This window comes from Varroa jacobsoni, unplaced genomic scaffold (assembly GCF_002532875.2).
Source record: "Varroa jacobsoni isolate VJ856 unplaced genomic scaffold, vjacob_1.0 contig01309, whole genome shotgun sequence".
Lineage (NCBI taxonomy): Eukaryota > Metazoa > Arthropoda > Arachnida > Mesostigmata > Varroidae > Varroa > Varroa jacobsoni.
Window position 1 is genome coordinate 446 of NW_019214617.1, and position 72,089 is coordinate 72,534.

The 72,089-nt window shown below is 42.9% G+C and overlaps 1 protein-coding gene across 11 annotated transcripts; it reads left to right on the forward strand.

The window, feature by feature from the left end:
- The first annotated feature begins 1,103 nt into the window (after window positions 1–1,103).
- On the forward strand, window positions 1,104–44,074 carry LOC111271952 (uncharacterized). Of its 11 annotated transcripts, none has more exons than XR_015315545.1 (5): window positions 1,104–1,383; window positions 12,833–12,973; window positions 19,128–19,195; window positions 19,718–19,783; window positions 43,273–43,512. XR_015315545.1 is itself a non-coding variant. In XM_022853023.2 (3 exons), exons 1-3 carry the CDS (start codon window positions 1,309–1,311, stop codon window positions 43,378–43,380), a joined length of 324 nt encoding a protein of 107 aa, XP_022708758.1. In that variant the 5' UTR covers window positions 1,104–1,308; the 3' UTR covers window positions 43,381–43,512. The 11 variants fall into 11 exon arrangements, 1 of the variants encoding a protein (XP_022708758.1); XR_015315546.1 differs by having other exon boundaries at window positions 19,736–19,783; XR_015315548.1 differs by lacking the exon at window positions 1,104–1,383 and adding an exon at window positions 9,860–10,442.
- The last annotated feature ends 28,015 nt before the right edge of the window (window positions 44,075–72,089 follow it).

Consider the following 72,089-nt stretch of genomic DNA (forward strand, 5'->3'; position numbering starts at 1 on the left):
AGTTAAGACTTCAGCTAGTGTTGCGAGAGCGTCCAGCCGGACTAATCATAGTTTGACACGCTATCGCATATAACAGCAGTAGCTCCCAGCTTTCTAAAACTTCACGGACAATCCTTTTTTTTGGCTTTAGATCACCGTACACAAATAAATGTTTCAAGTTTTGAGGGTTGCTCTACCGTCAGTGTTCACCATTGCTTCATTGGCCAAGCACCTCTTTCAAACAAACTGTCTACGTAGTGAAAATAGAACGTGAACATAACCCAGTTTTTTTTTCTCTATCATTTGACTGCCTGATTATGAGGCGAGTATGCATACCCTATTTCATCTGTTCTCTTCTTTTCCACCTTTAAAAAAGTCGATTTCTACGTAACCATTGTCTTGTTTCAGTCCCGTTTCTGTTGGCGTGGACAGCGTTGGCCGGTCAATAACTGTAACATATTATCCTTTTTAGAGCCTATCAGTCCATCTTTTAGGTGGGCGCAAAACAGCTTGGATCGCGTGGTGCTTGTTGTCCAAAAGCCATTGGCCCTTGTGGACAGATGTTGCTTGAAATACGTTGGTATGACTGCTAGAGCCAGCACATGGTAAACTGTTTTCTTTCTCCACGTACCATAACGCCATATCACCAATCGAATAACTACAGTGCCAGAATGAGCTTTAAAAGTGGATTAATTGATCTCGATTAAAACGCGCCTGATTTTCTTTTACTCTACCCGTATTTCTTCGCTTCGAAATGAGCGTTTCACTTTGATTATTGGCGGTAGTCACCAGCCGCCCCGGCTGCGCACTACCAGAAAACAAATGAAGCAATTTTAAAAATTTTGGCTTATCTGTCCATGTATATATACATATATGTGTGTGTGTGTGTGTGTGTACGTGTGTTTGTGTTTGCACGGATATCTCTCGCTAATGGCTCACTCCCGATTTCTCCTGTTGTTTTACATGGAGACATGGACCTTTCTCGGTTCTTAAACTTCGATCTACTGTCATTTTTCTCTATTTAATCTTTTTTTTTTAAATTTTTTTTTATTCATCGTCCCCGCTTTTCATTCGCAACAACGCAATGTTCGCCAATCGCTGAGGCTCTTGCCACCCCCCATCCCCCGTCGTCCAGTACCCTCATGCGGTATCTCTATATCTATTTCTCTGATACCACTCAAATATCCAATAGTATGACCGCAAATCGAATAGAAGTCAAAAGAAGCTCGTGTCTGAGTCAGTCAGTGAACACGCCTCATTGGCTTACTGGCTAGCGGTTCATCGACGTGACCAGCTGCGGCGTATTCCCACCGCCGTAACCATGTAAAAATGTCCACCGTCTCTGTTATTCTTTGCCTTTCATGCGTGCTCTGCTCTAAACGAGACTCCGTTCAAGCGATGCAGGTAAGGCAACGATGAAACTTTGGTGAAGAACTTAATCGATGAAAAAAAGCAGCGAAAACGATCCTTCGAACACCCATTTTGCGTTAGGTGGCTTTTGCTTGAAAAGAGCGAAGCGCAAATTATCTCAACGGTGAAATTTTGTACTCTCGTCCTTGCAGTCCGTCACCCTCTATGTTTGATCTGTTGTTAGATGTACGGCAAGACAGAGAGAGAGAGAGAGAGAGAGAGACGCAAAGCGAAGAGGAAGAGAGCGGAAAAAAATTACCGACAAATTGGTGTCGACGACGGCGCTGTTCACTCGTTAATTTTCGCCTGCTGCCATCGCTCCTCAAAGAAGAATCGTTTTTTATTAGAGACGCTAGCTCTGCTGTTTCTGATTGTTGTTGCCGCTGTTATTGCCGTTACTATTGTTGTTGTTTTTGATAGTGTTTCGTAGGCTAGCGACGTCGACATCGTTTTAATGTTGCTTTGATAGCAATAGCGTTATGATCAATAAATCGAAGTATCGTCCGTGGAGGTGCCGTAAGTACTTCTATACGCGTTATTTGGACAATCGTAACCTAAACTTGCGTCCAAATGCGTCTGCTTGTGTCTGTGTTTATAATCAACGTGTCTGTCACCGAGGTACGGCAGCCGTCTGTGATCTCTGCCGTTCGACAGGGGCCAACGACTACAATCAGACCAGCAGTGGACAGATATGGCGCGGCGGTCAGGAAATATGAACATATATTTAAATGAATATTAAGGAGAGTTCCCAATACATTTTTCAAGTTTTACGTCCACCATTGCATTAGCTAAGGATGAAGTCGAATGTGGCGGCTACTGCCTAGCCTTCTATCCGCCGGTCTTGCTTGTACATAACATATTGTTTCTGTATAGCGATACACACTCGCTTGATTACTGATCGTGTTTTCTAACGCTCTACAATTTGTGTAAGGTTTTAATATATAGTAATTAGTGCTTTAACAATGGTTGTTGCTTTTTTTTTTCTTTTTAAATGACTATTAGGAAGCTAATCATATACAGCTGATAACGGTATGATGGTAGTAATAATGATTTTACCAAATTTAATCTAACAGAACCATGAAAATATCTGACCAAATTTGAGAGGAGTAGCCACCAACAAAGGTGCAAACATTTCAAATAACTTCTTTTTTGCTGCTTAACTGATTCAGGTAAGTTGTTGCTACTTGTAGCTTTTATAACGGTTGTTGCAGACTTTATTTTTGCTATTGCACCCACTATCATCGTAATGCTTTAATCAGTGTCGCCGTTTTTTACGGACGATTAAAACGAAGCAACGAGTTTAACGGAAACGACAACAATAACCCACGCCGTCGGTCACTCCCCCGTAGAATCGCTCACTGCTATGAGCCGCCGGTGGAACAAAAACATGAGTTTTCTCCGTCGAAGCGCTCGAAGAAGACACGAAGCGATCGACCCTCGATTCTCGAAGAGAACGTCCGTAGCGAGATGTCTATCCATGCAGCTCTTGCCCCATCTTCTTGTATATTTATTCCGTTGTAGCCTCTTTACTAGTCCTGATTGCCGTCGTACGTTTTTAGTGGACGGGCGCGCGGTACGGAGGTACCACCAGAGCCGCGAACACAACCGCTTGATCGCACTCTTTACTACGCTGTTGTCTTCTTACTCTGTGTGTCGGAGCTTTTTGCTTTGCAAGCAGAACTTCTTGTTGTTCACGAGCAGGCAACCTGCGCTTTGCCCGAGGCTACTTCGGTCGCTCTCGGTTCTGCTCGTCAACAATTTTGCGGTCAGTTTTTAAACGTCCGCTGCCGTCAAAACATAACAATAAAATCAGATAAGGCACCGTCTCAGTCCTAGGACGATACAGCTACCATACATCAGAACGCGAGCGATCTCACCTCTACATCAACGCCAGTAGCAGCAGCAGCAGCAGCCGCACCCGTTAGGAACCATGTGTGGGGGCATTTTCTAACATACTTCTATGGGAGAAATATTTTGGTAGAAATTACACTGAAATGTCATTTCCCGCCACCGCCGGCGGCGCTGCTGCTGTTGTTAATCACTAGGTATAGGGTAATTCAACGGCCTTACGGCCGCTTCATGCGAAACCAGAACCTTTACGTAGGCAGGCGCTCGCAGCCTGCGTAGTAATCGAATGAACCGAAATGAAAGAGTAGTTTGAAAAATGCACCCAGCTGTCTGCGGCCATGGCAAATTGGCACTGGCAATTGTAGCGGTAGCTTTGTCTGAGCTGTTCAACTCTGAAACAATAAAAAAAAAAAAAGGAGATAGAGAAGCGCGGAGTGTGATCAATGGTAGCGCAGGCCTGACGTGGACTCGTAGAAGATCGCAATTGCTTTGTGGAATTAGATCCTGCATGCATGGTTATGATACATTGGCTTTTATTGGTTTCCGTACACATCGGCCGTCAGGAAGATGGCGCCCGTTGTTTGGTCGGCGGTGAAGAAGCTCTACGGAAGATTGATTACTGCCTGACAGAAGCATGCGTTGTAGTAAGACGGTAAAAAACGGCAGTAATTTTTCATCATCCGTTCGGGTGTCACCTATACACTTATACGTATCCATTTATATGAATATACATGTATCCAGTTATTTTCATTATGTGGAATACGTGATTCGCGATGTTAGCATGAGAGGCGCACTAGGGTAACTCTAGGCAACAATCAACGTGTAGCTAAGAAGGGATTGACTGATGAACTAGACAGGTGGAAATGTTGCTAAAAAGAGACGAATTACTTATTTAGCCTAATAATGAATGTTGTTGGAGATTGTCAAGTCTTCACAACAGATTTCACGATAAGCCCCAGCACCTCGGTTCGACTGTAATTTCCACCCTTACTACTCCGGGAAACTCACGGTTTGAGAGCATATCTCGATATTTATTTATTTGCTGTTTGTAAATGCGCTCAGCATATTTGCAGTACTTTCCATTGACACATTCAATACTGAGCTAGTTTTTTATTACTTTTGTCGAGCTACTAAAGTCCCGATCGTGCCCTAATTCTCCTATACATAGTGTTTCGGTGGACTCAAATGAGATTCAGTCAGCCCCAAAACGCATTAGGTGAAATGACTTCAACATACGATCACTTTGAGCCGGTTTAAGGGCGACAGTTCGTAATGCAAACAGTTTCTTAACCTAATTTTTGCCAAAGCAACGTAAATATGCAGATCCACGTATTTTTCCCCTCGACAAAACACGTCTTTAAACAGTCTATTAATATCGGATTGTGTCTTCAATGTAAAGCTGAATTGTATGTCTATTATAGTTTCTCTGATTTTAGCAAATGCTACATATCGAATTAGATGTTATACAAGTAACCAATAGCAACTTACATACACTCAGCTATTGATGGCAGAAACATATGTTACGCTTAAAATATGTTTCTGCCGCGAAAGTGAGCACTGTAACCTGTATCTACCTGGAGCAAAATGGAGCTTTGAAGAGGGACTCACAAGCTGAGAACGGCGTTAGCCTCGACTAAATGCGGTGTCTACTCGTTATTTCGTTCAGTGACCACCCGGCAGCAATACAAAAACACGAATCCTTAGAAGTACATAACTAGACCGATGGCAACATAAATGAAGTCACATATCTCGACAAGCACCTTCCGTCCAACTCCAATATCATCTATGTAGAGGATAAAGCGGTGAGCTTTGACCCGCCAGAACTGTGAGCTGTCCACTGTGGACACGATGAAATGACAAACAACTTAAAATTCCCGCGAAGCATAGCAAGCCCTCAAGGGCCAGCGAACGGTGCTGGCGGTCGTTGGCCACCATCTCGCCAATCGATCCATCGCTTTAAGGCCCGAATCGCCTACGCACGCTGTTTTTGGCGCGCTCTACACGAGCTAAATATATCGTAATGGCTTTTCGAAGCACGGGGCGTCTCCCGGCTCAAGAAACGTTGTGGATCGTTCGTTTCGGTTGTTGATTGAACTTGACTTGTAACCTTCTCGATACGCAGAGCTTATCGCCTCCTTACGCCTATAGCCTTTATATTATAGTCGTATATCGGGCAAATTACATAGGCCTTTCGAACGCGAAACAACGTAGCTGGTATATGTATGTGCGTGTCTCTGATCGGCAATGGATAAATATGCTACCAAACTCATAGCCGTAATGGTGTTATCGGTGGATTTTATTAAGACATGCAGAGATGTATGCGTATGTCGTGCATAAAAAGCTTTTCCGAACGGCCGCTTATGAATAGGGGCACGTGACAGTTAGAACTGCAAAAGTTATGGTTACGAAACGTTTATTTGTAATTTTATAATCTACGTTTTATATAAAATGGTAACGTTTTGCTTTAAGTTCAATTATTAATACTTACGATATTAACAGTTGGGTATATTTTGATTTGAAGCAATCCTTTGTGGCGAAGCAACCCTCCTCAACTGAGCTCTCCTCTTCCCCTCTTAAATTCGGTATAATACAATAAATGAATAGTACTTCTATATAATATGTATATGGGAAGATGGAACAGAGACAAATCGAATTGAGCGAGCAAAAAAATGAAAAAGGAAAACCCTTTTTCTCTTTTCAACAAAACTTGGCTGAATTTTAACTGTGTTCGACTGTGCACGCACAAAATGCCTATCCAGTGAGCTTACGACCCGTGGTACGTGATAATAACGACTACTCACGTGTTGCGTCTATTTTATCCTACGTGCGTTATTAAATAGTGCATACATACGTGTATGTATAAAGTATCTGTATAAATTACAATTGTATCTGAAAAACAGTGTATCCTTTTCATAATCAATGGAGCACGAACAGGCTCAGCGACACACAAACAATTCGGTCCCTTGCATGTCCTATACTTTTCTTACATATACTTACACCTAGCTAACTTAGAGTCGACGCAGAGCGTCTCTCCCTGTATCAAATCGCTAAGTTTTAACTACTCGGCTTGACAGTGGTAACAATTAGGATTCATTATCGATTTACAATATTAAATTAGGCCTTAGCCTCTATTTACTTTCTTTCGTTGCCCCTGAAGCAATTGACAGCACCCGCAGGTTTAGTTTGCCATCTTGATGATCGTAACGTAAGGCATATTGTGCAAATTATATATTGCCTCAGGGTGGTAAACGGTACTCGATGGGATAAAGGTAGCCCGTCCACGCACTTGAGTTAGCTATTAAGATTGCTTCTCGTTAGCGGTTAGGAGTCTAGGGACCGATGCGTCCAAATTTTAATCCCTGGAAGCAGCATGAGTTCCTATCGGCTGTGCACGTTGTGTATCGAGAGTTAAGTTAGTATCTTTATAATTAAATTGTTTATTATTTTCATTCCGTAAAGCGCCAACATTGATTAAGATCTTCTATAGATCTTCCCGAGTCCGCTTCATCTCAACCATGCGGTCCAGCAAGCGGCCTTGAAATTGAGCATATCATTGAATATTCGCAGTTAAAATCACCTTAGGTAGTACCATAGAATTCATTCTACGCCTGATCACTGCGATCATATCCGAGGGTACCACGTGTGGCCAACTCCTGAGAGCCTGTATAAGCTGAATAATTTAATAACTGTAAATTTTCGTCATATGAAAATCATATCCGTAGGAGCTGGTGGTTTTTTGTCCTGAGAATCCGGTAGTAACGATTTTCAACTGGGTTTAATCTTCACGGTTGGTCGGCTGAACATGCTGAAAAGTTTACTACGTTGTATCGGCTCATCCTTAGTATATGGTACAAGGTCAAAAGCCTTAGTGGCATATACCACTATACGGTCTAATATATATGGCACTAACTATAATATCATGCCTTCGTGATGAGTTTTTGGGGTACAACACAAACATCAAATACCTATATTTCACATAATTAATAAATTATAATGCAATACACAATTCTTGGGTAAAATTATATCAATGGACGCAAGCATCAATGCTCTTTATTGACTCGATATAAACTACTGAACGTTCGGTTTATATACAATCCGCTAATTAATCAAAATGCATTGAAAGTCATAGCTAATCGAGAGAAACATCGTAATCCTCCCTCAGCCGTTTGAATATAGCATGTAAAGGAGACTTATTTCTTACACGAAAAAAAAAAAACGGAAAAATAAATTGGCCTCGATCCGCTCGGGCCTAAAAGTCATAGTAGACTTCGATGTGGAAATCTTGAAATCACAATGAAAGGCCAAACATTAACAACGTAAATATTCGCGTTAAAAGCGTAAATAATAGCTCAAAGCTAAGCCAACAAGCTACTACGCGAAGAAGGCTTGGGTGCGACCAGCAACCGGATCACAATGGCGCTTTGGATTGCAAAACAGCTGACAAGTACGCACGAATGACATTTTCTAGTTGTTCTATCAAACCTAGCGGTAGGCCATGCTGCGTTGTGTCCTGTAGAAGGTAGCCACTGAAAGCCGCCGTCTGTACTGGCCTACAAAAAGGAGTTCTGTGCGACAAAATAAAACTTTTCTTCTCGTTTCGTGCACATGCATGGCCTGCCAGCGAAAAATTTCTATGACAGCAACAGCAGACAGCCTCATTAAATAGGAACAAAAATAAAAACATCACAGTGCCATAGAACACTACAGCGAACTATGCTTTTCCGCTTATACTTGGATGTTCCGGTGTTCTAAAGCATCATGTCTGTATGGCTGAGGCAGGGACCCCGATTATATCGTCTGCTATCGCACGATAAACTTCAAGCCTGAAATATCATCCCATACTTTTATCTTTTCTATTGGGATAACAATAATTATAATAATGTCTATAATGATTACAATTACCATCGATAACAGTAGGAGTAACAATAATAGGACGATGATAAAAGGCAGATATGGCCACGCCGTACGCTTTTCGATGCTAACAGGAAGCAATTGGGATAGTAACGCGTTGATAGTTCAAAAACTTACGCGTCGTTTGCACAGATAAACAGAAACTTTGTTGATTGAGCAGACGGACATGAGCCGAGGGGCAGGAGACGAGACGTTTATCAAATTTTTCCATGTTTATTTGTGATGTTTCGAGTAGTGATAATAATGTCAAGTCATTACCATTACGGTTATTACATTTTACTATACACGGCCGTTGGGCCATGTATAATGGAACACGGACCATGATGACAACGAATTATAGACGATGATTCAAAATCACTGATCGCTATTATCGAGCGCGAGTATATAGAATAGATGCTTCGAGTTTTACATCCAGGACCGCTGTTAGGCACTACGTTAAACAGCTGACTGCTAGCACCTAGCGAGGTGTGCCTACCGCGGATTCGAAAACCTAAACCTCAGTATGTCTCTGAGTGTAGCAGGCGAACACGTCACAGGCTACCACGAAAACGAGAATAATTTGGGAAAAAAATTAACTCGTAGTCGACGGCGTGAATTTGTTTTTTTATAGGTACCTCTGCGTGTCTAGTGAAGCCTCTTTGAAGTATTGTTAAAGACGCAGAGGCCAATGGTTTTCGTTTTTCTTGAGCGTCTTCAACACGTTTTTGAATTTTTCTAAATATAATTTTTGTTCCATTCTAACTCCCCGCTTGAAAATCTAGATGAGATGGATTTTGCCAAACTTATCGGGGGGTATGAAATGGCATAGTGACCATGACGTTTTAGCCGGCAAGAACCGCATGCTCATTGTTATTGTGGCAGCGCGCTTAAAGAAACGCATTACAGAGAATCGCCGACTGGAAACGGATGAATGAGGTTCAGGTTTCGAACTGTTGATCTTATATAACAATCGGATTGTTTTAAGTTAAAAAAAAAACCCAAAAAAAAAAAGAATCAAATTTGATTGAATGACCACTACGACGAACTGTTTCTTTGGAGCCCTGTCTATTGCACGGTATAAAAAACAAGGTCAAATAAAATCTGGTTTTATTCAGGTTCATTAACAGATTAACATTATTCCTCTATTTCATTACTTCTGCGATAAAAAACAAATTGTCAATAGAAGTACGTTCTAATTTTTTTTTCCCGGAAACTAATTGCTTACTTATTGAATGCAAACGATTTATTGACTGCATCACCCGCACTCGTTTCAACATAGGAGATGGGCTTGCGTAGCAAAGTGCCCATCATATTTCATTATAATACGGATGCAAGCTCGTCACAATCTGAAAGAACTAATTCCTAACGTTCGCTTGGTTGATCTACACCATGAGAGTGTATTTTAGCAACAATCCGTGCTTGTTTTTGTTCGATATATGTCCGTGTACCTTCGTGCTCTAGTTCATAGCAATTTCAGTGATTCTTTGTATTGTACTCAGGCAGGCTGTTCTATTGGGGTGGCTTCTGGAGAGATATCAATATTTCCGTGGTATTCATTCACGTAATGTATACTTTTCAACATCTTGTTCTTATGCCATACGTTTGTCGTCCTGCATATAATTAATGCCGCCACTGCATCGCAACAAGGTGCACTACGATATGTCAACAACGAAGACCAATCAGACATTTATTATAAGCGCAGACTTATCGCACGGGATCCATTTTTGGGGGGGGGGGGGGACTAACATTTGGCGGTTATTATCGATTCTGCTTCAGCAAGCAAGATACTTGGAATAGGTAGAAAAACATGAGAGTATATATATTATATTCAATCGCATAAACGTTTCGATACGTACAAATATGTAGATTAAATAAAGCCTTGTCGGCAACTAGAAACGTATGAGTACTATGAAAATCGGTATATTGTGAAGCTAATCGATCGGCACGGAACCGTTTGTTATTCCTTAACCCTTTATGTGCTACGTTACAAACAAATATACGCATACTTCATCTATCGGAAATCAGACGCTGCAGTATCGAAAAAAAAAGTTGACAATTTAAGATTCATTATAATAATCAGTTGGGTGAGCGGTTCAGATGACTTCTTCATCGGCACTTACAGCCCAATAAATATCCTGCATCTATAAGGAGTCACTACGCATTTGTCACGGTCGCCCTGCCGACTCCATCGTTAATCGCTGTAATGATGAGCAATAATAACAACAAAGCAATAGACTGCTGGTCCAGGAGCACGAATCTGTAGTAACGGACGAACTACGACGCCACAAACGGATCTCAATGATCTTGTTCAAATTGTAAGTACTTAAGCCTGCTGGATGTGAAGAATGACAAGACGCATAGTGACTTCGTTGGTAAACTTCACTACAATACGTTCGACCTTCATTCGTCCAGATGTCATCGAATACGCTCGTAGGTTAAGGCGGCCGTTAGCAAAAAATAACGACCTGTGGTTTGAGCTACACTGGTAATGTCATTATATGATTTCAACAGGTACGAGTTTCATTGTTTGATTTCAAAATGTTTTGAGAGTCAATGCAATAACAAAAGTATACAATCTTCACAGCTTAAAATGAGCGATTTTCCGCGGGAGGTGGAGGGGGAGGGGGTGCTGTTACTTGAAAGTACTTTTTTTTTCTACGATAAAAAAGAATCGATAAGAAAACACAAGATTGTTTATCACGGAATCGGTGAAACAGGCTGTGTAAGTGAACTGCATCGTCAAGCGAGCTGCGATCTTTTCGAAATTATTCCCGTGTTCAATATCGAAAGCGTATCTGGAGCTACTAATCCATTCAAAAAATGCGGGTCGGCGGACTTGAACTAACGATTCCTCTATTTAGTGCTTGAATTCCGCCGATTTTTTAGCCATTGCGGTACAAATGTTACGACTCTTCTAAGTACGAGATAAATTCCATATTATTATTAAGTATTACTAAGCTAACATAGTCACCTAGAGGGATCGCCTACTTAGATGATAATGTAAAATTATATATATATATATATATAATTGTGTGCGGTAGTCGGACAGATCTCGAAAGCAAATGAATATCCGATATCTGTAAGAATTGCTTTCGGATATCATTAAGGGAACGACTGCTTCGTTTCTTACGACTGAAGTCGTCTATGAGTTTCCACGAATAGAGGCTGAGACCTGAGGGAACGTGATTCTCCCGGGAGCCGAATTCATTAAAAACCTCAATTAATGACGAACGCTTCAACATAATACTGTGTTACTTGAAATATCGCAATAATGCTATTGCAGTACTTAACATTTGCGCGCACATATCGTCGTTCCCTTAAATTTTACGTACTTTCGCGTTTTCTAGCAGTGAATAGCAGCGAATGGCTTCGTTCGTAGCCTCTGTTAGAAGGCACCGAAAAGTCGATCCTTCCACCTAGCTCAGAGTGCCTATTGTACATGGTCAACCTCTTTGTTTAGGCTAAATATGCTAGGTAAGTCATCATAAAACGACTATATAGTACACAAAAGAAATAGAAGGACAAAGAGGTCCTAGATGTTGATTAATTATATGCGCTTTATTTGAAACAGACTACATCTTGCCGCAAGCCACGTCAGCAAGAAGCAACAAAGGCTCACGCACACAATATACTAAAATGAAAATGAAGGGTACAGCGAACAAATGCTAACGCGATTCCCTGCACGATTTGTTCTCAATCGTGAATCTCATAGGCTATCTAGCACATATATATTCATAACACGGTTCAATGAATAAACGATCTTCACAGGTCTTAGATCTGAGTCGATTTTGGACCCTCTTCAAGCAGACAAAGCTTTACAAGCCCCGAACTATTTGTGCTCGACTATCGAACGCTCAGACTGGTCTAATTTGTAGAACGTTGTTTACGACCGACGGCGTAGACTGGCATTTTCGACGTTCGCTAGCTACACTCAAAAAACATTACGAAGCTACGACGAAACGAGACTACGCAACGGAAACGTTCGCCTTTCCATCCTATACGAGAATGCGTTCTATTGGCTTAGCTCTCGAACGTGCACTTGGTCTCAGTGATAAGGCAAATTGACTAAGCGGAGCTGTTTTACTAGTACAAGTCGCCATATAGTTATCGCTATCCACAATAGAAAATAGAGGATATCTAATTGTTTTTATAGTCGATTTGTATACTGTGCCAGCCTCTACTGCAAGCAAACGTCCGCTTTTATAATTTGACCTAAAAACAAGTTAACATAGCATTTGCTATTATTTATAGCTCGGACAAATCCGAACCTCTATTACAGTTGGTCGGCACGATGATATTACGGACGGTATTTTCTAGAGATAGAAAGTGTAAAGAACATACTGGCCGCATGATATCATGCCTATAGTAACTGGCTATGAATGATTACCGTACGTGCGAACGAGCGAAAAAGTCACGTACGGATCAGATTTTGGTCTGAATTTCTCCTTGGAGAAGAGCGAACTCAAATGGTTTATTTAGGCGCCGTCTGCGATGATATTTCTCTGAAAGCATGCCTCCAAATCTTGTTGTGTAAATTTCTTCAGTATCCAATCATATGCTACCGTTTTGTATCTCACCGCGGTAGCCGCCTGCGAAGTGGTCCCTTTGACGAAACCATTCCAAAAGAGACCGACGGACCCCGCTCCGAAGCACTGAGCAACTGTCATAGTTTCTCATATCTTACAAATCGAAAACCCTTTTGCAGGCGCTACCCGAAGGGCCCGTCAGAAGCTTCCGGCCGGAACATGAGCGGCAACCGCAGGTCGCGTCTCATCGAAAGACCTTTCTTCGGGACCGCTATTCGTCTCCGAAACCGTACGCTCACAGCATAAGAACTGCACGGACAGTATGTAGTAGGTTCGCGGTCGTTTGAATAGATCTCGTTGATCGTTAACAGGCACCGTTTAAGCTGTCGTGCCGCTTCGGATAAACCAGTAGTCGTGGCCTCGGTGTTTCGAAAGGGGGGAACACCAACGGGGACGGTCGATCAGAATAGGCTGTTAGGAATAAAGGAGAAATGATGGCAAACTACACAATCTAAGTAGACACAGGCCTACTTAGTTTACTTTCCAATCTCTAGCCAGCTCCGTAAACAGAACAATAGACATAGAATTTAGTAGTCGAGGGGTTTGATGGGTGCGAGGGCAGCAAAGCTAAAGGCTAAACGCTACTTGCGTCGCCTGATTAGCATTAGCTTCCGGTGAAATTGGTACGAACGCTAAAAATTCGATCGGTGCACTTTTTCTTATTCTATTCTATCAATCAAATTAGTAGCAAACCTTGCAGATGGAACTGAAAGCTAACCCCCAAAGCAGCATCGTCAACTCTGTGATAATCGTACTCTGTGAGCCAGTACCTCGTCGTGGTTCTATTGAAAACCGGTTAGAAACATGTTACAAAGTTGCGACTATGTCGTGCCATGCAATGAACGAAGGCCGGACTCGATAAAATATCACAGGACACAATGCTCGCTGCCACTCTACCACCACCACCTTTTTCCATTCAGTCGTCTGTAATATTTGCTTTTATCATAACAACATTAACAACGTCGGCAACCCAGGATAAACAGCGTACCCAAAGTCATTAACCCGAACTGTAACTTGTTCGCCGTCTTCGTAGTCCATGCATTGCAATTGTATGAACCTGTATGAGTCTGTCTTCCAGCGTTCGTGTCTGTGTGCATCGGAGAGTTACAGAACGACGGCGTAATAGACGATCTAGCATAGAGAGGGTCACGCACAAACAATCAATTTGTCATAGCAACAGCAGTAACAGTGGCTGCGTTAGTACTGAGGGTAAAACGGTTCGAGGATGGCACTTTCTAGCAATTGGCTGACTGCTTGATATCCGTATACGTACATAGCGATATGCACGCACATACAGACCCGAACACATGGGTCCTTCGAGGTCCGCACTTTCGACTGTTCTCCATTTCGATGTTTGACCCCCATCACCTTGTTATTGCATACGTAGCGTGATTAAGCGGGCAACCTTGTGGAGTAGTCAGACGACAACGCGACATGCCATTGGAGAGATATTGTTGTGTCAGTTAGTGTGCGATGTAGCTAAACGTCGAAAAATATGTTCCTGTCAGATGCATATATACAGTACTTACGTATAGGGATCGTTTACGCACTCGGAAATACCCAGTTAGGTGAATTGTGTGCGCGACATATGCGAAGCTTTAGGTAATAGATTTTCGGTTGTTTTACAACTTCTGCCCAACGATTAAAGTTCTATATTAATTAATAGTATAATACAAGTTAGATTTTTTCATGGCGGAATCATTTTGGGTAGAAAGGTCCAGGCACCGCATAATGGCATCATACGATTCGTAGGGGACAGTGGTGTGTGTCCTAGTTCCATTAAGGACGATGCGCATGTACATGCCAGAATAAATGCAACTGAAGAATGTTGCCGTGATTTACGTATGCAATATACGCCGATTATGTCCAATATGGTCGCTAAACATCACCCATGTCTATACGTTTGCTATAGTAAAAGATAGAAAAGTTCAGTGAACTGCGTGGGAGGGGCTGTATACGGGCAGTTGGGTCTGACTAGACAACAATAATATTTGCCTCATGTTCACATGCGGCCTGAAGGAAGGAATAACTGTATTCGATTGAATATTAGAGCCAAGAAGACAGGTTATAAGGAAGCTCTGTTGTGAATTAATCGTGTAACATATAGACGTTCTGGTTTTCGTTCGTATTTTTTTGTTATGGCCCTTTTTTGTGATGCAGTGAAGATTTTCCGTTGAACGTTAGTGTAATTTCTAAGGGCGTTATGGAGATCGTGTTGTGCGATCTTAATTCTATACCGATTATTATATAATATATTTCATAAGATTACTTTTGATGTCTAGAGTCACTTAGATTCGAGATTACATACATACCGATTCTACTAAGTGCTATGGCGTTTAAATTGTTTTTTTTTTTTTTAAATTTCGTTGAAATTGTGAAAACTTCACAATTTAAACCAAAATGGGTTAATGACCCTGTTTGAGCGGGTCTTCCCTTTCTTGACTCGGCTTTTTCCCTGACCGCTGTTCCTGGCGTCGTAATGTGTCCTACGATTCTCTGACCTATAATTTTTTTTAAGGTACAGAAAATTGTTGGAAATTAGGCGAAGCTTTTGTCTGCTACGGACATTTTTGCAATACAGTTTGCCATTTCATTAGGCTCGTGCGGCAACTATACGTTGCAACAAAAAGTTAAAGCGGTCAAAATTAAAAAAAAAAAACAAATAACAAAAATAATAACCGAGATTGCTGGGTATGCTAATGTTACTTTTGCGAACGGATCTGTCCATCCAAATACGAAGTAGAAATTATCGTATAACCTTCAATACAACGAGCTAATGGGGCAGAAAGGCGTTACCTGGCGTGTGTTATCGATGAACAGTAAAAAATCTGCGTTGATACCGTTGACGATATGACGATATGGTTCACACCCATATATATATATATATATATATATATATGGGTGTGAGTCCTGTGTACTTCTGCGTTATGAATATGGCTAATAATAGTCTGTTTTTACTGCAAGCTGTAGTACACGGGTAAACGAGAATGCAAAACACATAATTTTTTAGTTGGTTCATTGCGACTTTTGTGTTGGTCGCGTCATTTTTAATAATTTGCCATTTAGAAAAAAAAGGAAGAAACAGGGCGCCGAAATGCTTTACTAAAATAGGTTCGAACATACTGAAAAATTGTAAGACAAATTTGCTACGCTTTAATAGCTGTCCGTATTGAGAGCAATCATAGTAGAACTATGTTATATTACAAACTCGTGTTAAGGCAATTTTCAAAAATGCCTATATTTATTAAGAGGATCCTTAATCTTGTATGAAAATTTTCTATTTTACTTAGTTAAAAATTTTCGGGTATTCACACTAGTAACCTTAGGTCTTTGCTGTGAATGGTCCCGTACTTTATGTATTGAGCCTGACGCGCGTGAGACGTCTAACGAGAATTTTACATGAAGAATACTCACTTTTGGCTCGCGCATGTGGATCGTCGATAGCCGACGATCGTTACAGACTTTCCGCATACTTACGCGTCGTTCACCACGGGGTTTTCATTGTTATTTTTTTCACGTAAGCAAGAAAAGCCTGTGCTTCGTTAAACTTAAAGGCCTTCCGTGGCCTCCCTACTCCTGTTGCACACGCAGCCAGCCATTGCTACCTTTCCAAGCTTCCCTTACAAGCAGCTCGCTCGTCGTAAAGTGTTCGCTACTTATGGTCGTCGAGGCAATGGCACCAACGAATCGCTGGCGCTGTTACTTTTCTGCCGTCTCTACTGTGTGGCATTTCTCGTAGGGACGTTAAGATTGCCTTCTTATGAAGACTCCATTCCGTTTAAGTATGGCGGTGACCCAGCACTCATGACGATGTACGTCGTCATCTAGCGCCGAACTTTAACAAGATGAATCTGCTGTCACCAGCGGATTTTTTTGACGTCGTAATATATCTGACCTCAGAAAAAACTAACGCTTGTTTATCACCGAATACCGAACGCATGCGGAAGCTTGCCTTTGCTTTGAATCACTTTCGTAAGTAAATTAAGCTCACGCCCGTCGGCCTAGTAGGCCAGTAAAACGCTGTGTCGAAAAAACTACTTCTATAAACACGACATTAAAGAAATCACACATCGCTTGCATGACGGGAGGAAGCTCAAATCTCTACGAGCGATTCCGCAATGGTTGAGAACCACCAAACTTGTTATAGTTCAACATTAAGTTATTACATAGTTGTAGCTCTGCCAGTTGATATCCGCTTTTGAGCGTGTTAATTTAATCATCAATTTACTTGCTTATAGCAGGCTCATGTTTACCTCATTTATCTTGTTGAAGATCTACTTTGACGTTTTACTACTATGTAGAGACATTGTTTGAAGGTCGCTTGTCGATTCTACTGGTCCACCGGTTGCACTGACTGCCCTTCTTTGTATACGTTATATTCTCTATTCTGTGAAATTTAGCCGATTTGTCGCCCCCTGCCTTTTGTCCACGTTCTTCTATTGTCCGGTTCTCCGCTTGGTTGTTTATTATGTTTTGTATGTATTCGAGCGTATAGGTACTGATCAATCGTTAACGGTCAACACGTACGTGGACTAAACTATATGATTAGCAATTTCAATGAGTGTTAGCATTTTCAAGCTGAACGAAAAAACCTTACAGCCACGCTTAAAACATATCGCGCTATATATATATATATATATAGGGTGATATATATATATGTGTGTTATGCGTATTCCATTGCGGCAGACGAACGTACCTTGCACCACATGGGCTTGGCAACAGGGAAGTACCCTTGGTCTCGAGTTCGACCGCCTGCTTCAGCTCGATGTCGAGTTCCGTTTAAAAAACGTGAATATGTTTATACCGTGTTTTTTTTTCAAGTCAATGACACATGCTTGTTAGAGCATTTTTTACTGGACATCACATTGTTGCGATTCGTTAATCTTAAGCTCATAACTTTAAAGTTTCTCATAGTGTCGCACAGTCTTTAACCTTCCCCCTTCACCCGCTGTGGTGCACAGTTAATTAAATATAGATATTTAATCAACTGTGGACCACGATCCTTGCGATAAGCGTTCCGATTACATAGCAGCCTTTGAGCTTTCTGTTGAAACGGGAAGTATATACAAACGAAGAAAGTCGATTTCTAATCTTTTTTTAGTATCTAAATGAACCGAAAGGAGTTTTCATATTGTCTGCGGAAGTGACTGAATCTACTCAAAAAATACAGAAGTGCACTCCTTGGTGCGTCTCTACCCTGTCCCGTCAATTAAATATAATTATTAATTTCTATTATATCATCATTATCTTATTATCATTATTCCAGTGGAATATTCTTTACCGTTCATATATATGTATCTGGTCATACATAAAGCCATAATAGCTTACGCTTTACCGACTGGAGCAAATTTAAGCTGAATAAAAATTGTAGAAGAAAAATTCGAAGAGTTAGCGCTAAAAGTAGATCGCAACTCTTGAACCCAGCCAGCAAGAAGGTCGACTTAATTATCTAACGTAACCTGCCCATCAGCCGAGCCCATCTTAACTCGGCATCCCTGTTAACGAGCCTCAAACGTGTCCAGCGAAATCTAAATGAGCTCGGCCAAATAAAAGTCCCAATGGCCTTTATACCCAAGCCGTAGGGAACCGGATCGACCCCCGGACTTAGTGTATTACTCCGTTGGTAATTTCACCGATGTCGATTTAGAATGTTCCCGCGTAACTTTATGCAAAAGTCATTTAGAAATGTCGCATACGGTAATATGATGATGCGATAATCGTAACGTTGAGTGGTAACTACTGATAATGTGACTGCGCTTAACTGTCATGACACGGGCCGAAGATTCGCAGGCATATTTAGACGATACAAACATCAGAAACGGTCGTTTGTCTTGTTAATAATGATAAAGTACGAGAGGTCTCGTGTGTTGATTAGCAGGCGAATTTCCTCATCGGTAGCGCTTTTCATTAAGCAAAAATAATGCATCAATACCATCAAAAATATGATCAGATCAGATCAGTTAAATGTCTCAACGATAGACGTTTTAATTGGAGTTGATGTTGGCCATCAACCCGATGGTCGATTAGTGAACAGAGCCAAATGGGAGATCAAACTGTTCAATGTGTTTTTTCTATCCTGAACGTTCACTATGATCGAGGCACATGGTCCAGCGAAGCCTTTTGTGTTAACCGTTTGCATGTAATCACTGTTTACAAGTTCCCTATGAAAAGCATCCCGTTTCAGCTTATCGGCAATCATTCTTCGATATTAAGCATTTGCTATAAAATCACAAGCAGCTTCTTTACAGACAAGGATTTCCGTAGCCGGAAAGAAATGCTGGCTGTAGGTAGATGAGATTGGTGCGCGTGAGGCTGAAGTGTTCATAGTCATGGAGGTACTCGAACGGCCTTACAACTTGCGGTCCACTCATTCTATTGCTTTTTTTTTTCTTGTTTGTTCCTATTGTTAACCAGAGCTCGTCAGTGAAGTTCTAGCAGACGAACGCTGTATCTCTCTCTATCCTTTCTTTGATATTGTCAAGGTAATGTACTTACAGTCAACACGATAATCGTTAATTGTATAGCTTTTATGCGCATTGTAAAGCTGATATCGTCTTCTATGTGGCTCTCTGCGTCGAAATTTCGTCGTAAGCCTGTTTCCATACAATTTCAAATGTAACATAGCTCAATAGCCTGCCCTTTACTCTCATTGAACATGTTGCAACATGACGTAATGAATAATGTAATTACGTCATAATTACGTAAATATGTAACGTCCGTAGTTTCAGCTAATAATGCAGCCCTTCTATGGCACAGCTCGTTTTGGCAAAGGGAGAATTTCCAAACTGAATTCATTGTAAAGTAACGTCCATTGAATGATGTCCTATACGATTCCACTGAAAGAACAAAATCTCATCTCGAATTTTCTATAATTAAGTCAAATAACATCTAAATTGAATAGAAGCCGTTATGTCATTTATGCTGCTATATTTGCCTAATGAAGACTGATACGAATCTCAGCATTTAGTTCTTCCGATCCTGATATCTGTTTTGTTGTTCATTAGCTTCCTTTGTTCCTTCAGAATCTTCCGCCATGATCCGCGTTCATCAATATATTCTCCATTAGATGGGTAAGTTTACATAATTTTTCTCTCGTATCGCCTTCCCCTATCCGTCTCATGCCACACAAATGTATTGCGTATAAGTAAACAGATTCGCATGGGTAGGCAAACGACGTGTAATGGCGCCTGTCAAAATTGGGGGCACATGCGCTCGGAACTTCTCGGTATTTCCGTCGTCTGCAACGGAGCGACTGTTTGATGTCGAGCAATACGCCACGGACTGTACGCCTAGCTGGACGCTACCGCTTCCACCGTCTATTTTTTCAAGGCGTCATCATCATCATCGTCATCACGGTCGACCTATTTGCTCCATTTTCGCCCGAGATGTGTCGCTGCCGGCTGATTGTCGGGTCTCTTGACAATTGCAAGAACAAGCAAGGAAAGGAAAACATTGAAACTTTAAGCCGAGTTGCGGAAACGAACGTTTTGCTTGCCCCGGATGATTACTATCATAAGGAACAGTAAACGCTACGAACTCCGTGCCGCTCTGGCGCTACCGACATCAAATATTGTGGGTTCGTTTGGTTGTACTATGGGTTTGGGACCTTTTTCCAGGCAAGACTCGCAGACAGCTAAAGGCATGTAATGACGAGTGAAACAGGGTGAACGAAGGCTTTTTGACGATTGCATCTTATGTGTCTGTATAGAAAATGCCTCAGCCTGTAGACGGGGTGATGATCTATTAATAATCGGGTGAATTTTGAAGGAAATAAAATTATTCTGGATAGTTCAACTCAGATACCGAGGCGTAGCCTACGTCTGCGTCTAGTTACTTCTGACTATTGGAACAAATTCTGTACAGCGCTGTATGTACATAATTTTTCTATAATAGAACTTTATGTTTAGCATATTTTGCAGATATAAAAATATCAGCAAGACAAATGAGCGGCTTTACGTGACGGGACGTACACCCCATCAATGTTAAAACGACGCAGTTTCATGACGTAAATAAATGGCATCCCTAAAACTTTCGAGACCAAAAAAATGATAGTACAATTAACAACCAGTACATAACAGATAGCACATTAGCAATATATATATATATATATATATATTCATTCATATTTGCCGCTAAGAGAACACGTAATGAAAAATCGTCTCTATTTCACAGCTATCTATTTCATGAAATTGATTTCTATCCGACTGAGCTCAATGCGAATTTTTATCCAGTTTAGCTTATTTTTTTGTCGAAGTGCCAAAATGCCGATTTCTGACACACAAATAACCTCTGCCACAGATTAAGCTAGCCACACAGGCTATCGAGAAAACTCACGCACATTTCCCTACTTACGGGCATGAGGTGTTGAAACTACCGCCGAAATCACTGAAGAAGTGTCACCCCGTGACAAGAGTACGGCTACGCAGTAAACTAACTACATGCAGGAACAATAATAAATTTTCGCTGCTTTAGCTGAGGCTCATCTGTTGTTGCTTAGGCTACTGAACAAATGTGCGACGGAAAGCTATGACGGACGCCTTTTGTTCGCTCGATAGACAGCCGAACAGACAAAAGCTCAATTATCTTTTCAACGACTAAATCACTTCATCAGAAATTCGGAGGAAGCGGTGACGGACACGACAGTGACGACTGCTTCGTCATTGCTGACTTTGGACTTACTGAGTTCGACCCAAGAGGCTCGACCAAGGAACTCCGTTCCCTGGCTATGTTTGTGTCCTCATGTGTTCGTTACCTCAAATATGAAGGCGACTAAGCATTGTCAATAAACAAAAAAAAAAAAAAAAAAAAAAAAAGGGAATATCTGCGGCTAGCTGTAACAACATTCGACGCGATGTCTGAAGAACTGAAACGATGAGTCCCTGGGAAACAAGCTTGGCAGATTGAAGTCATTCGCACAAGGCCCGCGTGACGTTCAGTAGCCGATGAAAGGTTCGCTCAGGTCAATGTTGCTCTGGAGCGCTAAACGGGTGCAGGTATTCGATAGTGGGTCGCTATCACGTAGTGTCCTACCCGGAGGATATCTAGTAATATTACAGTGCTAACTCTACTCAGCGATTTAGCCAAAGCTTCTTGTCATCAGACGAGATGGCTGTCGGACATCTTTACATTTCGCAAATGCCATCCAAAGACACCGTTTGTGCTTGTTCACATTGCGTTCGCTGCTACCCACATTCAGACAGAAGAAAACTAAGTCGAAGATACATATGCCCGCATACTGGAACTAATCCTATGTATATAAACAACCACGTTTGTTGCGAGTCGGCACTGCAAAACCAACTCAGGACGTGTCTCCCTACAATGTCGAGACTCTATACAGGTCGACGAATCTCTTCACCCAGTGGCAGGTAGGCGGCTTCAGCAACCGCTAGTGTTGACCACTACGATTTTCGACGGCTACGAAACCTGTAATTCTGTCATCAACACATGGGTGATATTTTATTATTCTGTTTATTGGAGCATCTGCCGCACACGACAGGGTCACTTTTCAACATATCATTCCGCCTCAACGTCTGTTCTACGCATGATATTACTAGCTCAGAGAGTCGAGCTCTTCCAATGCTCCCGAGACGATTCAGGTATCAACAAATACAGACACACACACACACACACATATATATACACAGGGCATTTATCGTCGACGGCGGTAACTTCGTCTGTTTTGCGCAGACCACTGATAAGAACAACCTTATGCCTCCGCTCAAATTTTTGACATCCTAACAACACGTTAGCACGGAGCCGAGGTAGATGGACATCGCATATCGGCCGTCGAACATTTAAAAGATGGTTATATTCTATTCGAAAGACTTCGTTTGGTTGGACAACGCACCGTTGTAGGTAAACGCTAGGCCTAACCGCACTGGTATTGGCAGCTCATGATGGGCTGACGACAAGCGACTATTGAAGCTGGTTTGCCCATTGTGCCGGCGAGCCCTTATTAACTACTTGTAGGAAAAAAGATCTGCGATCTGACGTGATGGGGACAGGGATACGTTAGTTGAATCGAATGTTGAGCCGGTAATTTAGCCAATTATGAAGAAAGCATCACTTAGTTATAAATCAGCTGGAGTGCAAGCAGAGAGTCAAATTGTTTTATAGCTATATATTACCAGATATGTATAAGACTGATAAACGCATTAAATTGCTTGAAGTTAATTTAGTACGTCCTGTTATGTCAACGTACGTGGTGGAATACTTTTAGTTGTTGATTTTTAATTAAAACAGGAACTTCAGATACGTGTTAACGCAAATATTTCGTTGAAATTTTCAATAAAACGTGGTAGTTAATAACATAGGTAAAGATGAACGCGGGTGTATACGACACGCCCTTTGTATTTTGAAACATTTTATTAAAGTTAAAAAAACACAACTGTGTGTGCATAACAGTTACTGAGGATCGTTATGACCATTGATTGCGATTTTTCTTTCGGAATTGTCGTAAGTGAAATAACGGTCAGCTTGTGCTTAGCTAAATTTTAGCTCACCCATTACCACATCTTTAGCTCACACATTAGCTGTACATCCTAAATATATTTTTATTTATGCAATTTATTTACCTCTAGCCCATACCTACTATAAAACATATTTTTTTCGCTTTTGAGAACCTATACAGTACATATTATATATATATATATATATATACATTCGTGCGTATAGCGTTTTAAGAAATAGCTTTTTTTAGGTAAAGGTTATACCTCGTATTACCGTCAAACCTGCAAGGTGCCATGGTGTTAGTATTAAGGTGACAACCTTATAGTTTTAGCTTCCCAAAGCAACTGCTAAACGTTAAATCTGCAACCATGAGTGACTGTTTCAACTTGAGTCAGAAGGCCTCTCTAGCTATCAAGATTACTCGGTCAATGTAACATCTGCACCTATAACCAGCAAACAAAATACTTTCAACTTGGGCACGCAATCTACTTAAGCTCAAGTATGATGCCCGGTCGGTTACGTCAGACTGAGAGCGGATCACTGCCTCATCCTGCATCGTTCCTTCCTGTCGTAAGACCCCCATCACGACGCGACAAAAAACGTTTGACGCGGTCGCCCTTGGCCGGATCAGTCGGCGAGCATCGTTGCTAGACAGTGGCCTGACCCATGTTTCGTGCACAGATAGAACACAAACATTAGGGGATGTGCACTGTTTCTATGATTCCCACTGCCTGCAATGCAGATCGCTCCCTGTCGCTCCAACCGTTTGCCCACATCTTCATACGTAGGTGACCGTGATGTTTGGTCATAAAGCCATTATTGTTGTTATGGCTGGAGGAGAAAACGCGAGCAGTAGATAGACGAGAATGAAAGGCTTCGAGGCCTGAGAAAGGCCAGGGAACCCGCCTGAGAGCGAGATCAACCTCAGCAAGATCCTTCTCTATCGCTCTAGGCTTATTCAGTTATTCGACTTTTTCTAGACTTTCCTCTCGTTCTCCAGCAATCACTCTGGGTTTTCATTTTACATGGGGATTGTCGCAGTCGCGTGCCATCATCCGCAGCGAGTGAGTTTAGCGAAAGAGCGGAAAAGTTTGAAAATAGTCGTTGGCTGTATTACCTGCCAGATTTCATGCGATAACTAATGAGCACACGGGTCGCATAAAACGCCAGTTGTGGTTGATGCCCGTTAATGATTTCATTGTACTATTTGGAGTTTGAGTGGTAGCTTAGCTGGTAATCGTTTACTGCTACGATAGCATTGGCTGTAAGAAAAGTTGAGGTAGTTGGATGCAACAGCATATGTTAAGCAGCACGCGAAGCTGCGGGTGAAGACATCCATTAAGACAACTAAGAGGGCATAAAACGCTATGCATCTACTAACTATCTTCACCTATCCAGCCATGTATATGAACATAAAAAAGTAAAAATCCCATGCAAAATAAACGTTATGTGTTTCGCTTGTCTGATTTAGTCGTCCACTACTATACGCGCTTATACCAATTTTTTTATAGCTTATCGTCCAAGAAAATAAGTGCGCTAATTTTAATATTGGTATCCGATTTAAACGCGGTACTCTCAGGACCGCAATAGTTTCACTCTATATACCTTACTGTACCCGAAATAAGCAGTCGCCAGTGGCTAGACTGGCAGCATGAATCAGCCGACGCCAGCTGACAATGAGGGACATTGTAGATTTTCGGCTTTGGAAAGATCACCCGGGCGTCCTTTTGCCGCGACGCTTATGAACGGCGCTATTCATTATTAGAACGAATAGGAGCTTTTCGGTGATTGGGTAATGATTCTCTGAAGTCACATAGAGAACCAGTGGAACCGGAGGCGTGGTTCACTTATGAACACGAACAAGGTCTCTTTGACCGTTCCGTCGTCGTTGACGGGACACGGTATAATGTTTGTTTGGGATATCTGCTTTTGTCTCTGGTGTTGGAACTGCAACTCAGACCACTATACGCATTTATTGCTCATTGGCACTACTACCATTTAAAATATTATACCTTGACATTTTGTCTAAGGGTTCTGATTTAAGATAAATTTTATCATCTAGGATTACGTCAACTGTTTTTGACGCGCCTTTGAAGATATTTTCACTAACGTAAATGAGTCACTCTGTTATCTACCGCATTTATGGTTACCTTTGTTATTCCTGTTATAAATGCCATATGAAGGAAAAGAGATTTGCTGTCCAAGATGGCGCTGGTAACCACGACAATTTGGCGTTGATTTTTGATTCATTGTATATACCTGGGTAGCTTTTTTATCACATTTGACCGCTTAAGTCGAGTAAATAATTTCTTAAGGTTTGCATAGAACTCTTAATGTTTTCGAATGATACTAGGCTTAATTAAGGCTGAGCGGCTTCGCGTGTCTGATCTTAATCTAAACTTGGGTTAGGTTACGCTACATGTGTTAAATAATGTTTTCATTTCTACGGACGGTACTTTTTAAGCATTGCTTTGAACAGTTAGCTTCTAGCACAAAACAAAATATGCCTACGCCCGAATTTGAATCCAGGCGATCACGTACCGCTGAACTACATATATATTACTGTATTACTAACAGGCAAACAAATGGATTATAGTTGCAGTAAGCTGCATAGGAACTTCGCCCAGGATAGATGCTAAAATTACACACCGTACAAGAAAATCGCGTTACCAATAGTTATTACAACCATTTATCTTATAGTTTACAGACCTCAACTTATCATGTACTTCTAGTGTAGTTACGCAACGCTCCAATAGGTACGGCGATCGCTTTGCCCAGATCTTCCAGGCTGGCGGCTTATTGCAGGATCTCAGAGGTATAGAGAGCTCTCTGTTGCAGTGACCTTGGGCTACAAACAGTTCTCCTCTACCCCCTGTTTCTCCTTGTCTCTCTGTAGTTTAGATAACGTATGCCCTTTCTAGCTGTCCTTTAGTGCTGATCATGGCGCTGCTCTAGTGCCTGACTCTTTGTCTGGGCACCGTTTCCTCTTAAAGATGGCAATAGTACCAGTAGCTCAAGCGGGAGCAACAGCTGTGGTAGCAGCTATGAGCAGATGTACCTGTGCATTATTTACGTTTGCCGTCTTTGCCTCTTTCTTGCCATGCCTTTGAGTGGGTTGGTCGTTTGCCTTTTTTTGTCTTTTGACAAACAGAATAGATTTAGTTAGGCGAACTGGAACAGAGTCCGAGACGGTAAAAAGTAAGTTTTACAACGGGTACACAGGCACACGCAGTCGTAAAAATGGATACAGAAACAGCCGATGATTGGATACGCGCATTGACGTATAGAGATGTGTTGTGAGGTCCTGATATGCGAGGCTTCTAAAGTGTTCCTCTGGAGACTTCTTACCAAGGGCCTCCGAAGTCCTCAAACGAAGCACCTAAATTAGGCTTTGCTTTTATAAAAAGAAAACATCGAAAGATAGCACCTGTGTTAGGGAACGGCGATGCCAAAGCGATAATGAGGAACCGGGAACCGATCGTATTCTAGAGCTCAGCTCCGGAGCTACCTTGTTGTAAGGTTCTCCTAGCATAGTAACCGAGGTGTCAAGGTCTAGCGGTGTTAGACGCCGTTAACTTAGCTGGACACGAGAGCACTTACTGGCATGCGCTTTGCAACCATATCTGCTATCTTCTAGACACTTCATTAGTATACTGCATCAGTCGTACAGGATCTTTCCGGGCTATGCGATTAGGACGTAGTGCAAGCATACGAGCTTGTGCTCGGCGATGAATATTCGTTGCAGTTCTTTAGCTTTTGCAGTTGATTATCGTGAGGGAAGCCCTGAAGAAATGGGATCTTCGTATGGCTGACTTTATTGGGATGTTCATGATAGGCAATTACGGATGTTTCGGTGGCCGCTCTTAGAATTCCTCTTCTTAAAACCAACTCGCAAACACTTATGGACTAAGTTAATGAGCATACGTTCTTGGATGCCGTACGTGCTGTGGTTTTCATAGCGGAATCGGGCCAATGTGTGCTACCAGACTTTCGTAGTGGTAGGTAGGACAGCTTGATGGATATGCGTGCTTGCCATGAGTCCTCAGCTGCTATTCGATGAATACGTGTATCGTCTTGGCCAGCAATAGCAAAGACATCATTGCTGTTAAGGATAATAAAAATTTAATAAAGCAAAACTGTGTGAGAACAATCGAATTTCGACGACCGAAAAAAAATAGTCCTGGACTGTCCGGTGGGTGCGGCCTGAATTTCGCACGAAAGAAGATCGAGAATCACATAGAATCCCTTTTCAACTGGCTGATTTTTTATGCCTATTGAGTTAGTAGAGCGGATAGTCAGATCTTTGTGCTTTAGCCAGAGAAAGGGCGTTCATTGTTATCCATAATACACAGGTGGAGTTTGCTTGTCGAGTAGTTTTAGGGAATTCTGAGAAGCTGATTTGAGCTATGAGCGAGCTGCTATGCTTGATTTGAATTGTTCCCAATAAGATCGATAGGCGAGTTAGATACATAATAGATGCAGAATTATAGAGTTGAGTGAGTACTGGCGGTCTTTATTTTTTACCCAAAAAAAGAAAAAAACATAAAAAAAAAAGGAAACTTCTTATGAAAATAGCCATCTAAAGAACTATAACATTGTATTATTTATAAATATACAAATGATATTATAAAAACGCTGTATGATTAAATCTGCTAGAGATTTGCGATGTAAAATCTACTAGTAACGATACGAATTTTCCGGCGTTCCAGCACACATATATCTTAGTTAACAATGTTATCACATGCTGCATATCATCAATTCCTCAAGGGGCAGTACTAAACAAGATCGGTATGTATTTGCTCTTTTGAGACTTTTCTTAACGCATATTTCATCGTTGGCCAACTTGTTCGTAAGTGCTTAACGTCAATCTATCTTTGCCTAACGTCACGCCCGCCGATGCTCCGATTAAGCAGGAATCACAGCTGTAGCAGGAGCAGAGAGTTCTCTCGCTTTTTCCTTTTCGTTTTTCTGTCCTTAAAAGCCTAACACCGGATCGCTAGTTGGATCTTGGTCCACTCGGACCCTTTGGACGATCTGGACGGGCGCGCGATCTTGAATAAGACGATTCGAGTGAATTTAGACGTCAACCTGATCGGACGAACGGAAGACGTCGTGAACGGTGCACCCATGCAAACTATCCTTTTATATACGTATATAGTATAGTCAATCGCTTCCCATGGGAAGAAACTTAAGGCAAGCACGACAGTAGCCTGATAGGCCGAAGCTCCGTTCAGCCACTCGGTATCGTACTATCATCGGTGCCGATGCTTGAACAGCGTTTCTGCCGAAGGTGGAGTTGAAGGGAGATCTAGGAAAGCACCCAGACCTCCCTCCCCGGGCCTCGATGTCTCATGCGTTAAACTACAGGGGCGAAACGAGACGGAAAAAGCGAGAAAGAAAAATAACAGAAAGGCGATAGAAAACTCTACGTAAAATGCTGTTGGTAGTCTTTTTGCTGCAGTCGCAGGCCAAGGGAAAATTGAGACCGGGAAATGCAGAGCGACCTTTAGGTGTCTATTCTTAAAAAGGGGCAGCAAAAGGGAGTTTCGACCGCTGCCTTGTAGCAGAAAAAAAAACCGGGAGACGAACTATACCCAGTTTATGGGTATAGTTGCTGGGCAGAGTAGTAACGAAGATGGACGAGATGAATAGAAAATGCGAAAAGGGCAAAGAGAGAAAGGACGCAAACGCGTGAATGCATAGGAGAGCAGAATATAGCATGGTAGGAAATAGCAGGCGATCGACAGCGCGTATGGGTACAAAGCGGACGCCGCAGACACATAATACTATCTACGTGTACATATGTACGTGTGTGTATTCGAGAAGTTCGATGGGAAATAGACACTTGGCTAGTAGACGCTTCGATGCACAACAAAGAGTAAAAGGAGCGGAAGGCGGAGATGGTAGTAAGGGGCATGTCTAAAATAGGGACGAAAAGGGCACGCGAATGGATATTTCCCGACCGTTTGGCTGCGAACCGCAGGCAGACGCCCGCATCTGCTTCTGGGGGACGCAGCGTTTTAACGCTTGTAATGTGCGGGTTTAGGCATTTGCAAGCTTCGACTCTGGGCCGAGGCTGTCGAAAGAACGAGCCGAAAAAATCGAACGAACGAATCGATCGTTGCCTTGTTCGACCGTCAGCGCGTGAAACTCGTGGTTGGGGCCCAAATGGACCATTACCTCTAAGCCAAGCACATGCAATGTGCAGTATGCGGCGTGCACGTACAGTCTAGTACAAGCTATACGAGAGGCGTCCACAACGAGGCCGCCGCAGCCACCTTCTGCGATCCGCAGTGGCCAAAGACACAAAATACATGGACGTGTATGAAATGCGCATGAAGGTCCACGTTTCGTTTTCGTCCTTGACGTGGGCTTAATAATGCTAAATAGGAAAAATTAGAAAGAATTATAAACAATTATTTAAAAAATGATGCGTATCCGCTCGCGTTAGGCAAGAACGATTTATGTGGAAATTACGTGATACAGGGTTAGATATTGTCGACACTATCTATTATTCGATCGGTTTCGAGTAGCCATCAGAACTATATATCTTGCTGAACATAGTGGTAAACAAACAGTCAGCGCGTGACCGCGACTTTAGGGCCTTGATGTGCAATGATGAAGTGCAACATAGAGAATGAGTATTGGTGTCCTATGCAGCGAAAAAAGGTAACATCAGATTCTCGATTGCTCGAGTATAACCATTCGATTATACTAGAGAAAATATATCTACTACTCTACCCGAAGTGATAGCAGCATCCAAAGACAAAACACGTACGCGCTGTTTTTAAAGTTCAAGAAATCTACTTAACATTAAAGGATATGTCTGCCCGAAGGCGTAGGCAGGTCTGTTTACCATTCTATTATACAGCAAGAGCTTCCAGTGTTATAGGAGCTGCTCACCTCGTTTTTATGTTGTTCTTCAATCAGCTAGGGGTGAATGTCCTGTCCTCAAAAACTATTTTTTATACATGTTTAAGCTAGAGATTGTTTGCGGCCTGTTTTTTTTATATTTTCTTAAAGAATCCCTTGTAAATGCTCGAACAACTAAATATGTATTGGCTTTGACTGGTCAACAACTGATTTAATGTATTTAACATACAACGATTCAAGCATACATCCTACAGACTTTTCTGCAACGTTTTCATAACACATTTCACTCTGTCTTTCTGTTCGTCTCTTTTTTATAGTACACTTGCGCAAGGACCCTTGATGTACCTCTTCAGTAAAACCCGTTCAAGAATCAGGCCTCAATACCATTTCCAAAAACACTAATTGTAATCCCCATGGATATACGTCACTACGCTTCATCCTTTTCAATCTGTTTTGTCTTGGCGTCGCTTTCCTTTGGTTCGGCAGCGCCCATCCTCACTGCCCCAATCAAGCAATCATTTCTTTGAAGACGCGCGCCAAGGAACTTCAGCGAGCTAGCTTTATTCCTGCGGGAAAGCCAACTCTGTCATTCATCATAATAGTGGGGGAACGACCGTCCATCTGTTTGGTTTCTCCTCCGCTGCAGTCCATAGCAATAGCCGTACTGTTAGTTATGGCGAAGGTAGTCTCAGCAATGGGGCGACTCGCAAGGGCTTGCCAGGCGCTCTTCTGTCCCTGGCCCTGTTGGACCTCTTAGAACTAGTCCGACAGACCATTCACTGCTCATCTACCAACCAGCGAGTTCTGAGCCGCTCACAATGATGATAGGAACATTGAAGCCAAGACTGACAACCAGTTGGCTGCCCGTTGATGTTCATTTATTCGCCAGCGAATCCTTTATTACGCAATTCTCCTTGGTTTGATTTGAATTGCTTGGGGTCTTCGACCCCGATTTTTTCCTAGAAACGGAAATCGCGTTGCGTCATATATCCCTATCTTTTTGGTCTGGACCTCGGTAGTCCCGAGTCCGACGCAGCGTACACGTCTCCTATGGGGACGCCCAGGAAAGCCCTGCCGTCACTCCTTCCGGTCGGAACGTTTCATCTATGCGAGACCCTGTGGGTTTCAAGCTATCTTGTGTCATCCTTCCTTGGGTGGCAGGATGCCACAGTGAGTGGTGTGCGCTTTGAAGGGGTGAAAAGATCCTTTTCAGGAAGAGCCCCCAGTCATGCTGAGCTTATCCTCTTATATAATGTATCTCGTGGCAACTTTTAGTGCTGCATCGATAGCAGCCCTTGCACGAGAGCAAATACAGGCCGGCAGACCATACGCTTATAGGATTCGTTGCATCCAAGAAGATATGCGCACGTTATAAAATCTTAATTACAATTTACGGATTAGTGGAAAAAGAATGGCACTAGAATATTAAGCAAACATGAACCTTTATATTACAGAATATCTTTGTACTTTTTCCGTCAAATGGGTGGAATTTGAAGAGTCAAAGATTGCGTAAAGGATCATGCATCACACGTGAAATAATCTGCTCGTTACACCACGCGTCACTGCACTTCCGACCTTGACATATATATATGTACTCTTTGAACACTTATAATAAAGATCTGGTTTTTGCCTCTTTAGGTTTGTCTTTCAGATTTCGTCGATGTTTTTACAACTCGGAATGATAACGGCTATAGAAAGCTAAGCGATCAGAAGGACAGAAGAGAAATATCCATGCAGGGCATGGAAAAATAGTCAGGGTGTCGCATGGTAGGCACTGTTCATTTTCTCGTCAAAATCTCATTTACGATGATAATGTACCAGACAACGTATTTTCTAGCTAGTCGACAAGACAAACTTATGCTGTTATTGCTTGTCCTACCTCGAGACATAGGTCAAATAGGCCTTACTGCTTCCCGGCTTATGCCATTATAGAAAACGACGCTGGAAAAGCTTAGGCTCGTTACCTCGTTATACTCATTTCATGAGCTTGCCGTTACACCTTCAAGCTTTTGAAGGCCTACGTAGAAAAATGTGAGTTCAAACAGTTCTATTTGCCGTACGTATCGGTTTAACTATGCCAACGCGTAACACCGATACCGGCTAAAGACGGCCCAAGACGGCTTTGCTTCTGTTGTACTGTAGTGACTGAAGGGTTACCCCTTCGGGATTCCCGGTGTCGGCAGACTAAAATTTGAAGAACCATAAGGAAACGACAATAAGTACTCACAAGGAGCTCTGTCTGAAATGCAAGTCTTCTGTATGCCGTAGGCCAGTGCAATGACGTCAGCATTGCCTTTTGCTTTACGGTCTTCCCTGTTCCGTTACGTTCGCCCATGCAAATGCCCTTGCTGGCAATAAAAGCCAGCTGTCTCGATGCTACGCGCTGAGGCCAAGGTTACAGGAAGGCTAATATGGTTGCTATTGCAGATATGCATTGGAGGCATGCCACCTTGGCAAAACACAGCGAAGACCTGCACATTTCTTTGTACATTTGCCCATTGTGCGGAGCATCAGCAATGAAAGGGGAACTGTCACAGAGTTTATGGCCTGCCGCACAATTGAAGGCTTTGCTCACTGTACCTTTGGCCTATCGTTGTGGCGCGCTCACGTCGGCGAACTTGCCGGTGACTATGTATGCCCGTAAAATAATACACGCAAAAACGTTTTCGCGTGGGTATGGTCTTTGCACGCTTACTGCTGTCCACACTTAAAGGTAGACAATCAAGTGTCCGCATTTCCACGCTTCCACAAAGCATTAATAAACGCACGAAAATTAAATAAAGCACATAATACTCGACAGAAAGTATATATATATATATATATACTACTCCTGAGGTATTTTTCTTTCGTTACACAAATATTTCCCATACGAGTTGAACAGGAAGTCCTTTTAAGCTGATATAGATTTTTTGTTTTACTTCGTGGCTAATATGCTTAGAACGCTGCTTACATATTTCGGCTATCTCGAATAACACTCTGTTTTAAGTTAAAAAAGGTAACTAAAAGAGCGCGCAAATCTAAGCAAGATAAAAGTAAATAGCTTTTTTCATATTGTATGTCGAAGTGCATCGTTCATAAGGCCTTTAATAGATATATCTTAAATTTCGAAACTAGAAATATCTAGCTTTTTACAGGTTCTTTATACTGCCTGTTTTCTCAGTCGTGGTGGGCATGTTATGCTGCAAGCCTCTATTTTGAATCAATCTTGGAAAGTGTTCTTCATAACAATATCCAGAACTCTCCATCACTTCTGAGACATCCGCCTAGCGTTGTTTAGTACGTCCGTGTACAAATCCATCTGCTTTAAGCTGTTCTACACATTATTTCTCCTCGTAGCCGTTCAGTCAAAGGATGTCTCATACTCACCCGATGGTTCGAGACATACATGTCGGTTTCTGTGTCTGCATTCATTGAGTCCAAGCTCTGAGATACGTTTTTAGGTCTGCAGGCGTTCTGTCTGATACGTACCATCGCAACGATGACAAAGCAGGCTGCAGCTGCTTCTTAATATAAACACAGATTGAATGAGGTCGCGGTTACAATTCTTCACTTATTTCCGCCCTCATCTTGCCGTCGTAGTCCAGCAGGTCATAAGAACAAATGAAGAGCAGCGTGTCGCTTCGCGAACGATTTTCAGTACAGTGGATAGCAAGCCCCAAAGCGCAAGGGCTAGTTCCATAACGTTTCCTTTATAATCGTTGCCTACCATGTCTTCTTTTCAACTCTTGGTATCGCTTCGGCATAACGTCTTACCTATCGTGTACTATTACGAGCTTTTAAGCTCGAAGATCTGGGCTTCAGCTGACTAACTAAGATGCTAGATAACGCCGTGAATCAATGTAGCCTCAAAACGTAGCTCTCTGGAGCCCAATTTGCGTGTTGGACTAAACTTTTTCGACTTGTAGATAGCTGCCAAGGCGTCCCGGCCAAATCGTGCTTTAGTATAGCGTTTGTACGAAAGGCCTTTCTGACCACAAGGCCTGACTGTGCCACGAACAGCAGCAGGTTTGCGCATTATCTTTCAACATTTCTAGATACCACTACTGTTATGCATGGTTTCTACTCTGCATATAGGACAGGTAGACAAACACGTTACGCACGAAGTAAAAACCCGCTGACGTGGCGTTTTTATTGTGACTCTATTGCTTGGCGATTAACGGAATCCTTCGACAATATACAATAGTTTTTCCTTAAAATTTGTATCCATTTTTCTAAAGATCTTTGCTGGCCGACCAAATCAATGCCTGCCTCTCTGTTACACATTTGTATTACATAACATGTAAATTTTAGAATCCGAACATATTTATATAGTTCAATATTTAGTTAACTGTTAATAAAATAGACTATGTAGTCTGCACGATCATACGATCAGTTTGATGGGTTCGTTCATCTGTTTCTTTAGTTCGAGTTGTCGACAAGTGGTATTGAAACAAAAACGAGTATAAATATATGATCTAGATGGTGTTTAGTAAACGTATTTATAAACGATGTATACATTATGAGAAATTCGCAGATCGCGAACGAATACGATCGATACGAAGGACATACTTTATCTCCTAGCTTATAATATCTCCCCTAATAATTCAAACAGAATTGCGGAACTCTGTTCCACCTCTGAAGTTGAGGAGCTTCTCTGCAACACGGCGATTTTTTGAGTACTGCCGTTGGGGAACCTATCAGGTAACTTCACGATGAAGACATTCAACGAAATGAATCTACGTCCGGGTGTAAACCCGGACTAACCATGTATTTCTCAAGTTTAGCAAGGAAACATGTCACCCATCACGCCGTTACGCGAATAGTTTACCATCTGTTTGTCTATCGTCGAACTACTTCTCATGAATGATACATCAATTAGATATATTTACATGAAAGCACTTAAATTCAATATATTGCCTATAGACATAGAACACGAGCAAATTAAATCATTGAAATAGATATATAGCTTATCCTAAAGATGCTAACCTTTTTCTCAGTCTATTTGGATAAGGCTTGGGATGCGACTACGTACGTATGCCACTTACTGGTATAGGGGCAAGTGATTTAGTTGTTTTTTTCTCCATCTATTGCCTGGATTAGGTCTTGCGCACAGTCTCTGCTGCCACTGCTGTGGTATGAATCAAACGAGACATACCTCACTTTGGGCAAACTTCTATCTTTGTTGTTCGGTGACAACTCCGATGACTAAAACAGCAATTCCCTATAACCTTCCAAAAGTCCAGTTACTTCCAGGTGCAAAAGCAACGTAGCGGAGCATGTCAGAATGGGCTGGCCTTGTATTTTACGTCTTTGTTAGGCCTCTACTAAACACAAGGCGTGTTCCAAATTTATTATCGACTATTTGGTGCCTGAAGAAAAATCTTCGCTGTCACATGGCCGGCTGGCGTTCCCTTTTGCCAACTATTTTCGTCATCTGGGTACACGTACTCCACTTGCATCTTCACTCGTCAGATGTATCGACGTTGCTTGTATTCAGCCGCGTTGACCGCTCGGATCCGCTGCGTACACAAATGTTAACCTATGATTTCGTATCTATACGAGTTTAATAGGTCACGCAAGTCTGATAGAACTTTAGCAACAAAGGAGCGCAATGCGCATCATTAGAAAACGCATGCACACAAGCTCATTACCTCTAGATAAAGCAAACTAATAGCGAATAGTCGTTTCAAATCCTGTATTACTATTGAAATAAGAAAAGTGTTGATCCTGAAGGCTGCACTGATGGAATACCGATAAGAGATCTGACGTCAAAAGCTCGTAATATTATAGGACAACAAATAGCAACAATAGTTATATTGTTTAACTATCCGTCACGTGAGGCCGGAATGCGAGGCCTTTCGCTAAATACATACAGAACTGACCAACCAGCGAGTAAATCGTTTATGCTTTCGGTAGTCACAAAAATCATGTAACAAAACGTAAACGCAAGTAAAAACGTAAGTTTGAACAGAACGGTCAAGTCATCACACTTGTCAGGAAGTCGGTATCGTTTTGTCATCTGCGATTAATCGTGTGACATGATATTTTTACTAGGGGAAATTTTTTGTTCCAAAATCGATGAGATGACCGCTGTTCATCGCTAGCTTCAAGTTCGCAAGGATGTAGCTATCCTATAACCCGAACGTGCCGGCACGCGTATTTGATTTGTGTAGTACTCGCATCTTTATAATGCGACCAAGACGATTAACGATCTGGTAAGCTGTTGCTAGAAAATGTCTGATGCCTAATGATATCTACATCGTGTGTATGGTCGGCCCTTTCAACTATTTCATATTGCATTTGTTCCTCGAAGCCTCGATTGGCTCTTACGACTCACCCCACTGCCCGTTACGATTCAAGGTCAATCCGAGGACCCCAGTGACGCACCATATCGACGCTAGCGAAACAGTAAAGCACGATGAACCGAACGATTGGATCCAAGAATCCAACGTATCGCTTACGGCGAACAAATTGTGTGAACCTCGTTGTCGTCAATCCTGCTTAGTCAGCAAATGAATCAATTGATCATAACGCATGCTCAAACCTATCAAATCATAGGCCAATCAGGGACGGCATTATTCATCGTAGACGCGAAAACGTGTCTACGAAAACAAAGCGAAGGTTACAAAAAGACTCGACGTACACCCATTCATACAGCTAATCCATTATTTTCCCATTTATATTGTTTCTACCGATAGCTCCGCGCAGGTATCAATTTACCAACGGATCGCTAATAAGGCAATGGCGGGAAGGCGAAATCGCTTGTCTACCACCAACGACATATAAAAAAAAAAAAAAAAAAACAATAATAATCAAGCTATTTAGAACGATAGCTTCCAATTGGGGAACAATAGCTTCATTGGGCTTCCAATGAATATCTATAAATTTTACGATAAAGTCGAAGTCAGCTTGTTTGGTAGGTCTCATTTGATCTGATCACCTCTAACTGATCTCGCCATTGTTCGCGTTTGATGGAACGAAATTGTAGCTGCGCGCCCTCTATCGTCTATTCAGACAGACAGGAAGTAGTAGTTAATAATAACAAACTAATAAACTATCATTTCCAATGAACGCGAACTTTTTTGAAACACATTTTACGGAGATCGCTAGAACCGACACGCGCACACAGAGAATGTAATAGTTGACAAATCAATATTGGCAGGACACATACCCGCAGGTCCATAGGGAGAAAGTGTAGCGGTTGCTTTCGCAGACTCGATATTTAAAAATGGCTGTCGACGTCGTGTCCTAGAATGCATTCGAAAAAAAACTGTAAGACTCCTCTTAATCTATCTTTTTTTCAGTACTATGAGAGTCTATACCAGCCTAAAGAAACTGCCTACTTTGAAGGATTTCGGCTGTCTGAGACCCGGAAGGCAGTAGGCACTTCACAGCGAACTGCGACGTGGTGAAAGCACGGCTATAGAACTGGTCGGCACGAAGCGCTACATACCACTGGCGAGGATGAATGCCCCAAAGGAACGAAAGGGGCGGGATCCTACCTATTTCTTGGGCGGAGTAGTGCGAGTTCGAAGGAGAAGTGCGAGGAGAAACAGGCAGTGAGAATAGAGCACGCACTAGTGAAAACGGGGTAAGGCGATGAGACGAGCGGCCACGAGGAGCATTGCGTAGTTCGGGGCAAAGCAGATCTAGCGGTATAGCTCGTGACGGTAGTGGTGCCAGGAGAGAAACTTAATTAATTTTGAATTTTGGCGCGTGCCTGCCGTAGCCTGTGTTAGCGCCTTCATTGCAGCTTGCCCACAAGTACGACCGCTTCGCCACTTTAGAGTCGAGCGTCCGCCGTTCGGCCCACAGCGTGCGGAACAGTGGAAAAATGGACAGTGAAAAGAGTGGGCAGTAGCAGGCTGCATTTATAGAGCCCCCAAAGGCTCGTAGTAACCATAGTCAGGACGCCGCTGAATCTTCTAACCGACGAATATGGGGGCGAGGATTCGTTCGAAGAGACGGACCGACTAAGAAGATGAAAAAGAAGAAGCCGCGGCAGCAAAATCAGGGACAGCAGCCCCAAGGATAAAATAAGGATGAAGTGCACGAACAATGGTTTTTGCTTCTCGCTCGCCATTTAGTCGACGTAAGTGAAGGCTGGAGGATCGGACGGCTCTAAGGCGAACCAAGCAGGGCCTATCATGGACCATTTTCGTGGGAGTAAGCGAAGCCTGGGGTAGAGCAGGACGTTGCTGGACGACGACGACAACGACGACGAGGTCAATGTCAATAGGGGAAGGGTCGAAAGTGATGAAAAACTCTGTCGAGCAGAGAAAAACGAAAGGAAAAACGGGGAATGGTAGGGTATTCTGCAGATGAGCTTTTCTCTCTAGACACTAGCTAGATGACAGTAATGGTCGAATGGGTGAGCGTTTATCGCGAGCAACCTGGTTCTGGGTCATCGGCCTGGATGTGGACGTCGGCGATTCCGTTGCCGCGTCCAGCTGAGCAGCAGCGGCGTCACTATAATACCGAAAACAGCAAAAACCTGACGGATGAAGAGCTTCGGAGATTATCCTTATTCATTCCTTTGCTACCAATGGCACCTTTTACACCTGACTTGTCTAGCCAAGAGGTGTGTCCTTAGGCTGGCTAGTTCTAGCCACATCAATATAATGGGATTGCAGTCGTGTGAAAATCAGAGGCTGTGTGAACTACCAGATCTGAAGCAAGGTATATGTCCCTGTGTTGGAGTCTAAAGGGCATGGGGATCGACTATTGAGGTGGAGTACTTTTATCTCGACCAATGATAATATTGCTGATGCCTTTGCGGTCGCTACAGCCTTTACACGGTAGACTTTTCTAAGCCGAGATATGAGACAAGAGATAAAACCCGCTCATCGCTGGCTGACTGGACCCGCCGCTAGATTGAGCCCGTTGAGTTGACTGGATTCGCCAAACTCGGATCATAGCTACTACTCGCAGGCAGTGTTGGTGGTGATGGCGTTGTTTCGGAAGCAACCGCAGCAGCGCCGAGTGACACCTCCGTGGCTGAAGCCTACCACCTGCACAATGATCCACATCGGTCTGTATAGACGACGGGTCCGCGCACATAGAACAATGGATGAGGGTTCACGCCAGAGGAAAATGGGACAATATCCGTCGTTTCGGCAGTGATGGGATAGGCGTATTGGTAAGCAAGAGTGGAAGTAAAAAACACTTCTGTAAAAAAGGACCAGAAAATGGAGAAGGTGATTGCGGAAGTGAAGCGGGTGGTCCATTGGGAAAAAGAAGAGATGAGACTCGCTGGGCCAGCAGGTTCTTAGCTAGCCACAAACTGAATGGGGGGCAACCAGGATGCAGAGGTAAGCATTCAAGCAGCGACGAACGCTGTTTTTAAGGGCTAACCGTCGCTAGTGGCTAAACGAAAAAGGACTTTTGGCGGTAGCTCGAAGACGAAGTGAACAAGGAACGATTGTCGCGGCCCGACTACGGCACAAGGCCGAAGTGCGAAATTGGAGGTAGGCAGGTACCAAAGCTAGCGTTTGCAATAGACTCTATTTTTGGCTGTTGGTGGGGTTTGTGCTAGTTCCCTTAAGGAAGACGGCAGTTTGCTCGATCGCAACGATCGTTTAAGCGACTGTGGGCAACGGCTTTGGTTGCGACCCAGTCTTTCTGACAGAATGATGGTCCGCGTAAAGTGGGTTCCGTGAAATGCACTTGCTTTCTTTTCGGAAACGATGGCCTAGCCAGGATTTCCCCGTATTGACGTACGCGGCCTTTGCAATAATCAAAGTGTCAGCGACACTCGTCTTCGTTTTTCCAGCCTGGATTAGTTTTCTCCTCTACTTCTCGATTTCTTTAGACTTCTACCAACCTGAGAATGTTGGTCTATAGCCACCAATGAATAACGTAAAACGATCATATACTCTAGTGTATAATTTGTTGTCGATGAAATGACAAGGGTGAAATAGTAAAATTACTTTCGTTTTAAGCGGTTTTGCCTCTAAGAGAATCAATTACATTTGTTTGCTTAGATAAAATAAACATTATCAATAAATGTATCAAGTAAATTGTGATTCCGTAATTCAATTAAATTTTCATACAAATCAAAGAGGTGCTTCTGTCCTGTCGGTTGTCACGCTCTACATATAAAAAATTAATGTGTATTTTTTATTCTGCAACTATATAGATGCGAATTATTTTGACGAAAAGTTACGTAACGTTTCTCTGATATCAGCTGTCTTGCTTTTAGCGGCCAAGCTAGCTCATATCAGCCTACTCTGCGATGAAAAGTCACCAGAATGACATTGCAGTATATCGCCTTCTAGTGTTGTTCCTGGTATGGTGATCGCCTGAGAAATACTCTGAGATGCAAGGCTCAACCAAACACCTACGATACGTGAAATATACGTTCATTTTGCACTACAGACGACGAAAGAAACAGAAATTTCACAGACGTAAATATAGCCAAAAATAACATCAGATACAGGGAACTTTCGTCGCATAAACACCTCCTGTCCTACATGGCCCATCCAGCAATTACGTCCATCATGGAGAGGAAAGCAATTTTCAATAATCTACGCCTTTTTTCTCTAGAACACATTCACAGATATACAGTGAATGAACACATAGCTAACGATGCTACTGATAATCACTACATTAAGCCTTAGCGAAAGAAGGCGTATTGAATCTCTGGCTGACTACCAGAGGTTAGCTGGATTTTTCTGTGCGGGTCCACCGCACGGGCGGACCCCCAAAGCTAAAATCACACCAACTGATGAATACGAATCTGAGTCATCTTTAGTTTACACGAGACAATGGCGAATATCTAAAAACAAGCTGTAAGCAAATTTTATGATACTGTCTTTATCGCTACAACGAAACACACAATAGCAGGCCCACGCTTGCCATGAGCCTTTTAGCCCGACGGGACAGAGTCTCACTGTTATTATTGTTGCCCTTAATGTTCAACGTGACGAGGGCAACCGGAGGAAGGGTATTTCTTGTATTGCCCCTCGGATAACATATACTAGGCGGTAGCCAAATCGGTTGCTTGACGCGAAGCTCTTTCTGGCTCGAACGTTGGCTGCTATTGCTGCTCCTGTCTCGTCGTTGGTTGATAGCCAGAATGAGCTATTGCCTCAGTCAAAAACGTAGGCGTTCGACATCAGCTTTGCGGTTCGTACCGTTGAATCCTTCTTGGCTCAGAGTTTTCATTGAAAATGAGAGTTTGGTGGCTTGCTTGTGGTTATTGTCATTGTTGTTGTGCTAGAAAAGACTGTGAGATAGTGAAAATGCGTGAGCCAATGATATATAATAGCGGATGAAAATTGAAAAAGAAAGCATGCTTTGTCTGCGTATAAAGTTTTTTTTAGCAGTATATGGCATATGGCCCTTAATTCATCAATTTTTAGACTATCCAAATATGTTGTCACAGCTCTTGACCTTGCCCCTTGGTCTGTGTGTGCTGCTTTATGGAAAAAAAAAATCTGCAGCAACGCGTCCCTGCATTAGCAGTATTCTGTAGAGGCAATGTTTTGACCGGACGGGCTCCTAACAGTGTCACGACTGTGGGTAAAGCGTTGTCTGCGAATGTGACCAATCGTAAAGAACTCACCGCTTTGGAGCACAGATCTTGGGTAAAATTAACTTCTTTGTTATAACAGTCTTGCAAACTTCTACTTAAATTGTACATATATTACTTTAAACACACGTACACACAATAAGCGAATCTGTATATTCGATTTATTTTGTCTGTCGCATGTTGCATCGGCCACCACAGAGGGGCCATCGAAAACAGGGCAACGGTGGCTCAATGATAGTAATAATTAGTATTGCCTTCCCCTGCTCTTATTCTTATTATTACATCTAATAATATTTCCCATTAGTTTCGCTGATCTCATTTCACCGACTGAACCACACCCGGAGCAAGGGGAGCGTCCTCGCCGATAGCTGCTTGCAGATATAGCAACGTTGATTTGGTACAAAAAGAAGAAGTACAGGAGAAAAGCAAGGCAACGGTCTCACTCATTATCGGCAGTTACTATTTGAACAAGTTCTATTTTGTACACGCGGGTGTCTGGGATCGGCCTTCCCCTTACTTGATTTGGGTGGTCCCACGCCACGATTTTCGCGTCAACATGACGACAGCAGCAGGAGCGACGGCCGCAGCGACATATCGACAGATAGTCGACAAAAACGACGGTTGGTAGCAACAACTGACGAAAGTATAACGGACAAAGCGGACTAATGGGGTATTTACAGCTTATTGTGCAAAGTATGTTAGATACTTACATTAGTTACAGAAAAAGTGGCACCGAATCCGATAAGCAGCGTCATCTGCTAAACGCTTCGTGGTGAGGTGTGGGTATTATTTCAAGATTTAGACCCCGTTTAAAAGTATGCTGCAATTGAGATCGGTTGGGAAAGGATAAATGGGTCAATAACAGAAATAACGAATTACGTTACAAGCATTTCCTAAATATAATGCATTAGCTAATAAGGCTATCATCGAAAAAGACCTATAAAAGAAAGACCCTATGAAAAACCGACATTCCCGTGATTAGGCATAGATCAATGGATTGAGTTGGCATTTTTGGAACTTGCCTGTTTCGTCATTTGAGGCCACGGGCGAACCATTCTATTCATCTTTCGCCGGACCCTAGATTTAGGTAGTCTTATGACATAGACCGCTGAGCCTTTACAGCTGATGACCGGCATTGTTTCCTGATGCTACTGTTGTTGGCGAATTTCATCCATAGAAATTTTACGTATCATAGCAACTAATATAAAATAAAGTGGCACAGAAAGCCAACTGGGTTCAGCAATAAAAAAATCCAAGCGAACACCCGTATCCTCCAGCATGATACACGTGTAAATGGTACACGGCAGCGTTGGTACTGTACACGTTGATAGCGATTGCTTTGCCTGTTTCCAAGTTTGCTAATGATCGTCGATCTCCACGGTGTAATTTCAGCTCGGCGCAGTTCGACTATCATTGCCATACGCAATGAGCCTTTGCGATGGAACGTCGCTATACCGGTTCAGTAATTCTTCGCTTTAATTTAATCTTCTCCTGATCAATAAAGATTATTTCCTGTGATATTGGTACTCGGAACTAATGATACCACGAGACCTGTGTCACCCGGGCTTATTCCGCGCGTTCAAATGTCTTATACCCCCTTATAGCGCTGATGTTCCACGCAATATAGTACAACAGCGCCTCAAGAGACAAATGGCGATATCAAACGATAGCAACCTGTTGCGTCATTAGTCATCTTCTAAGTAGCCGTGTCCCTTTTGGTTCTAGATTGAAATTGCTGGCTTACCGATGAAGCAAAGACAACCGTGCTTCATAATGCCAACGACAGGAAACCGGCAATCAGGAACGACGAAGGCTTTCGAAGTGCTCTATTGATGGACGTCGAAGGAACTTAGAATGTGTACAAATAATACCGAAAGTCACAAAGTAAACGCATATGCTTTGAAACGTATCGAAATTGAAATATTCAAATAAAAATGCTATCTTGATCGCTATTAAATTTTCTTATATAGCTATATTTATTTAGCGCACAGAGCATACAACTAAATATATAACATTAACTGTCGTATAAGACAATAAACTTACTATTATACTTATATTATACTTGCAGACTCGCTATTACCGGCGGAAAAATAATTTCGCTAAACCAGTAAATAGGACAATTGGAACCCACAAGATCAGTAAGAATGTGGGCCAGAGACGCAGGCATCGAAAAGGGCCAAGCTGAGTATGAAATAAACTACGGTGAGGAACTTACGTAGAAAGAGAACATCCGGCATCGAAATCGAATCTATTAATGAAGTTCTCCAATGTTAATTTTTACGTTTCCGTAATTGTGTAACTCTAACGTAGTTGTCTACCCTATTTATAGACCCGTGCTAATGTAGATTCAAGATCATTTCGCAACACAGCGTACTGGAAGGCAGCCGAATACATAATCACCTCGATATAAGGCGGAAAACTCAAAATACTAAATTTTTTAATTAAATCGCTTTTTATTATGAACAGTTAATCTAACCGCTAATAAACGAAATAAAAAAATAAGTTGCCAAGAATTTTGGCCGTCATAGATGATTCGGTAATTCTTACAAGATTAAAAATGTCTGATCACGTTCTATATGTGCGCGATTCTATTTTAGTGACAGAAAAAATAAAGTAAGTTTTCTCTAGAAATAAATCAATTTAACTAAGTTGCATAGATTTATACATTTAAGGCCAGAGTAATCAGCAAACCTGTTCGATACGACGGATTTGCCATTTTTATGGTTCTGGAGTTAATGAATTGTTCTTCTTATGCATCAGTTACGCTTCATCGGCATTACAAAAAAGGCATATTACAAGAATGCTATCTTCGGTAACATACGTCATCTACGAAATGCCGTCAGTTAATTAGCGTGCATTTTGTCTTTTTCATGCATTTTCCTTTTATTTTTCCCGTCTCAGTGTTTTGTGCCGTGCTGAGCTCTCGAAAAAAAGACATTTTTGGCGTTTTTGCGTGTGTTTAGGCTTCGTTTGTCTACTACGTTGGGGACAGGTCAGTGATTACTCAAGAATACTAACCGATTTTCTCGGAGTCAACACCTTTGTGTGCACCTAATCTAGGCCGGTAGAAAAAAGAGTTATTGAGTTGTCTGTCGAGTACACGCGTGCCTGCGGGAGTCGGTAATGGTGTTCCATAAATACGCCTTGAGCTACTTAAGGTGGCTGATAGATTTGACACCAATTTCACAAAAGACTCGGAAAGGCCTTATCAGAGTCCTAATGGGCGGCGTCATTATTGAACGAACGACTAGCCTTTAATTTATGCCTCCCGTGCAGAGAAACGCGAAGTTATTAGAGGAATAGGTTTATCCAAAATGCTTTCGTGCAGGCTAGCTTGCTGGCCTAATGCAGGCGTTTGAATGTTCCTGTGTCATAGAATATTGTAATTGTTCGTATTTAAAGAAAAGTAAACTTGCTTGTTCGGGCTTTCTTATCTGATCTTTCATTTTTTATGTCTTCAAGTTAATTCTATAGGACGCTTTGTTGAAGTTTAATTTTTAGCGGGAATCAACCATTTTTAAATTATCATTACCTTCATTAAATGCAATCAAAGTGATCGGATTCGCCACAAAAAGGCGGTAAACGATAACGATAAAAAAAGCAGTTTCAATTTACCATCCTATTAGTAAAGGTCCTATCCTGCGCATTTAACAGCTAAAAAAAGCACTGCAAATGAGTTAGTTTGGAACTTTGTCTTGTTCTCGTGTACGTACTTATTACGGGCCATGTTGCCGAGCCCACGTGAAAAACCGTCTAACCATTCTCGATCCTTCTTATTTGTTCCTTCCATTTGAGGCTATTGTACCACAGTATAGTAGCCACTGCAGTCAGACTGAGAGAAATCGCTTCTATGAACGCGCTTGACTGCAACGATGTTTGCATGTAGCATCAGCTTCTCCCCCGTAACCAAGGACATATAGTCGAACTTGGGTACATACCCGAGCTGGTCCGAGATTGAGGCGTTTCTGTTCTTATGCTGGCCCTGTCGACCTACCTCATCTAGCCGTCCGTGCATATCTTCCAGCCGTCGCTACAGTCACCATTGCATTGTACCCTCCCGACAAGAAACCCCGGTTAGGCGTCCCTCGAGCGCATATAAACGGATATATAAGTGCGACAGTGGTAATATCGGTCGGAACCAATAACCCAGTAGCAAGCTCGACCCCCTTCCACATTTCTCGTTGTACTCATATCCGAAACAGGCAGACGTCGCTTACTGCATTGTATGCTGTTGGACCCATGTACCAATCGTATATATACATAACCGCCCGTGACTGCTGTGAGTACGACTGGTACACGATCGTTACCTCGGAACGGGACGGGCAGCCTTCGGTAGGCGGCACAAAGCAAGCAATCCTGCGCACGGCATCATGTTGCCCAGTGATAGTGAATAGTATTCGAATAATGTAGTAATAATAATAGTACGGAACCTACTACTTCGGCGACGTTTCCACCAGTGACCGGTTATAAGAGCTTCGAAAGCCGATGGGGTACCTCATTCCTGTGCGGTGGTGCTAGTGTCCGCAAAATAAATGTTTTGCTTTCTTGTTCGGCCGCTGCTAGCGTTTGTGCATTAGCTGTTCTTCATATTGCCTTCGCTTGCTTTTTATTCCTTTTCTTCCATCCCGCCCTGTGTGCGTTTCGGTCGTTTTATCCTATCCTTTGTGCCAGGTTGCAATCGGCTCCACGACTTGATTTTTCTCATCGACTGGAACAGCCATACATGTACATCTATATATATATATATGTATATATAGGCGTATATGTATATCAATATGTGTATTTACACACGATGTACCGGTGAACGTGCATACGACATAGAATATAGTGAGTATGAAGTGCTGTTGTACATTTGCCGGTACGTGCAACATATTACTACCATATGCGTGTATGTATTTAACTGTCAGCTCTTTGACAGTGCCAATGATTCTGATGGCCTGTGAAATAGCATATGCCGCTAAAAGCCAAATCTCAGCCCTTGCTTAGTCACGATCTTTTCGTTCCACTGCTCCAGCCACTCCAGTCTTTTAGCATGATACTCTAACATTAGCAGAACGGCAAGACATTATATTACCGAGCCATGGCAGCTCCAACATCTCTACTGCAGCCCTCTTCTTTTGTCCTTATTTCGCCTGCTGCTGATGGCCATTAGGACTCTGCCTTATTCCGCTCGTATCAGCTCAGTTCGTTTTGTATCCCCGTTATAGAGTGTGGCTTGAGTTACGTTAAGTTAAAGGAATTTAAAAGTGGGATCTTTGCTACGTTTCATTTTTGCTCAACTGGCTGTCTGGCCGTTGCCTCTGGTCCTGCGGGCATTATACGAGATCTGCGACAGGCGAGGGCGAACCTTTGATACGTGTCGATGACGCCCGGCCTCCTGAGGGATCAGAGAGACGAAATAGAATGGCAGGACGTTTTTCGTGCTTTGCTGGTCGCCGACGCCGTCACATCGTCTTTATCGTATCACTATTTTTATCGCAGCTTCTCGGGACTTTCGTCCTCGTTCAGGCAGGTTAATACTTCGCGATTAGCTTAGTTAATAGGTAGAGGCGGTCGATTGGCTTGGTTTCATTATACGTGACGGTACCTTGTAGGTGTTTCTGGCTAGAAGATGTACTATCGTACAGCCGTATGGGTAAAGTATAACCGTAGACCTATAGCAGTAGAAGTATAGTGAAGAGACTTTGACAATGCAGCGTTCAACATACCCACGTTGCCCTTTGGTTTAGCAGGGGAACGGCGGGGCCAGTCACGTTTTTTTTTTGCTTGTTCGCAACAATCAAACAGGCATGGTGCGGTTCATTTAAAATGGCTACCAGTTTAAAGAAGTCCGGAAATACAGACAGGATGATGTGTCAGCGTCTGAATGCGGACCAAGCAGGATGTATAAATACTGATCAAAATAAGATAAATCCTATTGAGCGTTTATCTTAGCGAGCTTCAGAGCGCCGTCTGGAGCTATCACACATCTCACCATAACACGACTTAGCCACTGGGGTTCAGAGGTATACAGCCGGGGGTTCCTTGTATACAGCGGAATTCTACTCAAACATTGTTATCGCAACCTACTGCTATAACTATAGTACTATCGTAAAATCCATACATATCATCCTTGTCGACATGCCTTTGGGCCGCTCGATATTGAAGTCGTTGGTATATATATTGAAGTGTAGCTTGATAAAGCGATATGAGAGCCCAAATGATAAGTCCACGTTAACTATAAGATATATAATTCTGTATTTGTACTTATTTTCAATGAAAACTTGTAGCAATATTTTGGAAATACATATGTTTTATATTTACACATCTGAGAAACATATGCCGATGCCTGCATTTTGATTTAGCGTCAAAATTATTTATAGGCGCTAACTTGTCGTTATCCGTGTACATTAAACTTAGCTTATCTTGAAAGATACCGGTTTTTGTTTATCTACTACAGTTTTGGCAAAGTTCAAGTTCTCTCAAAAACACACGTGACACATTTCCCATAAATATAGTTACTTTAATATTATAACACCATCTCGTTAGTTGGTCACACAAGAAATTTTGTGTTGTTTTCTGCTATTATATTAATACCTTGTTCGAAACCTGGAAATTGCCTGCTTTTTGTAAAGGACATGCCCTATTAGCACACAATAGGGCAGCTGCCATCGCACCGACCAGGCTTTGATGATCACGGTTTACCTGTAAAATATGTAATAGTGATAAATAGTGGACCAATCGATTTCCTTATTGCTATATAGACATTGTTCGTATAACAGATGTAAACCACAACATTAAGCAAGAAAAGAGCGAACTCTGCGAAATCGCTTTGATGCGCTGCTCCGCGTTTTGCAAAGAAGGTGGCAACATGTCTGATGTACGTGGGCATGCTGGCACTATCCGCAAAACTGAGCCCCTTCTCCTTATCTGTTACCTTTTTGTCACGTCGTTCCTCTTACCTGCACTTCAGGCAATTCCTTTTTCTTTACAGGCGATTTCGTACTAGATGCTTCTCAGCATTCATTCTATATCCAACGCCATTTATCTCTAAGCCCAATTGAGCTTTATTTTCCCTTGTGGTGGTGTTCAAGGGACAGTTTAGCAGCAAAACAACGAACGAACAGATGGTCACCGCGATGCTCCTGTCAGCCACAAGAAAGTGCTCAGCGACGCAGCAGTTATAGCAGCATCTGCGGCAAAAGCGCGGGACCTTACGTCTAACAGTACCTCTAGCCGACGTTCATCTTGCTACTTGAACAGATGGCGACCCGACATCAGCGACATCATTGACCTCACTGATCGTTTCCAAACCCCACTCGGTCTCTACCTTTGTGAAAGGCCCGGAGGCGGATCAGGAGCCAGAGGCTTATATTCGTAGCGTTGGGCCAAACGCGTCGAGAAACCGACGTTAGCAGAATGAGATTGTATAGAGGAAGTAGGACTACAACAGGAGGAGGAAGCATTCTCAAGTATTCCGCTATGACAGTCGGTGAGCCCTGTGGAGAGGTCTGACTCCGGCCATCTTTCCTAGATCGGGGATCACAGAAAGATCTCTGGTTAGTTGGACATCCGAAAGCTGGAGGGAGCAACGGTGACGGACGCCACCGTCCCAAAATGGACGATACCCACCAGGCGTCATGGTGCGCCCTCGAACTGAGCCAGTTCCTAGACGGTGGAAGGCGATGCTAAAGCTGGGAAAACCTCACGACGGAGGTGTTCATGGGCCGAGGGGGGATGCGACGGGGAATGTGACAACACTGTCCTGAGGGCGAGTCATAGGGGCCGAATAGCTCAGGCTCATTGATGTACCCTGTGCACAAGCCTGTATACAAGACGACTCGACGGCTATGTCACCATACATTGTTACTGTTGTTTACAGTCGTACCACACGCACCTGGTTTTCCTAGATGTATCTTTGTGCTCGAAATACCACGCCGCTACCTTTGCCCTCTATCTAACGTCAGCAGGGCCAAAGATCTAAGCAAAAGACGCAGGCCCGTCTTCTGTGAAAGACCATGTTGGCCGGCTTTTCTCGTCACTCCTGAACCTCGTCTCCTAACAGAGACAAGGGGCTGCGAGTACTCCTCCTTGAAGCGAGGAAATACCAAGTAGTGCAATCATCTAGAACACTACGGATGGCTGTCCAGGAATTCTTAGGATCCGAACACCTGCTCGTCAGGCCGGATCAACCAAGGCGGCGGTTGCGGAGATGTTAGCCAATAGGACTTCGTAGGTAGCACGGGGGCTTAGAGACACTACACTAAGGTATATTGCCGTCGGACAGTTGGTTCATTGGCATGTTCTAGGCTTTTCAAGAAAAAGACAGGGAATTGATTGCTTGGAGATCACGAGAAGAGCTAGAGAAGGGCCCAACCTAGTAAAAATGGTAGGCCGGTATTTTCAAGAAAAATTTATATCTATTCCCAAAAAAATGGCTTTATGTATTTTTTCGATTCACCCCTATAAGAATGATTACATAGTATATATTGTCTTATAGGATACCTTTTTAAAAGGATTATGCAGCGGTACAGTAAAATAGGACACATCACAGAGGATAACACTCTCATAAATAAATAAGCTTGTAAAAAAAATTGCTTTCCCCAATTTATTTGAAGTACGACCGTGTCTCTTCAGCTGTCTCTCCTAGAACTCTCGACCTTGTATCTATTAGATGTCATCGAATCGCCGAAAAAACACTGCGTCTTTTGTTTCTTCCATAACCGCCTTAAAGTCCGCCATTCCTACAGGAACGCGATACGGCCTTTTAAGACTTGCATCAACGCGTCAAACAATATACAGAACGCCCTCTCCCCTCCCCCTTGCGCTGCTTCACGTCTACCTCCTCTTTGGTTTTAGATGACCGCAAGTCAGAAATGCACTGGCGCGATTTGAAGATCCCTAACAAGGCAAATAAGGTATCTCTATGTGTCTCTTGTATAGACAGGGCAACGTTCCAGCCTGGAGAGAAACAGGAAAACTTCTCGTCGTGCGATAGCCGGCAGCCCACGGAAATGAGATGTGCGACCACACCATTAGCCGATAGTGTCTCCCAGGGGAAAGGTACCGCGACACGGTACACACATACGCAGTGTGGCTGGAAAACGCAGTGCTACAGAGACAACTTCGGGAACAGTCGAACCGTGCAAGTAACGTGTGTTTATATCGGCGAGGGTCGCAGCCTCTGTCTATGACTAGCTCGACCAGAAGGCAAATCCTCAGGCCATTTTGGGGGCTGAGTGTCAAAAGCACAATACACAGACTATGGAAAACAATTGCGTAGGACTAAACGAGGCATTTAGGTCGGAGAAAAGTGTGTCTACTTCGACCATTGCCCATAAGGCTTGATAGATCAATTTTCGATCCCTATAAAGAGGTAAACGCAAGCTAAAAAAAGAAAAAAGATTAGAACTAGGGAACGAATCTAAAACGATATTGTAAACGTGGGAACGGCTTAACAATCAATATCTACATCCCTAATCTTAATCTATCAATGAACATTGCGTATTTCTGTTTTAAGGCTAAATGTTGAGTGGTAATTAAACATATTTTTGCTTGTGTGTCGTGCCTTTGTGTTAAGTGACCGGGATCAGCCAGACAATATTCACACCTCGAGTTCCACTTAGATACCCTCAAGTTCAAACCTCAATTCTGTTGACTCTTCCTCCCTTTTCCTTCATTGGCTCTGATCAGGGTGCACGTTTTTCTGTTCGCCTACGTATACTTCTATTCGTCCCGAATCATTTTACGGCTAAGACTCTTAACGTATTTTGCAACTTCAGCCTCCTTTCTGTGGACGATTTGATTTGATTCGTTGGCTTATCGTGATTTTTCTCAGTTTGTTTTCCGCATTCGTCTCAGGTTACGCCGTCGACGACCTCAGAATGACCGGCGCGATTCTTCCATTACTCTGTTTGCAATGTATCTCTGTATCACTCTGTATCTTTGCAAGCTCAAACACTCCTAGATATGTTTGGACCAGGCAAGCAAAGGATACTGACTTCGGCGTGATGTCGCTTCTTCGCCGTGTATAGTATATTGTTTTCGCCGCCGTCGCCCCCACTCGCCGTCGTTGTGTGCTGAGTAAACCGACGACTTACGCTCGTCGTACGATCCACCATGTTAAAGTCAAACGACCCTGCCTTCTGCAATCTCTGGTAGCAATAATTGTTGTCTACTTGTATCTTTTCCATAAAATAGAACGATTTACATCCGTCCGGATTATGTCTGTCATCGTTGTTCCATCAGTTCTCATTGGCCCATTCAAAGTATCGATCTCTCCGGCTGCGGAGAGTCCAACCTCCTCGTTGTTGTTTGCTCGTTTCTCACACGCGACACAGGCGCCTTAGGCAGCGGTGTTGGGCCACAAAGCAGGACTCAAAGCGTATCAAGGCAGACGACTCTGGGGTTTCGGAAAGTTGGGAGTCGTCATAGTCAATGGACGGCAGCCTTTTCATCCAGCCGATGCAAAAGCATGAGCTTGTGCTGTCGCTGATCTGGTACCAAATCACACTCGTGTAAGCAACCGATAAAGATTGTAAACTACCTGGACAAACAGATGTCCAAAAAAGCACCTGGATCCATTCATATGACACGTACGTGCAGCAAGCGACGAGGAGCAGGAAGAAACGGTTTTGTCGGTGCGACACGAATTTTTGTTTGCATACCTTGCACTTCTACTTTTTTGCAACCATTGCACTTTAGACATTTGCATTCCCGTCACAAGGGCTTGTCGCTTCGAAGTCGCCTGCGATATAACGACCGCAGAACTATTAATGTTGGTATCATCAAGTTCGAACGATGCTTCATATATATGAACTGTGTCATAATCATAATCTGCCATCATTAGGTAGAAGATGATATCCTCAGCAGAGAGAGATATGACAGAAAGGTCTATAATGGTGTGAACTATCAGAAACTTTGAAAATATGTACAAAGTATTGTCTATAAAAAGCATGTTACTTTATGATCGCGCTCCGTCATAGTCAGCCAGCCGTAATGCCGTATGCTTACGGTTGGTTGATAGACCAACTTGATCAAAACTTAAGATTGTAAGCTAAATTGTCCTATCCGATCCGCTTGTTGTATGTGTGAGCAAAGCTTATATACCAGGCTTATTGCAGGCGATCCTTTCAGATTACTCATATCTTACCTCTGGTAGACACCACCCTTGGTTATTCCCTAAAAGAAATCCATTTGGCCCAGTCTCACTAAGCATATCCAGCTCCTTTCTTGGGGCCCTGATTCTATAATGTATACACAACGTCATGCGAAATAACTCAGTTCTCACGCAATGCGGATTAAGCTCAAGAAACCTGTGATGCGTCAGCACGATGCCCTCGTTGCGCAGGAGAGGGCGAGCAACAACAAAAGCTAGAAACAGCAAAATATTCGTGGGCACTATAGCTTGTAAATGTTGACCTTCGATGTTAGTCGTGTGACTAGCGTTTTCGTTATGCGGTGCCTCGTTGTAGCAGGTAATAATCATGCTGTTGAGTCGGTCATTATAGCCCGTTTCTTGTGCATAATGGACATATCTTTTTCGTCTCGAAATTGAAAGTGAGCCAACGAAGCAGGCTGACTATCCTTTTTTGCAATCTAGCTCTCGTATATAAGTATACACACAACCAACCTCATTCACCGGTCCACAGGGGGTCTCAGTGAGGTCTGTCTCAGGAGGAGAAGGGGGGCTATCGCGCCACTGTCACCACCAGAAAGGACTTATGAGTTCGTTGCGCTTCCTGGACGGTGCGCCCAGCCAGGGCACAGTGCGTTGCTCATATCTATTGCCGTTGCTGTCGGGTGGTTCACGCGCGTATGGCCAGTTATCGAATAAAGCGGACGAGCATCGAATTGAGGATGTCTGTGGGACACAAGGATGCCAGCGTAAGCGCCCGTTAGGATAGTCGAGGAAAGTAACGGGAAGACCAGTCATGGCTTACGGCTTGACCGGACGCAGTTCTCAGGAAATTGCCTAACTATTGCGGCTCTCCTGCGTCGTCTAGTTTTCTCTTTTTTTTTCTATCCCCAACGGTCAGTCAGCTGTCAGCAAGTTCACGTCTTCCCCCCTTGGCGATGGCCGGTTTAGGCTACGTTATAACTGTCCGCAACAGTGGCAGCAGCCTCCACTGGAGACCTAAGCTGGCCCTGTGGAACCTCAGACGTGGTGGATTCCTGAGTGGCGCGCTGTGAATCGACCTTCCCTTTCAGAATAAAAGCGGACGAAGCTGGTGCTAAGTAGAAACTGGCTTTAGCTGAAGGAATGCCAAGCAAAAACATATCACAATATACAGTATCACACAGCCATGCTAGCACACTAGGAGAGCATCCTATCGTACTGTGCACCTCGTTGCTGGCACCAAATACTGTTGTTAGATTGGTTCCCCTCTTGCGCGGTAGGGACGTCCACGAGGAGGCGATGAAACTGGTGAGTATTCTCGGTGCCGCCTACGCTCTCTGTTGTCCACCGCCGTTCGAGTATTGGCTATACTGTGCGTAGTCGCAGTGGTGGTGGATCCATTACAATCAATCGACGAAAGCGCCCAACAACAAAGGGAAGTGTTATTTCGTTGAAAGAAAAGGAAGAAATGGGAAACGGGCTTGTGCGTGCAGTAGTTTGGGTCACCGGACAGCCAGTACGAGCATCACCGATCTGCGTGGGTGTTAGGGTGGGTCAATTCAGTTTCTGCTCGTCTCAAACGCGCACGTGTACATACACACGTACAAAGGCATTTTGGACAGGCGCCTAAATCCGTGAAGGAGCAGGAGACTCGTTAGGCTGTGTCAGCAGCGGTTCCTGCTCAGTCCGGGCGTAACGCGTTGACTCGCAGATCGGTTCATCGTTCGGTGGACCTCCATTGCTACTCACCACCTGGTCCCATTTCTGCGCGCGGTTGCTACACAAACGGGGCGCCAGTATTGGTATAGCTTCGGTAGAAAGAAACACCTTTTTCTTCTACTATGGCGTTTCTCATGGACCGGTCAGTTTTGCCTCGGCAAACGACGCTGTGTCCCTTTCGGTGTTCACCAGACGACGCTCAATGGGCGTCCTGGTGAACGCAGCGTGGCCTTAATGCTACGTGGGTCTAGGCATTTCCTATGCCGGTCCCTTCCCACCTTCAGGAAAGAAAACTAGCTTTGCCTTTGCTCACTCGTCCCTTGGGAAACGGGGTGGGATAGCTGTAGGCAAAGAAAATTGAGATGGATAGAAACTGAGGGTGGATGTTTGAATAAAACTGAGCATAAAAGGACAAGTGTAACTGTGTACCCGCAACGAGCTTAACAAAAATTGAATCAAGACAAAAAGCTAATAGGCTAATACTTTTGATGAAAAGAGCAAAAGGAAAGGGATCCGTATAGCTGACGATTGGGCTTTTTTAAAACGAATTAAAAAAGCTAAAGTTTTATGTCAAGGTACTGTGATAGTCGGTCTGTCTGAAATCTTCAACAGGTTGAGAGTTTGGGAGTTTCAATAAGCGATCACTGTCCTGCACCAGTCACTATATAGGACAAAAAGATATAAGTAGGATTTACAAGTGATGAAACAGATTTTATTATTTTAATTTAAACAGAAGTTTATGAACGTTGGCTTTAAAAGATATTACCACTAAGAATTTTTTTGGGACCCTCTGTTTGAAATCGCATATCGTTAGGATTTCTGGATTATTTATCGAGCAAATTTTCTTTTTCTTTTCATTCTATCTTATAGCATATCACAGCTAGAAAAATGTCGATTCTTAGCTTTTTCCCCGCTCATACGCATCTGATTCAATCAATCTGGTTTGCAAGCGGTAGACTTGCACAGATTTTTTTGCTACCCTCGGCTTCGAACCTGCCCTACTATATTAATAGGCAATAATTATGCTGGCATGCCCTTTTCCAAGGCAAATTCGTTAGATAGTATGGAACATATGTGTAATTTCTTTGCGCTTACTAAATTTAACACAGCTGGTCTAGCACAAATATATTCCAGCGTATTACGTTATGTTGCTTCACGCACGTAAACGCGCTCACTTTTCACTAAATATACATTTAAGGCTAGCATTTCTTCTCGCGTAAGCTAAATTAGCTTACGGTAGTTAATCTGACGCAAAGATGGGGATCCTATTTTTAGTGCGTGTCTTTGTTTAAAAGGTCGGCCTGTCTACGTATTTAGGAATAGTCTCGCAGGATCGTTTTTTGGCCTACAAAGAGCTCGCCCGTATTCCGAGACCCGCTTATTCCGTCCTTGTTCTATGCGGACTCAGTTGGTTGAACACCGTACATTGAACCTCAACGGAATCCAAATGGTTAGGGTAAAAGGACATTGAACTACAAGTGCAGGCTACTCATTCGTTTCCGAGGTCAGGGCATTGTCTGTCGGTGCAAGCAAACGAGAAAACACAGTCAACAAGCAATTAGGCGGAAGTAGGTTGGCCAAGAAGAATAAACCGAAGTAATCCAGATACCGGATCTACCGAGTCACTCTTTCGTGGCTTCAGTATCGGTTCGTGCGTGTTTATTGTTGTCGAACTGACGGAGTCGGAATCTAGGTTCGTCCCGAATCGCGTTAATGACGCCGTGTTGTAGATGCTGCGAAATATGAAAAGCTATTGGTTATTGGACGAATTATTATTGTTTGTTTACGGCATCGTCAGCCTATTTCAAAGCTCTGCATGGTCGAACGGGTCGCACAATTGTGCACTGCAGCTATTGGCAACAATTATAGCAGACGCATGCTAACAGGAATAAAATTTTGCTTTGGCCATCAAGTTCCAGCAATACAGAGGTCTATTCGATTGGCTGCGGGAAGTACGTGAAAGCCGGCAGGACCTATGAAAATGGAGAGCGAGGAAAGCTTTTCTGTCGGGCACTTCGCATGATCCCTCTGTTTATGCTACTGAACTCGAGTTTTTATGCAAACGCGTCGTAGCCGGGCGACACGCTTCGGTGTTCCGCGCGGTCGGAACTTCGAGACTCGGTTGTATAGGGGTGACATGGAGAGGTTATTTGGCCTCGGCCAGCCGGTCTAACACACATCGAGTTCTGAGAGAAACGTATCTAATTACAAAAGCTGAGTTGTATCTTTTTCATTCTCTCTCTCTTACTTTCCTTTGATTTGGTCGCGGCCTTTTCAGCTGCGCTTACTCGTTTATAGCTATATTTATCAGTTAGACGCTACAACATTATACAATGTTGATCGATGGTCTGTCAAACGAGGGAAAATTGGTTAATCTTCACAGAACGTTCTCTTCTCGATGTGAAGAACTCTCTTTGAAAATAATCGCTAGCCCGGTAGCGAATGTTTTTACATAATGTTGCTACGAATCCACTGGAAATTACGCAATCGTAAATTTATTGTGAGTGCCGCCTCTATTCCCCAAAAGGACAATTCATATTATGACTGCGAACGCATAAAGCTTTGATAACTCCCCTTTCCGGAAAAATGGGTTATAATAATTGACCTAAATAATTGAGCTATTCTCTATTCAGAGATTCTAGGAGACTAGTTCCTAGACTATATATAGAACAAGGTAATGGTCATACGAAGAACTCGGTCACAATGAAACCAACGTTTCGCTGTTTTCGTTAACATGTGACTTTGGATCATGTTGAAAGGGGATGACACGGATGCTTCTTTTGAGCAAAATCATGATGTATTTGTGAAATTATTTTTCTAGTGTTTGATGACTTTGCATTTTTAAAAATTTTCGATTATCTGTTGTCCAACGATTATTCTTATTTTTATTCTTTCAATTAGTCGCCCAAAAGTGCTACAACGAAAAATCGACTCCTCGTTCTTCTACCTATGGGCCCAGGCCACATTACGCACTATTCGCTGCCTATCCTTATTTGTCAGAATACGCATTCGTCTCAACATGCTGGAATAACCGAACCCCCACACAAACGCTTGTTACGTCTTACCACTGAATGTGTGTATTATGTGAACATGTAGAAGAAAATGTCGAATAGATCGATCGAAGCGAGCTTATCGATTCCGAAGCGTTCGGGCCAACATATTATTCCTTTCTATGATCCTTTCCGTAGCCGGCGCTGCTACAGGTGACTCATAGTCCTATCACGTTGAACAACGGCAACACGCCCATAGGACAGCGCGGCCTTCAATCGTTGCTACTTGTGGCTATTTACGGTGGCTGTTTCTAGTTCGTAAATGCCATGGGAGCCGCAAGTCTGGCTAAGGAACCTATTCCTAAGTTCGGTTCACGGTCTGCCACTTGCCTCCTCGAGGATAATAGCAATGCTAGCTAGCTAGCTAGCTAGCTAGCGCACAGGATTCGTAATAGCGTGATGGTAAAATAAATACAGTAACCGAACGGCGCATCAGTAGTCAGAGTCATAGTGCAAGTTTGCCCACGGCGCTTCCTTTTGCCATGTGGGCGTCATGTAATTGATCGAAAGGCTATGCAATCAATTTACGTTTATCCTTTACTACACCTATGCAGCTGTATATGTTTTTATACGTATATTCGTCGTTTCCGGCGTCGTTTTTGTTAGCTATTGTTAACACAATCAAAACAAGACATAAATAGTCACCTTACACTGTTAAACTGTCGCACATTAAACTACTATACAATTGCAATGGGGCTTTTTCTGTATCTATGTTACTCGCGGACGTTACCATCCTGCTTATATATCATCTCTGAAGCCTGTTATTATTATTACTATAGTGAACGATGGTAACAAGGCCAATAAGTCTGATACCAAGATGTAATTGTCAATGAAGTAATTAGAGGAAGAGCTTTGAAACCAGTGCGTCACTTTTGCCAGTACGTTTGCAAATGTAAGCAAATTACCTAAAACACATAAATACAGTAGGTGCCGTCCCGCTGAAATGACCCGCTTGTTTTTTTTACAACCGTGTTACACCTAAAGGCCACTGATAATCGATTCATCTAGCGTATTCATTAAGGTCACAGTCGATAACGTTTGTTTACGATGTCGATGGACGCCCAACGTAGTCCGCCATATACCTCGCGTCGGCCGTATGACGAGGTCGATTGGTGCGCTTCGGAAAAAAATTTATCTATGCCTCTAGTTCAGAGCACCTGTCTGTGCGGACGAACACGCGATGACGCTCAGCCGAGTGTCCGTATCGGACGGAGCGTGCCACGATGATACTGACGGATTGAGGGTGTCGATAATTGTAGCACAGGGGCTCTGATTATAATGCGGAGAAATTGGGTCGAAGTGATGGAGACCACGCAATCGACATAGGGCTGTCCTATGACGAACAACTGCTGAGGGAAGCTGTAGTAACGTACGTAAGTTAGTGAATGCAAAAAATGACCGGATACGTTGTATAAAGTGCGTCAGCGTATTACTGTATATCGTTATTAGTTATATAGTAGTTACAACAGCAGAAACAGTTGAAAGCCGTCTATCGGACGCAAGATTCGAGACACCTTTAACAGTGGAAGGACCTCAGCTGTAGGAACCGTGTAACGATAAGAGAGAAAAGGCCGAACTGAAGGATTCAGGAATAAGCCTTTAGAAACTTAGAGGCAAATTAATGATTATTCAAATAAGGAGCTTCCTCGTACAAAATTTTCATGATAACGGAAAGCACATGTCCAAAGCTCCTGAATTTATCATCTGTGGAGCCACGTCCTAATCAGGCATGACTGAACAAGGTTGACGGCCCTACCTCATCGCCGTGCAACAATCATAGTAGCTATAGTACTGTGATTTCCCTTCCCTCAGGCCATGAGACAAATGTAAGAGTTCAAACGGCTTAGAATAACTATGTATTTCTGTGTTGTACATTCCTCTGCTATTGATATCACCAATAGGCAATGAATTTCACCCGCTTGTTTCAGATCGTCATGGCCGTCTTCTGTCAGAGGATTCATAGACGCAATCTAGCTCTACCAAGTGATTTCAGTAAAAGTTGCCTGTATTCTGCACCGAAAATCATAGTGTACGTCACGTCAAACGTAGGGGGCTATTAGTTTCTATATAGAGTACTTGAAGATCTACACGTATCAGTTATTGGGAGGCTCTAAAAACTATTCAAAGCCATCACCAGCAGATAATAACAACAATGAAAACATCGCCACTGCAAGAAGAAATTATTTAAACATATTTACGCAACACTATCGGCTAGTCCAATGCACTCTACATGTTATATCTGGATTGCCCCTTCCTTACACGGTATGCACTGTATCCCTCTTTTAGGTGTTACATGGCAGCCATATATATATACAACGAAAGAACCGTCCATCTCAGATGTACCAGCCCACCGCTCCGATACTGATCGATGCCCACTAGCAAGGGCTCGCAACGACTGGTCAATCAACAGAAAGCCGAGGGCAGCGAACACGCTGATGATCGACCAACAAACAAACCAACAAAAATCGTACCACACTGCACAGGAGACCGGCGCTCGTCGCCACTGAAGGCATATCTCTTCAATGGTGCCTCATTCACTTGAACTTCACCCTTTATTTTTCGTCTGCTGCTGCTGCTGCTGCTGCTGCTGCTGCTGTGATTCATCGTTTTGTCACCCGCTTTCTGCATTATTTACATGATGATGAGTTTCAATATCATCTCGCACCGCTCCGTCGACGCAGTGCAGCGTAAATTTATTGCAGACAATAACTTTTCATTAATCCGCTCTCCTGCTAGAGGTAACGCCGCTACCGGAAGTGGTCACGATAGCTATGGTGATGAAGCGAGAAAAGGTCTCATAAGTATCATTTGGCTTGCTTCCTTCTTGCCGCGGACGGACATCCTTTCATATTGTATTGTTATCGCCCGTGATGTTATAGTTTAGTATTGCTATTAACGGTGGTACATATAACGCTGACGAAAAATCACAGATCGTTGTGTACGCGTCATACAGTTGAACAGGAGCAATACCAAAAGGAGCAGAAAACCAGCAGCGGTAACAGATTATATACGTCGTTGGCCAAGATAGGTATACATACTTATCGAGCATGTCCATAGATAAATGGAACACATATGCCCATATAGTTTCATGCAACGACAAGTTTGCTGGAATGGACCATGGCGAAAACGACGAGCTGGCAACATTGTAATAGTCGTATCGGTGTGCAAAGGTCGATATGAATCGAACTCTACAGTGTGAAGACTATTGCTTGTCGAGCCTTAGCTGAACTCGTTACGTCTAGTAATCAGTCGATTGTTGTTATTTTATTTCTCCGCTGTGAAACGGGTGACATCTGCGGTTACGTGTACAGCTATAAAGTTCGATTCTTGAGTCGTAACAAAGCACCTAAAGAGAAGGACGAACGATAACAACAAAAAAAAAAATTAGGACCCATAGCGACTGCTGTTGTATGCGTCCGAGCTTATCCTGTTCTGATGATAGCGCGGTCAGGGTCTGTCTGACGCACAATGCCGGCCACGTCGAAACTGCCTATCTTCTGGACCATGAAAAATGCTGACAATTTTCAGTTGCCGGCAACATGATGTTCCAAAATAAACAGCAGTAGGCGGGCTAGATAAATACAAATAGATAGTGGCTAAACATAGTCGATGGAGACCAAATGCTTTTTTCCTGGGTAGTCGACGCGGTCGATGCAACTGGTTATTACGGTCGCATGGCCGATACAGGAACAGCGGAGTAAAACGATAATGAAAATTGGAATAGCGGCAACAACAATCAGAAATTAGCTTACCCGTTCGCGTACTGTGTTGGATACGACAGGAGACGGATACGTCGCAGACGCGTCGATTATAGAAAAAAAATCATGTTGAAATTGGTTGTACTTCGTAATCTCAGTCATATTGAAAGTGATAGACATCCTCATATACAGTATGAGTACGTGAAATATAATATATAATAGAACACCGATGTAGTTTCTCCCTGTCGTTGATTGCGGTCGATGGATCGGTAGCATCAGCTGACGCCGTAGGTACAAAATGTTCTGAAAGACGCTTTCTTGCTTTATATTGTGCTACGCACATAGAACTTTTATGGATAAGGTGAAACTTAAATTTTCTTTAAACTTTCCTAAAAAACTTAAATTTCGTACGTTGCCAGCACTATCTAACGACAGAACTGGATCTACAACTCGAAACGTTTATGTAAGTTAAATCTATGTCCATCCGAAATCTTAACCGCGTCTGTAGGCCAGTGTTTCGGCTAGAGAAAAAGATCTCTGAAGTATGATAGACGCAGAATATTGACGTTAACTAGCACGCAGTTAAGCAATGTACGACTGAATTACGTTGGACGATTATGACCTACGAACGTTGCTTTACGGAACAGATAGGCACGCGGTCGTATACATGCGCACTAAGTCTAGACCCATTACATATATATGAGACACAAAAGATGACAATTTTGCAAGCGTGCTGCTTAGTTTTCGAGCAAGCTCAAAGGGTGAATTCCGTCCACGAACAGATAGGCGGATGTTCAGTTCAGCTGAGCCTAAATTCAGTTTTCATTTTTTAGGTAAATCGTCGTTGGACTAGATCTTTATTGTTTATCTATAATTGCAACTTAAGATGTAAACAGAAAAGGCTCGACCACGCACACATACACGTGTGCAAATCTAAAGGTCCCGTTGGAACCCGGCCTGAACGTAAACTACGATTCAATCGGAACTGAGACGCGCGCCAACACCTTCATTTAAACCCGAGCGACAAGATCGCTTTTAACAAGATTGCAGAAGTGAAGGATTCAATGATATGTAGCACGTCGTTCTAGTAGTAGTGGAAAACTCCTAAAGAAACATACTACAGTCATCGTCTGTAGGTAGACTACTGCACCGCGATCCCAACGAGCAGTCAGTCGATGAAAGCGCAAGCCGATCAGCCTCTCGTTCAAATCAGACACCCTGCCCAGAGAAGATTCTATTGATTTTTCGACAATAACTATTCATAATTACCATCATCGTAATTACCAATATCCCAGTTATCGACATGGGTCGAGGCTAACAAAGGACGCTTTAGTGCTGCCACTGGCTCGAGTACAGCTATGGCCGCCATTATTCGAGCAGGAGTACGAAATACGTTGCATGATTCGTTTACTTCGTTCGTCCATCTCCTGGTTAGGTTAGCAAATCTGATGGCGCTGACGACCGACTCTTGATGATACCATTGAATGTCACACTGGAACGTACGTATATATTCCACACCAAATCCCCCTGGCAGTTTTTAAGCGATCACCGAGTCTCGCAATGTCAAGATGTAATCCGACAATTTACAGTTGTGCTGGCGTTTATTTTTTACCCGTTCGTGTTCGGTATCTACCGCGCAGCTCTATAAACACTCCGAAAACGAGCCTGCCGAAATCTGCTTACGGTTACTCTTCGTTTGCCTGCAATCATCGCAAAATCGTTAGAGAACACTCTCTCGCTCTTTCACAGAGATGTCGCCAAGCCTCTGTGCTGTCGTCTGCAGAAGAACGTTCAATTCATAGCTTCGTTTAAACATCGAGCACATCTTCCCTTGACGCCGTATCTGGTTCACTTTTTCCAGCGTAATCACTCATACGAGGCAGGCGCAGGTCCGACCAGTGGCATAGGCTGAGATATGATACAAGTAGATGATGGAACAAATCGCCAAACGAGGGCTAAAGGAATCGACCGACCCACTGCCAATTCAAAAGTTGCAACCTCCTTTGGTCTTTGTCTTCTGACGAACAGACCATACGGAGCAAGATCGGTGGCTCCCAGGTACTGGAAGTATTAAACGTAGCTAGACGTGTACAACAAACGAAAACATCGGAAACAATGATTTAACACGAAACGAAGTTTGGGAGGGACTGCAACTTTGAGAAGTCTCATTTCAGCCACCAAAACCGGTAGAACGAATGACTTGTTTACGCAGATCGGGACAAATGTTATTATATAATCTGCTAATCATATAAACTCTTAATAGTAGTAGTAGTAGTAGTAGTAAAAATATAAGAGGGCAGCGTTGCTAGGACCGTTGGACGCGGACGCGTACACGTACTACGTTATCGACTACTATGACAAAAGAACGTTTTTCTAGCGTCTCAGCATCAAACTAGCAAGGGATAGTTTAACGTCGAATGAACGAATATTCCGATTTCACTGGCAAAGTTGTGTTGTTTATGGCCACAGAAAGTCACTCATTGAGGAACTATAAACAGATGCCGTGTAAAATACAAGAGTACTGAAACGTATCGTGTGAATGAATGTTATCTTCTTAGCGTTTTATGGCCTATTCTAAGCCTTCCTGTTTCTATGTACGGGATCACGCAAATAGTGCGGACACTTTGCCAGACTAGACCAGTTAGAAGAATGATAATAATAATAATAATAATAATAATAATAACTGTTTTCGCCATAATAACTTTGCCATAACAACTTCTTTGCGAGATTGTATAAACATATCTGATAGCGAGACACGTAAATAGAATAAAACTCCTATTTTCTTCAATTTTTGTAACCTTAACTTATTGCCAACGCCAGTTATTGCAGGTGACCATTTCTTATTGTCGAACGATTTCTATACTATATACTCACCCACGTATCGTTAAACTGATGGCTTTGCTCGATCTCAAACAAATTTATCGACAGTCCCGATTCCTATAACATACCCTTGTCTCCGTTCCTTTAGTCTATTTAGGCGATTAAATTCCGTTTACGTTACCACTAATGATAACCATATAATATGCAAACAAGATAAGTAGAGATATAAACGTTGGCCAACGACACCGGTCGAAATACGGTCGTAACTTACGGTCCAACAGGGACCAATGGCACGCCGCAGTCGACAGCTGTTTTCGGAGTATTCGGCTAAAATTAGCGTTGTTCGATTATTTCCTCTGTTGATTTTGTCCCCTAGTGTATCTATACGATGACTTTTAAACTGTGCTCTCTATTTTGATAATTCTTCTGATTTGGCCAAAAAAAAGCTACAGTGCTGCCAGCTGGCGGCCACGTTTTAACACTGCTAAAAAAAATGGTGAACTTCATCTTGTGTGGGGTTTGATCGCTGCTACTGCGCCCCCGTGGCAGGTCTGTGTGATATAAACATGCACATTGACAGTATCGGTAACGATTCCACAGTTACGTTCTCGTCTGAGCTTCCTTTAAATAATTTTTTTTCTTTATTATTAATTGTGTTTTGTTAAAGAGCATTTATTTACTATGGTAATTTTGGAACTGTTTGTGATAGATAGGATAATTGGGCTTATAAGAGACTTTTTGAACCGATTGGGATGCTCTAGTATTTTCAATACATTTGATATCAAAGAGCTTTATTATGAATATAAAAATTTAAATGAAGCTATGAAACATCGTAGACCTACGAACCGAAAATTAGACCTTGTTTCTAATCGTATTTAACTAGTATTTATTTCCAGATGTTTCTAACGATTCTTAATTGTTATTCTACACTTTTAATATATAGAAGCACCAATTCGATCGTATACGGCAAGAAACGAACTACGCAACACCTTTAACATTATCACAGCTATTTCTTGCGCGACAAAATTCTTCATACCTGTCTAAATCGTCTTGCTAATCATCACACGGTACCGTGTGCCCGTCTCATCTTATGAAGACTCACACTATTGTCGGATCAACTGGCTTGTAAACGATTATTCAGCAGGTTCAACAGTAACGCTAGTAGCGCTATTGGACAAACAAAATAATAAAGCTGCTCCATAATTTCGGTGTAGTGCTTCGGTACCGCAGTGCCGCCCGGGTCCGCCTATTATAGCACAGGCCTCGATGATCGAGCCGGTCTGTAACCGGCGAATAAAGAGCCACGTGTCTGCTTCGTCATCGACGGATTTCAATTCATCCTCGACGATTGTTACTTCATTCTTCTGTTGGAACTACGCAACTAGGCGTAATATTGATTAGCTCCGGCAAAACTGGGGAAAATATAACAGGTGCTAGAATCTATGCGTGCTACGCAGGAGCACGTATGCTGGCAGTAGGGATCCGATTCAGGGAACATAAGCTCTGTCGAAGACTGAGCGCCTAGACGACGGCAGGAGTGATACCTGGCTAAGAGTTTTTGTTCATCACCATTTTTCGGGTGCTCTTCGAATATTCTGATAGCTTGCCAGTGATACCATTTCTGTGTGTGTGTGTTTCAATTTGGACTCGATTAGGGTAGGCGAACTGCCGATTATTAGGTCACCAATGAATGAACCAACTTAGTTGATCCGTACTTGTTTGTATTGCTAGTTTTAAGAAGATGTACTCAACTCAATGCTAGAAAGCTACCATACACTTTCTGAAGCAAATCGGCTGTTGTACATACGCGTATAACAAATGATCCAGCCGTTACGAACTTTAGCGTACGCTGTTCTCGTTGCGATCAGAGAATCTGTTAGACCCTCCGTAAACAGCCCACAGCAAATCTTGAAGTTTTATCGCTGAAAATAGCCTAGTTGCCGTATTACGTAGCTTTTTTTTTTTTTTTATCTTATCACGCATGTTGTGTAACACTACTCGAAGGCGGAATTTGAGCGCGCAGTCTCCAGATTTTTAATTAGAGCTTTTATGTTGCCCAGACTCTCCTATTTTGTGTGTCCTTGGTAGACAACTTGGATTCGTCCAAAATGACAAACTCGACTGAGTTCGGCAATGAAGGGGAGCACGAATGGTCTAGACTAAGAAGTAACGAAAGAACTACTGTTAGCGACGCTCTTTTCAACGTTTCCAACCTGCCTGAAACGCTTTACCATAACCCAGCAACGTGTTAGAGATCCGAGTCCAGCGAATTCACAGCGGTCAGTGAGCACAAATCTTAAGATGCTCCGTATCGGTTGGAAGGAGCACCACCGGTGTCCTCAACGAGTCCCGAGAATGGCCATTATTCTTGGGGCGACTGTGAACCGGACCCAGCGGAATGAAAGCCGCCTTCAGTCTTTGGTGTATCGTTGCGAAACGAATTGGGCTGGGCAACGGCGGCCTGAAAAACATGTCTTTCAAAGATTGGGTTACACCGCTTGTTCAGGTGCATGGAAGATTGCCGATTGCCACAAACCAACTAAGAATCCAAACTCGTCCTATTCTTCATTCGGATTGTCGTGATGGCGCAAAACGAACAACGCCATACGTTGTTCGTAGATAAGATTAAATTTAGTGCCTGTCTTCACTTGTGTTCCTGTTGGTGACCGAAATCTCTAATTCCTCCTAAATCTCTAGCTTTTTAAGTGCTGGGAAATAAGTAGATATCTAAACGATATCTAGTTGCACATATATTGAATACTTTAGTCCTAATTTTTTTTCTGATCGAAAAACGGTAAAGCTTCAATTGCGCGACGCGTGATAGGTTTACATAAAAGTTGACTCGCAAGTAAACGATACACATAGAAACAACAGAAGTCTGAACTTCCAATCGAGATGTTAAACATCTGAGTGCCATCTGAGCACAATATGTGATGAGAATAACTCGACTCGATCAAGGTGTATAGGCTTTTACAGATACCCAGACGAACCCTTGCGTGTAGTTTGACCACCTACAGGTGTACTGTATTACAGCGTATAGTTGCGTTTCTGTCTACGAACGACATCATGGGAGTTTAAATTTCTGCATGGAAACAGAATTCAGCCGCCATATTGCATGCTTATTACAGTGTAGCGGTGAGACCTATGCAAAGACGGTGTGGGCAAATTTATGTGAGGAAAACCAACAACCCCTTTACCTATTTGGCATTGAGGTTGCGCCGCTCAATGGGAATACTTTTTGCTGCACCGCAGCATTTTTGCAGATCCCTATATGTTCGTCGATCACCGTGTCGCTCTACGTCTAGCATGTCTAATAGCCTGTGTTTGCTTGCCCTTCAGTTATATCTACTTCATCAGGAGATAGCAGGGATCTACGTTCTCTTGGTTGTTCCACATTTTTCTCCTATTCGCAGGCCCAAGGCCGAAACAAAAAGTGACGGACCCGGTAGAAGTCCAAGGGCATGTCCTAGAGGTAGAACAACCGAATCCGCACGCTACTTTTAGTATCCAATGAACAGAATAGGACACTAAAGTGACCTTCCAGCAGAAGTGGATACTATGCCATAATTCGTTGCGGCCTTGCTCGTGCGGGGGAGTGGACAACATTAGAAGCAGTACGAAAAAATGATTTGATTACCTGAGCAGTAGACTTTGTTACGATACGTAATACATACCTACATGGTTCCCGCACAGCATGGGAACCGACGCGCAGCAATTGTGAAAGCCGCAAAAAACCTTCCGTAAGAACTGATTGCTTCCGATAGCCGTGATATACTCGGCTCGTCATCTTCGATCAGACGATTCGGAAACAGGTCCACCATGACGCTCTGATACCCTATTACCTGTGATATAAAAAAGGCCATGGTTCTGTCTCGAGACGTTTATCGGAGACACGGTCTGTACCTGGCAGGACGTCGAAGCAGCCAATGCAGAGAAAAACTCTGTTAGCAACTGCTGTTACGATGTCGACGGGGTTTCACTAGTAGGCTGTGATAGTTAACGTTGCGGTGGGCAAAACAAATTTTAGTGAATTGGTCAGCATCGTTCCTGGTTTGTCTCTTTGGCTATCTTCCTCCACTCAGTCAGGTGCCTATTGGGCGCAGACGACGTTTGTCAACGTTTGTGCTATAGCTTGTTGAGCTGAGCCCACATCATTATCTAGGAACAGTCAGATCCCACTAATTAGAGTGACCTAAGTTAATCGTTGTAATAGTTGGCGATTCATAAACAAGAGGAACTCGAATATAAACACTCGTATATGCATGCCATGTTGTTTACTGTTTGAGCATGTCCCCTAAATAATAGACCCTATAATGACAAGTTATTAAGGTTAACAGATCATATTCTTAATTGTAAATGCTGTTTTGTTTCAATCTAGCTATTCGCATACTTTTAAGTTATGGCTGATTTTTGATGGTTTAATTATTTAGATAATTTTTTCCATCAACCTCGCCTTTGTGTTCCCCTTTTTAAAACCTGCTGGTGTTACATTTAATATATAGCTTGCATGTACTCCGGCTTTTTGTTTGGGATCTTGCCCTACTTCCATTATGATCTGGACCTGCGTTTCACCCGGTGAGTGTTGACTGCCCCGCCTCCACTACGGTTTTCTCGACGTTTGCTGACGTCTGTGTCGGTAACGGCTCAACCGAAGCCCGGCGCTACCCTGATGCCTCCCAAGTGCCCGAGGACAATCTGGGATCCGGACCGCTGAGTATTTTCCAATATTTTCTATGGCTTCTAGTCTGCTGTTTCTGTGCTACTTTTTCTTGTTCCGTTGAAATGCAACTCGGGAACGTTGGTCGCAGTAGTAGCAAACGTCCTTGACGCGGCCGTAGGCACCCGCGAAGACCGGCAGCAGACTACTCTTCAAAGTTGTTATATTAAAAGCAAGCGAGTAACGAACACGGAGAAAACGATACAGATTTTTTGAATCTCGCCTACAGCTACTAGCTGGAGTTTATACATGGCACCAGCGCGGAGAGGTCGCGCCATAGCAACCTACATCGACCGTTCGATAGTTGTAGACATAGTCTGCTAGCGAATTCAAAAGAAGTCATGATCCACGGCCGGTTATTGTCGAATGGACTAAACTACAGATACGAGTATATCCTGCAAAGACGCGACATCTTACTTGGCGATACTGCAATAGCCTTTAGAGAATAGCCTGTCTGGTCCTTAGAAAAGGCTGTTGCCTAGATGCTGCAGTAAACTATAATTCGATTCGTTTGATAGCAATATAGGAAGAATAGCCATCGGAAAAAAATACTCTAAACCAATCAATAGCTATTTTGTACCATACTACTCTATTTTGCTCTAAGTTATTTTAGCTGATCATAAAATATTAGATTGGCGAGGCAACTCTGTGTGACCGCAAATCCTCGCTAAAAAATCGTTTTTAGGGGGTATTTGTAAACGTCCTCGACCATCGGCTTCCGTACTACTTTCAGATACTCCATATCTGTCCTCTGTACGGTTTTCGGATCGACATCTTGTCGTTCTGAACGTTTTGCCGCGCCTCCGTCGCCTCGAATTGTTGTGTATGTATGTACTCTGCTGAAATATTGCGCCTTAAAACGACGGCGACGAACTTTTATACCAAGTAGGGCAGACCAAGTCAACGAGGGCGCCTGCTAACACTATCTCCTTTGTATATCTTTTCAGGGCAACCTCATTTTTTAGATTTTTTTTGGTCTCGTTCTCTCTCTTTCTTTATCTATTGCTATCGTTCTTATTTCCCATTCAGAAGTTCGGCCTGTACCTATGTGTGGTCTCTAGTATAAACCTATAACCAATAGATACGAACATATGTCAATGTACCTTTCATTTTGCCTAAAGCCGTACTGTTCTCGTATGTATTATGTCCGGCGTCTGCGCATCACTAGGTGGATGTGTGCGCATTTGTAGGTGTGCGCCATCTTTAACAAACAATCACGTAAAAGACATCAACAGCAAGCAGGCCAGTAAGTACTTTGGTGCCTTCTGTTCCTAGCGTTAGGCGATATCTGTAAAATGTGATCAGGTGTGGCGCGGGTGACGGCGTCGTACAATACGGAGCGATATGTAAGGCGTATTTTGAATATTTTATTTTACTATGCCTTTGATTTAAGCTTTGCCAGCTGCTATAGGTGTACACGGCACACCTCACAAATCTAAAACTTCATAAAAATTTACACAAACCCGAAACATTGTTTAGGTCTACCTTATTTTTTTGGAGTCCATATTCGAAAAACTTCACCGCTAGGACACCTAGCGGTGGAGGATATAATTTAAACTAAATATACTTAAGGCATAATAGGCCGCACTAGGTCATATAAACAGCGGTTAGAAGACGCTGTTGCTTTTTCTACGAAGTTTGACATGAGAAAACAATGTATAAATGTCTTGTCTGTAATGTGCAACAATGCCACTGATGTCTACTGAAGAGAAGACACTGGCCTTTTTTTTAGATCATTATTATAAATTGCTTGAGATTATTGTAGCTCCTATATCGACTTATGGGTTATGAGGCTTTTAAGACGTAAATGGTTCGTGTTCTTCCAAGAACTGTACGTTCTATTGGTAAAGCATAGATTGGCCGGCATGAAACGGTCTAGCCTACTTCACAGAATACTCTTAAACGTGACGACGCCATATTACAGTAAATTGCAGACGGCCTGTGCATATTTAACGGCCTTAGGGCCGACTGTCGCAATGGAAAATTTGATTTTAACTAAATGTACATACACTTGTCTCCGCTTAAGCCACGAATAGATAATTCTACGATCAAATGTAATTCTGCTGACAGAGCAGAACGATACAATTGCAGGACCATTATAATATATGGTTTTCATGTACCACTATAATAACAGTAGCTGTAATAGCTTTAAAAGATGCACACTTATATGTTTTTAGTTTAATTATAGCATTTTATGTGTCTACTATAATTATGACGATGACTATGACGTTTAGCAGATTGGGGAAAATGCACAAAAAAATCATTCACAGGTGAACTTCGTGAATAATCGTCATTCAATTTGAAAAGACATTAAGGATCTATCTATATTCTGTCCCGAAGCAACATCATAAGGTTTACAATCACCCATAATCACATACGCCTATAGGTCTAACTACCCATCGATTGTACACATCCACAATGACAGAACAGCAGACTGAACGACCTATCAACAACTATCCAAACCCAGCTATTTCGACGTCATATTGCACCGCTTCTCTAGGAGGCCCGCAGTGTACCTTAAACGATTCAATCAGTGCTAGGGTTTCAGTTATTATTATATAGCCTCACGATTGTTGTGACTCGCTCACCATCCTATGTTGTTTCTACAACAAATGTATGTTACGCCTCCCGTCGTAGAGAAGATTGAAGAGAGTCAGAAATAATGAGGCACTCCAGACAGTTGTTAAGCGACCGAATAGAAATGTCTCACCGGACGCCAACATCATCGCACGGAGAGTGCACAGACCCGTCTGCCTATCAAACCCATGCGTCCGTTGCTTGGCTCACTATGTTCCTTCCTCTTTGGGGGAACCCTTGCCGATGCGTCCCTCTCCCATTTGAGAGGCGTTCTCGCCACTTTTCTTCGGTAGCTAGTCAGTGACGCCATCCAAGGCTCATTCTGAGCTTGTCGGTGGTATAGGTACAAGATCCGTGCAACGGCAAAGTTCGTACTGTTTATGCGATTTCAGGCAATCTCGACAACGAGAAGAAAAAGCCAGCAACCGTTAAGCTACCAGAGCGCGCCAGGCAGGGCCAAAAGCTTCATATAGCTAGCTGTTATTGTCGCTACTGCTAAGCTATTGAGAATACGATACGCATAAAACCACGAAAAGCTGGTTTACGAAAAAGAGTAGTTCTTTACGGATATTGAGTGTTTTTAAGCGGTTCTATCTATCTAATGATGATATGATTCGTTTAGAGTCGTCTGAAATGGATACGCACTCCGAGTGAAGACGGAGACCGATATAGGCGATGCAACGAAGCTTTGTCTCATAGGTTGTATCGAAATGTAAAATGGAAGTTTGGTGCTACTAGCAGTGTGGACAAGGTTGGTTAATTAAGGAAAGAGTTCTCAAGGATTATCTATCGGCGTTAAACGACGAGGTTTTTTTCATCCCAAAACGGATTTTGGTATTGTTACCGATTTGTGTTACCACTTA

Bases quoted from the DNA above. Each gene is read 5' to 3' on its own strand.
- LOC111271952 (XM_022853023.2), top strand. From the start codon at position 1,309: ATGTCCACCGTCTCTGTTATTCTTTGCCTTTCATGCGTGCTCTGCTCT. The intron at 1,384-12,832 runs GTAAGGCAACGA...ACCCTTTTGCAG, and splicing joins ACTCCGTTCAAGCGATGCAG to GCGCTACCCGAAGGGCCCGT. The intron at 12,974-43,272 runs GTATGTAGTAGG...TTTTGGTTCTAG, and splicing joins GCATAAGAACTGCACGGACA to ATTGAAATTGCTGGCTTACC.